The sequence below is a fragment of the Erinaceus europaeus genome, unplaced genomic scaffold (assembly GCF_950295315.1).
Source record: "Erinaceus europaeus unplaced genomic scaffold, mEriEur2.1 scaffold_664, whole genome shotgun sequence".
Classification (NCBI taxonomy): Eukaryota; Metazoa; Chordata; class Mammalia; order Eulipotyphla; family Erinaceidae; genus Erinaceus; species Erinaceus europaeus.
The window spans coordinates 5,318-71,107 of NW_026647376.1; the positions used below are offsets into that span (position 1 = coordinate 5,318).

At 54.6% G+C, this 65,790-nt stretch overlaps 1 protein-coding gene and 1 non-coding gene across 2 annotated transcripts; one reads left to right on the plus strand and one right to left on the minus strand.

Annotated features, from left to right (window-relative positions):
- Positions 1-31,990: 31,990 nt before the first annotated feature.
- On the plus strand, positions 31,991-32,063 carry TRNAK-CUU (transfer RNA lysine (anticodon CUU)). The gene has a single exon. It is a non-coding gene; the product is annotated as a tRNA-Lys (tRNA).
- An 8,072-nt stretch (positions 32,064-40,135) lies between these two features.
- Positions 40,136-59,703, minus strand: FGF18 (fibroblast growth factor 18). Its single transcript, XM_007520866.2, has 3 exons — positions 59,388-59,703; positions 51,947-52,053; positions 40,136-41,122 (listed from the first exon to the last, which is right to left on the minus strand). The coding sequence occupies exons 1-3, from the start codon at positions 59,701-59,703 to the stop codon at positions 40,856-40,858; spliced, it is 690 nt and encodes a 229-aa protein (XP_007520928.2). The 3' UTR covers positions 40,136-40,855.
- Between the last annotated feature and the right edge of the window lie 6,087 nt (positions 59,704-65,790).

Sequence of the window (65,790 nt, forward strand, 5' to 3'; positions counted from 1 at the left end):
CCCCGGGGTGGCAGGATGGGGGGCAGGGCCAGGGCCAGAGAGCTCAGCATCTCAGTGGGGCCCCTCCCAGTGCCCTCTGGGGGAGGGGCCTCCAGGGCTTTAGATGCTACAGTGTCAAGGGAACTTGGGAGACCCTCACTTTCCTGTGGTCTTTCATTTTCATTTCTTTTTTCTTTTAGATGCACGTCTGTCTGTATTTATTTGTTTGAGAGGATGAGTAGAGAGGAAAGCTAGAAAGAGGCAGAGACAGAGTATCACTCTTGTACCTGAGACATCAGGAATCAAACTTGGGACCTCAGGCTTGAGAGCCCCATGGCTGCCACCTCCTGGATGGCTCTGTGGTCTTTTCTGAAGAGAGGGGACACTCCTGAGAGCCCAGGATGGTGACCCCTGGCAGCTCATCGACTGACAATGACAAACTGCAGTCTCATGACTGACTCAGGCCACCCCCCCAACCCGTGATGTGGGGTGAATGGTGACATACACACACACACACACACACACACACGCACACAAACACACGCACACACATGCACACACACATGCACACATGCCCTGTTGACACATCTGTTTGACAGAAACTCCCAGTCTCTGCAGAGCCATGAAGCTCCAATCTCTCCCTCTCTCTCTCTCTCTCTCTCTCTCTCTGTGTGTGTGTGTGTGTGTGTGTGTGTGTGTGTGTGTGTTTTAGGTCACTCAGCAGAACATGCTTTGAGAAGGACATGCCTGAGGCCTTGGGTTCAAACCCTGGCAGCACATGGGAGCACCATGGGCAGCACCGAGGAGATGGTGGAGCTATGCTCTGGTGTCTCTCTGTGTTGCACTTCCATTCAATATCTCTCCCTCCCTCCCTCTCTCCCTCTCTCCCTCTCTCCCTCTCTCCCTCTCTCCCTCTCTCCCTCTCTCCCTCTCTCCCTCTCTCCCTCTCTCCCTCTCTCCCTCCCTCCCTCTCTCCCTCTCTCCCTCTCTCCCTCTCTCCCTCTCTCCCTCTCTCCCTCTCTTTCTCTCATGCAGTAAGATAAAGAATGAACCCTGGGGGGCAGTGCAGTGCTGCACCTGCTTAAGCAAACATAGCACTATGTGCAAAGACTTAGATCCGAGCCCCCCGGCTCCCCACCTACGAGGGGGACACTTCACAGGCTGTAAAGCTGGTCTGCAGGTGTCTGTCTTTCTGTCTCCCCTCCCCTCTCAATTTCTCTCTGTTCTACCAGAAAAGGGGAAAAAAATAGTAAAGAAAGAATGAAAGCTGGACCCGGGGAGACCCGTCAGCTGTGGTGACATGCAGTATGCACACTTGAGACTCCAGAGTCCTTTAAAAAAGTAAACTTTAAGGGCTGAGGAAATAGCTCACTGGGGTAGTGCGCTGCTTTGCCATGTGCTCAACCCGGGTTCCAGCCTGGCCCCATACCACACTGAAGGAAATGTCGGTGCTGTGATCTCTCTCTCTCTCCCTCTCTCTCTCTCTTTCTCTCTTTCTAAAAATATTTCTTGAGGGAATCGGGCGGTAGCGCAGCGGGTTAAGTGCAGGCGGCGCAAAGCACAAGGACTGGCATAAGGATCCCAGTTCGAGCCCCCGACTCCCCACCTGCAGGGGAGTCGCTTCACAGGCAGTGAAGCAGGTCTGCAGGTGTCTGTCTTTCTCTCCCACTCTCTGTCTTCCCCTCCTCTCTCCATTTCTCTCCGTCCTATCTAATGATGATGACATCAGCAACAACAATAATAATAACTACAACAATGAAAAACAACGAGAGCAACAAAAGGGAAAATAAATATAAAAACATTTCTTGAATAGTTGAGGGCAATACATTTAATTTCATTAAATTAATTTTTAAAAAAACCAGTAGCCTTTAACTTAAAGATGGGAGCTTGTGATGCCTTAACTGCTAGGACTGTGGAAAGAAGTTCAGCCCCCAAACTCTGGGCAACCCAAGGGTGCTAATGGTCACTCAGGCCCCCCCAGGTGGTGTATGCACCATCCTCAGAGGGGAGCTGGGCCAGCTGGAGGTGGGGGCCTGGGACCCCACTGCTCCTGGGCTAAGAGTGTGAACCTGACCAGCTTGCTTTCCCATGGTGGGGGCCTTCTCCCCAGCTGTGCTCTGCAGGCTGGCTGCCTGTTAGGGTCACCACCTGATGGGGTTCACCGCCTGTCAGTACGACTGCTGAGTGGTGGCCCAAGACACAGACCGTGGCCATTTTCTCCTCTATCTATGCTCACCTGTCTCCACTCACTGTCTCTGTGGTCCTTTGGGGGCCAGACCTGGCACACCCACCCTCAAATCCCTCCCCTCCAGCCCTTGGCCCCTAGCACCCGTGGGTTCCACTGGGAGACCCCCCTACATCTCTCCTACATCTCATTCAGGGCACCCACAGGTGCACCCCCAGCCAAACTGTCACCCACTTCTTTGTGGGTGCTTGTCACCACTGCCCACCAGTCCTTCCCGTTGCTCCACATCCCCCTGGAAGCCCACCACACATGAGTCAGAAGCCTCAGTTTCCCATCTCTAAAGTGGCATCAGTAGGACACAGAATGAGGCTAGACGCCGGGCATGTCTCCCTGCAGGCATTCACCCCTCCACAAGGCACAGCCCCCAGCACATCTCTCCATCTCTCAGCTTCCCTGCACACCGTCTCCTCACTGGGAATAAAGCCACATCCCAGGTGACACAGGAGAGGTGGGGCTCGACCATTTCCAGTGTGACAGTCCAGCGCTTCTGGTGACTCTGAGTGGAACTGGGGCAGGAGCCATGCTCCAGTCATCTGACGTCTCTGGGGCCTGGTGCTTAGGAAAGATAGTATGGATGAATGTGTGAGCAGAAGGATGGATGGATGGGGGATGGACGGTTGGTTGGTAGATGGGTGGATGGGTGGATGATTGGTGGATAGGTTGCTGGATGGGTGGATAGACGGAAAGTTGGTAGGTGGGTAAGTGGATGGATGAAGGGATGGGTAGATGGAAGGACTGGCATACAGGTAGATACATGGATGGATAGATAAATGGATGGATGGATGGGTGGGGAGAGATAAATGGATGGCTAGAAAGATTGATGAGTGGATGGACAAACAGAAGGACAGATGGTTGGAAGGGTAGTTATGTAAGTAGATGTCTTGATGGATGATGGATGGTGACTCGATGAAGGGATGCATGGATGTGTGGGTGGGCGGGTGGATGGATGGATGGACAGATGGGTGGATGGATAGACATACGGAAGACTGATAGGCAAGTGAAGAAGTAGACTCATGAATGTACAAACGAGAGGTGGAGAAAGCTGAGGAGAGAAAGCGCTTGCTGCCAGGGCTGTTTACTGGCCTCTGATGTGGGGTGAGGGCACTGAGGGGGGACTGGGGTGGTGGGGGGCCGGGCAGCGGTGCCTTCCTATGTGCCAGGTGCTTGAGGGAAGCCACAGGGTGCCAGGCTGGTGCACAGGAAGGGGTGCACCACAGCCAGCACCAGCCTCACGCCGGGTCACTATAGCTCACCAGAGTGTGACACCAGGTCTGGTTTCCTCAGAGGTGCTGGGAACAGCGTGGGTCCCCCTCTGTCCTGGTCACCGTGGGGACCGGATGAGGCCCTCTGTCCATGCCTACTTTAAAAGGCCTGGCAGCCTATCGACTTGCAGTCAGTGTGCCACCACTGCGGGCATGGAGGCCTGAGCCAGCAAGGCCCCGGCCAGGCCTGGCAGGGCGGTCACTCTGGCTCGAGGCTGTCTGTGGAGCTTTGATGAGGCTGCCAGGCACAGAGGCCAAGCGCTCTGCCGGCATCTGCCCATCTCCAGGCCTGGCTCTCGGGCCAGCTGGCCGGGTCCTACGCGAGCCAGGCCTGGCCGCCCCCGCCGTCCCTGACCGCACCAGAGGGCCCGTCACCGGGCGGCCACCTGCCCTGCCTCGCTGTGACTTACAGGGAGATACTGGCCTCGGGGTCCAAAGCCCCGACTTCTCAGGAAGCTCTGAAAAACTTTCCATCCACAACCCAGGAATTTTTTTTTTTAAACAAAAAAGGAAAAAAAAAAATCATCCTTTGGCCTCTAGGAGAATATTCCTTTTATGTGAAACTGGCAGGGAAGGAGAAGTAAGATTCCTTCTCCTAAGCCTAATTGATATCAACATGAAATATTCTAGTGTTGTTTGAATAAGACTCCACTTTTCCAGCGAGAGTCGAGAGGGAAAGGGGGGTGGGAGGGGAAGGAGAAAAAAGAAAGCAAATCTTCTCTGGGACCAGAATATTTTTAGCAAAAATATTTTGCTAGCATCCTCCCAGTGCTCCCACCTTCCCCGTCCCTGCCCTGGCTTCAAAGGTGTGCTGGGGCCGCTCTGGGGTGCCCACACCCGCCAGCCCCCCCCCCCCGCCCCTCACGTGGCAGGATGCCCACCAGCGATCTGTTTTCCACAAGTGGCATCTGGCAGCTCGGCAGGCGCACAGACAGCTGTGCTGGCAGCCGGCACTGGCCCAGGCAGCCGAGCGTTCAGGTCTCTTTCTCCCACAGACGCGATGTTCTCTCCCCCGGCCTGGCCCCTGAGGCGTCCCCACTCCACCGGGCAGAGGGGCTCTCGGAGAACCAGGGGCTGTGTCCCTTGCCTCCACCTGGGCCCCCTCCTTGACCAGTTTGACTCTGAGCAGACGGCTTAACCTTTAGGAGACCTGAATCATCCAGAAAGGAATCTGCTTCTTGATTTCCATACTAGGCTCCCACCCTCCCAGTCACGTGGGAGCCTCTCTCTCCCCACACCCCTTGCTGTCTCTGAGCTTTTGCAACCCCAGGCCCTTTGCACCTGCTGTGCTTCACTGTGGAGCAGCTGACAGGCCACCTCCATCAGGTGGACAGGAGGCAGAGGCCCCACTCAGCACCACCACCCACAGAAGGCATCGGCCATGCTTCTGGCATCCGCTCCTCCAGCCCCTGCAGGGTAGGAATCACTGTCACTGATGCCAGGTGGCTGTTCTGAGAAGCAGAGGAACCAGCTCGCTGCCACGTGACCAGGTGTGTTCACAAAACCCAGCCACACGGAGGAGGAAACAGAGATTCATGCGGGGAGATGGCTTCCCCAGGCACATGGAGTGAATCAGATGGACCCGCAGGTGCTTGGATGAATGGGTGGATAGATGATATGCAGATAGGTGGATGGATGGATGATGGGTGGGTGGGTGGGTGGGGAGGTGGATGGGTGGGTGGGTGGATGGGTGGGTGGATGATGGGTGGGTGGATAGGTGGGTGGATGGGTGGGTGGATGGATACATATGCACAGATGAGTATATGGGTGAGTGGATGAAGGGATGGGTAGATGGAAGGGCTGGTAGACAGGTGGATGGGTGAATGGGCAAGTATATAGGTAGATGCATGGATGGATGGAAAAGTGGATGGATTGATGGTAGATGGATAGATGGATGGGTAGAAAGGTAGGCGGGTGAGTGGGCAGACAAACTGATGGACAAATGGAAGGGTAATTATATAGGTAGATGTGTGGATGGATGGATGGATGGATGGATGGATGGATGGATGATGGATGATGGAGACTAAATAGATGAGTGAATATGTGGGTAATTACATGGGTGAGTGGTTAGATGAATGAATGAATCGGGGTAGATTAATAGATAGATAGTAGATAGAAAGAAAAAATAGATGGTAGGTAGAAAGAAAGAGAGATAAATAGATAGATGGTAGGTAGGTAGAAAGAAAGATAGATGATAGATAGGTAGATAGATGATAGATAGATAGATAGATAGATAGATAGATAGATGATAGATAGATAGATAGATAGATGATAGATAGGTAGATAGATGATAGGTAGATAGGTAGGTAGATAGATAGATAGATAGATAGATAGATAGATAGATAGATAGATGGTAAGTAGAAAGAAAAATAGATCTTTGGGGAAACTGAGGCACAGAGAGAGAGAGAGAAATATGAACCCAGGGTATACAGCTTGGGGCTGGAGGAGGGTGGGCCAGACCTGGATGGAAAATGCTGAGGCCCAGGCCCTTCCTGCATCAAGCAGGTGAGGCCAGCAGCTTCCTGGGCCCTGTGCCAGGGGGACATTGTCACAGCCCCTCCCCAAAGGGCAGTGTGGTGACCCGAGTGCCACCGGTGAGCATGTAGTCAGCCTGGGCATGTGCTCGGTCAGCTCTCCAGATGTGCAAGCACAGCTGGACGATGCTTCTAGCCCAGGGAGGGGTCAGTCCCAGCTCAGGCTGGGTGGCCTCTGGCTAGCAGATGCCCTGCGGGAGGGACCCTGCTGTGCCAGCGGTGACAGTGCCCTCAAAGGGTCTCCATGCCTGCCCTTCCTCATTCCCCCTCTCCTCTCTCTCCCTCTCCCCTCCCCTCTCCCCTCCTCTCCTCTCTCCTCCTCTTTTCCTCTTTCTCCCTCTCTCTCTCTTCCTCTCTCTCCCCCCTCTCTCCCTCCTGCACCCTGGCTATTCCCCTGACCCCACCGCTGAGCGCCCCCACTGGCCCCCAACTGTGGTGGCGAAAGGGGCTGCCTCCACCCCAGCTGTGAGTTAACTCTGTGCTACGTCCTTGGCCACATGCTCCCTGTGCCTTTCAAGGTGTCCCTGTTCCTCCACTGCTCTCTCTCCCTTTCTTCCCACCTCTCTCCCTCTCTCTCCCCTCCCCCCCCTCTCCCCCTCTATCTCTCTCCCTACCTCCTCTCTCCCTCTCTGTCCCTCCCTCTCCCTCCCTCTCTCTCTTTCCCCTTTTGTCCCCCCTCCTTCTTTCTCTCCCTCATCCTCTCCCTCTCTCTCCTTTACTCTCTCTCTCTCTCTGCCTGTCCCCTTTTGTCTTCCCTCTCTCCTCTTTCTCCCCTTCCTCTGTCCCCCTCTCTCCCCCCTCCCCCTCTCTCTCTCTTCCTCTATGTCTTTCTCCCCCTCTCCTCTCTCTCCCTCTTCCCCTCTCTCTCCCTCTCTCCTCCCTCTTCCTCACTCTTCCTCTCTCTCTCTCTTCCTCTCTCTCCCTCTCCCTCTCTCCCTCTCCCTCTCTCCCCTCTCTCTCTTTCTCCTCCCTTCCCTCACAGGGTCAGCCTGATGGCATTCTTTCCAGATGTTTCTGCTCCTCTGGGTGCCCCTGACCCTGATAAAGGCTGACTGCCGAGCTCCACAGAAGTCCCAGCAGCTGGCACCCACCCTCACTTCCCTGCTTGGCCCCCGACTTCTGCCCACTCACTGCTGTCTCTCGGACACCTAGCAAGCAGCATGTGAGTAAGCAACCCCAAAATGCCTGCACCCACAGCTCCCCATGCCCAGCCCTGATGGGAAAATACAAATACCAGCCCAGGAGGGAAACAGAGCCAGAAGACCTGGGTTCAATCCCCAGCACCACCACCACCACCCCCTGCCAAGAGCCAGCACTAAGTAGGGTCAAACCAAGAATCCTACCATAGGCCAGGTGGCCAGGTGGCCTCAGGGGGACTGAGAGGTGGGGGCAAGGAGCTGTCTGGCTCCGGATGTCCACCTGCTGCTCCCACTGTGCAGGTGGCGCTGGGGGAGGGGGCCTGGCAGTGTGCACCCCCTTGCCCCCACCCACTGGCAGTCACAGCCAACTATGTGGTAGACATTACTGGACCGGTCATTGAGATTCAGGAACGGGACTCCAGCTGCCTGCCACCCAGAGCTGCAGCCATGGCGCTGGGCTGGGCTCTCCCGTCCACAGTCAGAGAGAGCAGGGAAACACGGGCTGCATCTCGGCAGAGGTGTGGGGGTGTCTCCCACCAACCCCTGGCCACTCAGGAGTCTGGGGGTCAAGCCAGTCTCCCAGAATCCTACATGGTCCTCCTTGTCCATCAGTCCTAGGCTACCCAGTGTCCCTGGGCACCCTGCTCCCCCAGATGTGGGGTCCCTGCCTGTGTCAGTCCCCTCTGCTACCCAGAGATCCCCCAGGTGGGTAAGAGAGGGCCCCAGGCCCCTTTCCACACTTGCTCAGCCAGCAGGAGGCTGACTGTCTGCCCCTCCCACCTTCACAGCCCCTCTCTGTTTCCCGGGTGCCACCCCCCACCCCCACCTCACACCTCAGGGTTTGTGCAGGTGGGCTGGCTTCTTCCAGGGGTGTGAAAGAGGCCAGCGTGGGTGGGAGAGGCTTCCCAAATGCAGCTGGCTTGGCCCAGCCTGCCAACCCAGACGCTGCTGACTGACGGGGGTGGGGGGCAGGTGGGGAGGGCTGGCATCCACACCCCAACGCCCCACGCAGGCACTCAGCTGCCCCTCCATGGCCTCCCTGCCAGCCACAATTCTCACTCAGCCCAATCCTGCTTGGCCCGTCCCTCCAGTCACCCACACTCTCTGCCCCACTCCCCTCTACCCTCCTTCCAGAACCTTCTCCTGTCACCCGCCAGAATCCAGCCGGTAGACAGCATGCTCCCTCCCTCCCCCACACACAGCTGTCTCCGTTGGTGCGGTATCCCTCCTTTGGTCACACCCTCTTCCCTTTCCTCGCTCCCACAGTCCTGTCTGCTCTTGCTGCCCTCCCTTGGCACCAAACACCCCTGGACTTTGAGGGTCCTGGCAGTCTGGCTGCACCCCAGGCCCCCTTGACTACAGTCCCTGAACCCACTTTTTCCCACTGATAGTAAGTTTGCCAGGGTTCAAAGCCCGGTCCCCACATGAGAGCACCAAGTCAGCACCTGGGGGAAGCTCTGTGGAGGGAGTGATGCTGTGGTGTCTCTCCCCTCTCTCTTCCTCTCCAACACTCTCTCTCTTTTTAATTTTACTTATGTATTATTGGATAGAGACAGAGAGAAATTGAGAGGGGAGTGGGGAGTTAGAGAGGGAGGGGGGTCCTGCCCTGAACCCGGGGTGACTCCCCTTCTGGTTTACTGGTGTCCAGATGGTGCAGCCTTGGCTCCCATGAGAGACTTGGTCCACAGCGTGCACAGAGTGGCCACAAGGGGTATTGACTGAGCACCTGTGGTCTACCAGGCCTGGGCTGAGTGCAGACACAGGGCTGAGAGGCACGGCAGGCCGGAAGCCCACCCCCACTGGGCTATGAAAGCTGGCCTGGGGACCCTGGTGTGACTGCCAGGCCTCCCCTGCACAGTTCCCACCATCCTAGCTGGGCCCTGGCAGGGTGGGCCGAGCTCTCCGTGGCCACTGATTCACTCTGGGCTGTACTGCTCTCTTCTCTGGGAGCTCCAAGCATGGTGCACATATCTGCTTAACTCACTCATTCATCACTGGCTTTGGAAGTTCAGGACAGCTACACACAGCTGATAGATGGATGGATAGATAGATAGATAGATAGATATATAGATGATAGATAGATAGATAGATAGATGATAGATAGATAGATAGGCAGATAGATAGATGATAGATAACAGAAAGATAATATATGGCTGGATGATACATTATAGATAAATGGCATATACACAGAGAGATGATAGATAGAGGGGACAGATGGTGGTGCACCTGGTCGAGTCCACATTACAGTGTGCAGGGACCCACGTTCAAGCCCCTGGTCCCCACCTGCAGGGGTGAAGCTTCACGAGTGGTGGAGCAGGTCTTCACATGTCTCTATGTCTCTCTCTCTCTATCTATCTCCCCCTACCCTCTTGACTTCTGGCCTTCTCTATCCAATAAATAAAGGTAATAAACATTTTAAAAAGTAGGCAGATAGAAAGATGGATGGATATATAAACAAAAAGATGACAGATTGGCAGAGAGGTGGGTGAAAAGTAGACAAATGATAATCACACAGAGACAACGGATGGCTGATAGATGGGTGACAAACGGTAAATGATAGCTTCACAGAGATGATAGATGGATAGAGAGATTATAAATAGACAAATGATGGATACACAAAGAGGTGATTGATAGATAGACAAGCAGATAGGTGAACGACCGACAAATTCTAATTGCACAGAGAGATGATAGCTAGATACAGACAGACTGATAGAGTCACAGAGAGATTATAGATGGATGGATAGATGGATAGAAGATAGATACAGATAAAGCTAGACAGACTGAGAGATATTGCTAGGTCATAGATACACACGGATTAGATAGGTAGACGGTAGAGACTGACTGTAGTTATGGAGATGATTGCTCCATGCATAGAGAGAGAGAGAGAGGTGGAATGATAGACTGGACCGGTATGTAGACAGACAGGCGGAGCACAGAGACAGCAGCGGCTGGTATCATGCACATGTGGGGGCCAGACGTCACCCCTCCTGTGAGCACCGAGCTCACAGCTAGATGCTCACTCTTGACTCCCCACTGCTGACTCAAACACAACTGAGGAGGAATCTGTTGCTGTGTGGACAGCCCCTAAAATACCCCCCAAAACAGGAGCTGTGTCCACCCCCAGACAAACATACTGAGAGGTAGAGAGGTCCAGCAGTTGACCTAGAAGCCGAGCACAGATTCCCAGACATCCCTGCCGGCGCCACACCCGCTGTCACATGGCCCCAGGAGCAAAATCTGGGAAGCCCTTCCAGGCCTCCACACCCTGCCCAGTCCCCACAGCCCAGACCCTGGCTGAACACAGGAGGACCAGGGAGGTGACCTCAAGCAGGTGCTGGCTCCCCCATCCCCAGAGCCAGTCTCATTCGCCAGCAGGGGCAGCCTTCCAGCTTGGCCCACATCCCTTCTCCAGCCTCCCAGGCCCTCACAGCCAGGCCAGGCCATGCTTCTCCAAATTCAGGCACTGGGAACACGTGTCACTGGCCGTCTGGAGGGGGGATGCCGGCCCTCTCAGATGCCTGCCCTCGGCCCAGCACCCTGGTCCCGTGGGATCTCTCTCTGGTTGACTCAGGCCTCTGCTCCTTGCATGTCTGCCCCTTCCCTGGGCAGCCAGTTCTTCCTGAAAAATGAAGAGAGAGAGAGAGAGAGTCAAGGCCTGGACTCTATGTAGAACAAGAATGGGGTCAGGAGCACCGTGTCCGGAAAGGAAAGTCTTCAGTGGCAGTGACTCAAGCCCATTAGCACAAACTTAGGCCAAGATCATAACAAAAATGAATTCCGCAATGTCCCCCCTGACAGTAGCCCTGCCTCGCCGCTCCCCTTAGGGCTGTGTCCACACCCGGCGTGTCCTCTCCCATCCTCCTGACCCCACTGTCCCCACCCCACCCCCTGAAGGCCACAGACACATAATAGCCCAAGGTTGGGCCCCGGCTGGGGGAAAGCTTCACTGCTGTGTTACCTTTCTCTATTTCTGTCTGAAACAATTTCTTAAAATCCCAGATCAATAAACCCAAGTAACAACAACAAAAAAGGGGGGGAGAGAAAGACAAAAAGAGAGAGGGAAAGAGAGAGGGAAAGAAAGGAAAAAAAGAGAATGATACGCAGTGAAAACACCACATGTGAGTGGCATTTATTCTAGGCATGCAAGCATCTTAGTCAACAGACACATACCAGCTCACTGGATACAACCCATCAGCAAATAAAAGTCTCACACTTCCATCTTTAGCCCCAGATCCTTTCACAAACGTCTCTCTCTACACATTGATTTTTTTATGCTCTGGCTTATGGTAGTGCCTTGGATTGAACCTGTGACCTCAGAGCCTCGGGCACGAGAGTCTTTGCAGAATCATCATGAGGTCTACTCCCACCTTTTATATACTTTTAATATAGAGCAACCTAAGAAGACTGGATAAATTCCTGGAATCATACGACCTTCCAGGACTGAATAAAGGATAAGAAGATACATGTCATGCACACACACACACACACACACACACACACACACACACACACGCACACACACACACACCTACCTTTTATGTAAATAGACACATGAATCTACTAAGGCATTCAACCAGATCGGTAGCTGGCATGGAGAAGACATGCAATAAACATTCATGGAATGCATGAGCGACTTAACGAGCAGAGTAGTAAACAAACAAGCCAGTGTTTGAACGTTGAAGGGACGGACAACTCATGCTATCACCACCCGAAGCCACCAGTCCCTCCGCCAGGCTCCAGGCACACAGCTGGAACCCATCTGCCCACTCCAGCATCTCTCCCCGCCAGAGTTTTTTCCAGGGACACTTTGTCATTGCTTCACAGCTCAGGGCACTGGCAGAAAAGGCACAGCGGCATCTCCAAAGTCATTGAGCCCAGAAGTGGCAGTGGTGGGATTTAAACCCGGGGTTCTTGAATGCCTGCGCTCTACCGCAGACTTCCTCCGGCCAGAGGCCCAGCGGGAAGGCAGTGTGTGTGTGTGCTCACGCCTGTCACTGCCCTGTCTTTCCTCGCCAAGGACACCAGCTGTGCTTCTTTCTCATGGCCTCTGAGCTCCCTGGGAAGAGTGGAGCAGCGGCAAAGTCAGGCCCAGATGTGCTCTCTCTCAGGTCCAGTGAGGACAAAGATGTCATCAAACTCAGTGGAGCAAGGGGCCTCCTTTGGGTAAGAGAGACGGTGAAGTCTCCACGTCAGTGTGGGACTAGGCTGAGGCTGAGGCAGGGGAGCCGGAGGAGACCCCACGTGACTCCCTCATAACTCAGCCTGCCGCCCGGTGCCGGGAACCTGGTTCTTCTGAGACTGTCACCTGCACACCCACCTCACTTGAGCCTCCCAGTGCCCTGCCTGTGGGACAGTAGTTTATTTCCCTTGTTTTCAGATGAGGCTCAGAGACATGCTCTCGTACGGGTCATGTCCGTGGTGCCAAAGGTTGATCTCCTCCCGCCAGTTTGCCCTTCCTCACCAAAGCCCCTGCTGCCTTGAGCACTTTGCCAGTTCTGCGTCTCTCCAGAGGAGCCCACGGCCCCTGTGTTCACTCGCATGCCCCTCCGCAAATCCACTCAGCCTCCCACGCGTTCACACCTGCTCTAGTCACTACACGTGTTCATTCAGCTCTCAATTCCTGTATCTGCTCATCTGGGGGTTCTCACAGCCATCGGTCCACACAACATGCAGCTGTCAGCACTTCATCCAGAGCCAGACCCCACCTGACCAGCCTCCAGCCACCTGCCCGTCCCTCTTCACATACAAATATGGTCCTGGCCCAGCACCCATTTGTTTGTGTATCCACCTGTCCTGTTTGTTCAGCATGTCATTTTGTCATTTGTCCAACCATGCATCCACCTATCCATTCATCCATACCTATCTATCCATCTATCCATCCATCTATCCTTCCATCAGTCCACCCATTCACCCATTCACTCATCTATCCATCCAACAATCCACCCATTCACCCATTCACTCATCTATCCATCTATCTATCTATCCATCCATCCATCCAACCACCCACCCACCCATTCATCCATCCACCTATCCATCCATCTATGCATCCACCTATCCGTCCATCTATGCATCCATCTATCTATCCATAAGTCCACCCATTCACCCATTCACTCATCTATCCATCCATCAATCCACCCATTCACCCATTCACTCATCTATCCATCTGTCAATCCACCCATTCACTCATCTATCCATCCACCTGTATATCCATTCATCCACCCACCCACCCATTCATCCATTCACCTATCCATCCATATATGCATCCATCTATCCATCCATCAGTCCACCCATTCAACCATTCACTCATCTATCCATCCATCTATCCATCCATCCATCCATCCATCTATCCATCCATCCGTCCATTCATCCACCCATCTATCCATCTACCCATCCATCCATGCATGCTTCCATCTGTCCATTCATTCATCCACCCATCTGTCCATCTACCCATCCATCCAACCATCCATCCATCATTTATCCACTCATCCAATCATTCATCTTCCCTCCCAAAGACAACCAACCCTGTCCATGTGTCCTAGCACATCCACTCAGCCTCCCAGCCGTCCACATTCTGCACCTACAGAAACACGAACACACTGTGATGGCTGATTTCACATGTCAGCTGGGCTTGGCTGTGCTACCCAGGTATTTTGTCCAAGGCCAGTGTAGATTTTGTGGGGAAAAAAAAACTTTGTAGGTGGGATTCCCATTTGAATCTGTAGACTATGAGTCAAACAGATTGTCCTCCGTGATGGGTGTTAAAGGTCTTTTAAAAATTATATATAGGCTTCTCAAGGAAAAGGGCAAGCTGAGGTCATTTTCACATTTTCATAGACACAGAGCTGGTGCAACGGCTGCAAGCATTTTAGACTTGCAAACATTCTGGAATTGCAAGAATTTTTCAGATGCAGTGAAAGCTGACGTAGGACTTGGGGACTGAAAGCAGCGGGTGGTGTCTGGAGGAACCCTGTGTTCTAGCTGCGAGCTGAGGTTAGTGAAGGAGCAAGCCACTGTTGGACCACCTTGGGCTGTCAGCTGTGGATGCATCTGGGGAGGGGGTGCTGTAGATGGGGCCACGGGCTTAAGGAGAGAGGCTGAGGTGGAGGCTCCGTGGGGAGAGCTGAGTGGGGGGGCCATCCCGCAGGAACAGAGGGGCCTCGAGGCCAGGATGGGACCAAGGGAGTGAGGCTGGGGGTCCTAGAGCTCTTGCTGCTCCCTGCTCGGGGTCCTGACCTTCCCCTGCCCCGATTCCTGGGAAGAGTGAGGCCCCTGCTAGGGGGCCTGCGGGCCGAGGGCTCTCCCTCTGAGGTTCATGGAGGGTTCACTGGACTGGAGGCCCCCATGGCCCCGGGCACAGATGGGAAGGGACCGGCTGGGGTGGGCCCCACTGCTCCAGCTGGAAACCCCATTTGGGGGCCGCAGGGGTGTGGAAGCCCCTCCCTGGGTGGCTCAGGCTGGGGACATGCTGGGGACAAACTGTTGTCTCTGCCATAAATCCCCTTGGCCATAAAGTCCCTTCCCCCCTGACCCCACAGTTGCTGTGAGAAGCTGAGGGCAGGGTAGGGTGATGACCTCCTGGCTCCAGCCCCCGCCCCCCACGGTCTAAGGCTTCCAGGGCCCACCCAAGACCCCAACGTGAGGGCCGATGGCCGGCTTGGGAGCCTGGGCACCCCGTCCAGGCCCTGTCACCCTGACATTGCCAGTCTGAGAATAGTTCACTCAGAAGTGGCTTATCCTTGAGAATCCTTGTCTTGACTCTGGAGGGGACACTGAAGGCAGAGAGAGGAGACACCTGGTGGCACACCCCACCATATTTAAGATTTGTGGCATCAGTGATCTACCTCACAGAGCAGGGAGCACGCCTTGTCAGGCACATGGCCTAGGCTTGAGCCCGGGGACCACATGGGTGAACGACACTTTGACACCAGAGAAAGCTCTCGTGCTGTGTAGTCTCTCTCTCTTTCTCTCTCTTTCTCTCTCTTTCTCTCTCTCTCTCTGTCTCTCTCCTTCCTCCCACCCCCTTTCTATCTCTCCATTTGAATTAAAAATAAATAAAAGCAACTTGTAAGCAGTGAAATCAGGCACCAGTGAAGGCCCAGCTCGGCAATTTTTTTCTCATTTTCATTATCATTTTCATTTTCATTTTTATGAGAGGGAGAGACCAAAATACCACACAGCCCTGGCACATGACGGTACCTGGGATTGAACTTGGAATGTTAGACACGCAAGTCCTGCACTCGAAGCTGTTCCCCAGCCCCACCCACCAGCATTTAAACTCCATCTAATTTTACTCTATTGCTTGTGTGTGTGTGTGTGTGAGAGAGAGAGACAGAGAGGGAAAAAGAGGAGAGAGAGAGAGAGAGAGAGAAAAGAGACTCCAATACCCTGCTCCATCATCCATGGAGGGCCCAGCCACCTGTTTCATTCATGCTGGGGCTTGAACCCAGAACCTCCTGGGTGGAAAGTACACCTTAAGTATACCTTCTCCTGAGGAACACCCCCCCCCCGCCGCCGCCAGTCTCCTAAACTCCATTCTGCACCCCCATTGTCCAGAGAACATTCTAGGGTGCATTCCTTACTTCCAACCCAGCTAATACCTGCCGCTTTCTGCCTGGCACCACCTCCCAACTCTCCCGTGCACACAGGTGCCTCCTGATCTCTGAACCCCAGCTGCTCTGAGCTTCTTCCAGCTTCCAGAAGATCCCCAGCACCTACTGTTCCTTAGGCCTGAACCCCTCATCCTCATCCTCATCTTCTCCCAGCCAACTCCTACCCACCTTTCAGTGCCCAGCATAGAGCTCACCTCCCCCCCCCCCGAAACGTCTCCATGGCTACCAGAAAAAGGAAGGAAGTGACCCTGCCCTCTCCCCACATCCTTCTATTCCGAGTGAATTCTGCCATGCATCAGCTTTGCACTCCAGCCCCAGCATTCAGTCCAGACCTGCTGTTCACCTCCTGCCTGAGTCTCAGTCCCAAAAGCCAGCAGGGGAACCGCCCTGGCTCATCCCCACTTTAGACGACTCTAAACCACGTGCATTCGACCCAGAGTCACATGAGTTTCCCGCCACGCCCCACCCCGGTCACTGGCACAGAACCCCCTATCTCACACTCAGAAGACGCACCCCCCCAGGCTCCCTGCTGGCACGAGGATGCTCGGGTCCACACGATGGACTGTGGCCAGCCTCGTAGGACCTGCATCTGAGCTGTCTCTTCAGGGATCTTCAGGGGTCATGTACTGTCCCCTGCAGGGTCATCAGGGAGACTATGAGTGCTCTGACCATTTGATGTGTGGCAATAACACCTGAGGAAAAAAAGCTCACATGGGTGATTGGGGGAACAAATTGTCAGCAGCAGGCAATAATTCCTCAGGGGCCTGCCTCTCCTTCCCCACCCCCCATCTTCTCTCTGTTGTGGGAGCCAAGATTCTGACTTGCTTTTTAGCACAGCCAAGCATGAACAGAGTCTCCCGGAGGCAGTTTCCTCCACAAAGTCGTGCACTTGATTGAGCACAAACATTACAATGTGCAAGGACCCAGGTTCAAGCCCCCAGATCCCACTTGCAGGGGGAAAGCTTCACAAGTGATGAAGCAGGTCTGCAGGTATCTCTCTTTCTCTCTCCCTCTCTACCTCTCCCTTCCCTCTCATTTCTGGCTGTCTCTATCCAATAAATAAACAAAGTCAATGAAAATAAGTAAATAATTGAAATTTAAAAAAAAAATAATAAGTAAATAAATAGGCCATGTCTTCTTCTGGGTCGAGGCAGATTGTCTGCCTGCTTGAGGACCCCAGTTCCCCTCACTGGCCTGTCCGGGTTCTCGGCTGTGACCAGCCTGGTCGGGCTGCAGCATCACCTGGCCCCCCATCCCCACCTCCCACCCACGGGTGGGATGAAAGGATGGATGAATTGATGGATGGATGGATGGATGAGTGTTTGGATAAGTGGATGAATGGATGGATGGATGAGTAAATGGGTAAGTGGGTGGATGGATGGGTGGATGGATGGATGGATGGATGGATGAGTGGATAGATGGATGAATAAGTGAATGGATAGATAGATGGATGAAAGAATGGATGAGTGGATGAGTGGATGGGTGGATGGATGGATGGATGGATGGATGGGGAGATGGATAAGTGGATGGATGGATGCATGCATGCATGCATGAGTGGATGGATAAGTGGATGAATGGGTGGATGGATGGATGGATGAGTGGGTGGATGGATGCAAGAGTGGTGAATGGATGGATAATTGGATGAGTAGGTGAATAGAGTTAGATGGATGGATGGATGAGCAGATGAATGGATGATGGATGGATGGATGATGGATGGATAGATGGATGGATGGATGAGTGAATGGAATGGATAAGTGGGTGGATGGATGGATGGATGGATGGATGGATGGATGGATGGATGGATGGATGGATGAGTGGGTGGATAGATGCAAGAGTGGTGAATGGATGGATAAGTGGGTAGGTGGGCAACTGGGTAGGTGGATGGATGGGGAAAAGGATGGATAGATAAATGGATGGATAAGTGGATGGGTGGGTTGTTGCTGAGGAGTTATTCTGATGCAGTCTCCGCCCCCAGGTTTTACTACACCACGCGAAACCCTAGCATTGCCCCCTTCAACCAATCCTGGCCCTACACGTCACCCCTGGTTGTCACCCAATAAAAAGCCCCCTCACCCCCCCCCTCTCTGGGCTCTCAGCTCTCCCTCTCTGAGGTCTCGCTCCCTGCTCTCCCCCCGTGGTCGGCCATTGCCGGCTGGCTCCACGTGGTCTGAACCAAACCCCCCCATCCTATAATAAAGATTTGTGTACCCCTTTGCTCTGGACGTCCGCTCTCTTCTCCGCGGTGCAGCCCGACACCAGACCGCCACAACAACAGTGGATGAACTGGTGTACAGACAGGTGAGGGGAAAGGCCTCCTTCTGGGTATCCAGGCTGGAGAGGTGAGTCCTTTCCCAGTCATGGGCAGTGAGGCAGGCATGAAGATGCAGGATGGGTGGGTTCCTAGATTTTTTGCTACTTCTAGTCTGAATGCCAGCCCTCTCCACAGAGGGCTGTGATTAAACTTGGGGCACGAGATCCCCATCAGTTCAGAACTCCAGTTGACAGACAGGATTGTCAAGAAGGGAGGGAAAGGCTGCCCAGGACACAGACCTCGCCCCCCTCACAAGCAGGAGACTTTAATCTCTGGATTATGCACACAGCTATTTCTAGCCAGGTGAGGTCTGCCTGAAGCAGACAGGACTCAAATGCTGCAGAAACCTGCTTTGAATTTACAAAGCAGACAGACCTCCATGGGTGAGAAGGTGGTGGAGATGGGGGGGGGGGGGTGTCATCCCTTTCCAAGGAGAGAAGGTGGAGGAAACTCAAGGGAGGAATGGGGGGGGGTTAACCTACCTCCCACCCCAGAGACCCTCATGTGTCAGGTAGAGAGGTTTAGAAAGGGCATCCCACATGACATCACCTCCCCAGACAATAACTTGGATCCACCTGCATATCAGATTTCAGGCTCAGAGAAAAAAAAAAAAAAAAACTAGTATATAGCTACAGGCCCTTTAGAATATAACTAAAATATGCCTACTAGCTATCTACAAAATGGAGGACCCCTCCAACACTTCATCTGCACTATTCCAGCCTTCAGGTCCATGATTGGTCAACAATTTGTTTGGCTTTGTATGTTACCTCTCTTGTCAGCCACCAGGTTCCAGATGCCAGCATGATGCCAACCAGACTTCCCTGGACAGAGAACCCCACCAATGTGTCCTGGAGCTCAGCTTCCCCAGAGACCCACCCACCCCACTAGGGAAAGAGAGAGACAGGCTGGGAGTATGGACCGACCAGTCAACGCCCATGTTCAGCGGGGAAGCAATGACAGAAGCCAGACCTCCCACCTTCTGCATCCCACAATGACCCTGGGTCCATGCTCCCAGAGGGATAGAGAATGGGAAAGCTATCAGGGGAGGGGGTGGGATACGGAGTTCTGGTGGTGGGAACTGTGTGGAGTTGTACCCTCTCATCCTGTGGTTTTGTCAATGTCTCCTTTTTAAAATAAATAAAGAAAAGGAAAAAAGAAAGGGGCGTCCCAGCCTGGCCCCTGCTCCGGCTGCCTGTCCCCACCTTTGTCTTAGTTCTCATGGATGGGGACAATGACAGCTGCGGACTGCCGTTTCCTGCCTGTGCCACCAGGGCAGCATGGCAGCAAAGCTCTCAGCTGCTTCAGAGGCTGTTGCAAGGATTCAGATGCTCAAGAAGGTTGTAGACGCCAGAACACAATGGCCACCCCAGGACTGTCTGAACAAGGCCCTTCACCGAGTTCACAGCTCTGTCCTATCAGCATTCAGTTTTCTCTGTAAGGGAGAAGCAGCAGTAAGAGCCCTGGCCCCTGTGATTGTCACACACCTGGCTCCACACTGCTGCTCTCTCTGGGAGGGGAGGCCTGGCCTTAGTCCCCATCTGTGGTGGTGGGGGGGGGGGGGCTTCATGAGCAGGGAAGCAGAGCTGCAGGTGTCTCTCAGTCTCTCTCTTTCTCTATCTCAGCCTTTTCCTCTCAGTTTCTCTATCTGTGCAATACATACACACACACACACACAAATGGTACATTCAAAAGAGGTGCAGGGTGGAGGCATGCCTAGTTGAGCACACACATTATAGCAGGCAAGGATCAGGGTTCAAGCCCCCAGTCCCCACCTGCAAGGGGAAAGCTTCATGAGTGGTGAAGCAGGGCTGCAAGTGTCTCTCTGTCTCTCTCCCTTTCTATCTCCCCCTCCTCCCAGTATTTTTCTCTGCCCTATCAAGTAAAAAAGAGGGGGGAAAAAAAACTATCCGCCAGGTGGGTAGATTTATCATGCGGGTGCCAAACCGCAGCAATAACCCTGGCAGCAATAAAAGAGGGAGAGGGAGAGAGAGAGAGAAAAAGAGAGAGATAAAGAGAAAAAAGAGGAAGCGAAGTGCAAAGAGGGCCCAAAGGTGGGCCGCCCTCTGCCCCAGAACTGGCACTCCTTTCTCCTCTCCAACTCTGGGAATGGAGTCTGACTCGGAGCAAGGACTCTTCCCCGGGGACAGTTTGCCAGGGGCCCCCAGCACGCATAGCCATATACTGAGGGGCAGACTGAACTTTCCCTCCAGATGTGTGGTCCTGGGCCGGCAGCTTCAGCCTGGGGGGGGGGATTCAATGTGACCCCCAGGATGGGCAGAGAATACACATCTCCCCGGGCTGCCTGAGGCCTTGGCGCAGGACAGGGGCTGTGAGAGGGCCAGGATGGGTGGCAGTCCCTCCTTCTTCCCTGTCCCCAGGTCCCCTGCACCCTCTCCATCTCTCTCCCCCTCCTGGCTCTTTGCAGGGCAGGAGCTGGAAGAAACAAGAAGCCCATCTTGGAGGTGAGCCTCGGGCCAGCGCAAGGCCTCTGGAGCCAAACACAACATCAAATGATTAAAAATGTGAACTGTAAACAGCAGCCTGGAGGCCAGAACACAGTGGACACCAGACCACAGCCCAGCTGCCCTGAGGCCACGCCACCAAGGCTGGGGGGTGGGGGGGATGGCTCCTGGGACTGGGCTCCGACTGGTGTGCTTTCCCTGACTGGATCAAAGCCCTGTCCTCCTCCTGCCCTGGAGCCTGGGCAGCCGCCATGTCTGAGCCAGAAGGCAGGAGGCCCACCTGTGTCCTGCCCATGACCCTGAGGACAAGGCAGTTTCTGGACTTCAGGAAACCACATGGAGCTATGCATGCTGGGAACAACAGGAACCCCCAGTACCAGCTGGGGGTGTCTGAGCCACTCACTCCACCTCTCTGAACCCCAGAATCCACAGCTTAAAAAAAAAAGACTTGGGAGCTGGATGATGGTGTGCCCAGTAGAGTGCACATGTTACAGTGCACAAGGGCCTGGGTTCAAGCCGCTGGTCCCACCTGCAGGGGAAAAGCTTCATGAGCAGTGAAGCAGGGCTGCAGGTGTCTCTCTGTCTCTCTCTTCTCTCTCCCTCTTCCCTCTCTGTCTCTCTCTCTCTAATAAATACATAAATAAATAAGTAAATGAAATAGGGGGGGAAAGGAGTACATTTTTTTAAAAAAAAAAAGTAGGGAGTCGGGCGGTAGCGCAGCGGGTTAAGCGCATGTGGCGCAAAGCACCAGAACCAGAGTAAGGATCCCGGTTCGAGCCCCCAGCTCTCCACCTGCAGGGGAGTCGCTTAACAGGTGAAGCAGGTCTGCAGGTGTCTGTCTTTCTCTCGCCCTCTCTGTCTTCCCCTCCTCTCTCCATTTCTCTCTGTCCTGTCCAACAACAGCAATAGCAGTAACAACAACAATAATAACTACAACAATAAGACAACAAGGGCAACAAAAGGGAATAAATAAATATTTTTAAAAAGTAAATATAAAAAAAAGAAAAGGACTTGGGGGCTAGGTAGAGGCACACTTTGTTGAGCTCACATGTTAACAATATACAAGGACCCAGGTTCAAGCCCCCTGGTACCCACTTGCAGAAAAAAGTCCCACAAGCAGAGGAGCAGGACTGCAGGTGTCTCTCTGTCTCTCTTCCTCTTTATCTTTCCCTCCCCCTCAATTTCTCTCTGTATCTACTCAATAAATTAAAAATATTAAATAAACAAATCAAGCTACTTTTAAAAGATTAAAAAGAAAGGAGAAGGACTTGAACACCCCCCCCCCCAGATGACAGGACACTTTCTCAGAGTTGAAGGGGGAAGGACAGAGCCTCGGCAGACACCTGGGTCAGCCCCCATGCTGGACAAGACTGGGGGGTGGACACCCAGGCCCATGGCAACCAAGCCATATGAATCAGCACCCAAAGGTACAGGGGGAAAGGAGGGGGCTTTGGAGCCAAGCAGCTGAACTTGAACCCCAAGTCTGGCATGTCGTAATTGCCACTGCCCTGCTGGGTACCAGGGTCCACAGCCCACACAGAGGGGCCACCAAGCTGGCTGTCCACTGCGACTCCCTCAAGGCATCCTCGAGATGACCGCTGAGGACCCATACTGTGGCTCTGGGCCCTGGGACTGTTGTGTAGAGTCAATGAGGTGTCAAAGGACAGTGACCCCGTTCCCCCCATTTCTAGAATCTTCCAGAAAGTTCTGGAAGAATCTCCTACTTCCCTTCTCCCTCTTTCCTCTCTTTCTCTCTGGGTTCCTTCCATTTCTTGCTTCTTTCCTTTCTCCCTTCCTCCTCCCTCCCGCCTCCCTCCCATGGAGACGTGACTCAGCTGCTGGTCCTGTGGGGATAATTACAGGAGGATAGGAGGCAAGGGTCCAGCCCCCTTCCCCAGCAGGTGCCAAGCCCTTCTTGGCAGGTGCACACCTGGGGGGGAGGCCGCGTGGGTGGTCACCCGGGGAGTGAGGGAGAACTGAGACAAACACTCCAGTTACCTCCTCAAGGCCAGCCGGCAGCTCTGGCTTGGAGGCCTCCCCTGTGCTCTGAGGGTTTCTGGACCTTGGATCTGAGAGAACTCACTCTCAGCACCCTGCTCCAGTTCCCAGGACCCAGAGAAGGTGCTGTCACACCACTGGGTCCCCAAAGTCACGCCAAGATGGCAACCCACAGAGACAGGACTGAAAGCCAAGCGGAGGAGACAGAGCCTGCTAGCCTCCCCCCACCTCCCCTCAGCTCTGTGCTGGTGCAGTTGTGCTGGGCATGTGACATAGTTGTTCTCACTGCCATCAGGAAGATGGGGCTGCTTTTCGTGTTTCTGGAAGGTGGCTGAGCCTCTGCCAGCTCCCACTCACTCCCCCAGCAGACGGGGTTCCAGCCCTTCTCCCTGGAACCCAGGCGTCCTGGGTCGTGGCTGGGCCTCCCTCCTGGGCCTTGTGCTCCAGCCCCAGCTCAGCACAGTGGCCTTGGCTCCCAAGTAGCTGTGTGTCACCCCTTGGCAGCGAGGAGCAGAGGGAGCAAGGGTAGTGTGAGCCCTCCGGGGAGCCTGGGAGCTGCCAACTCAGGCTGTGGCCACATGGCCTCTGCCTGTCACCCTGGATGAGGTCCACATTGAAGCAGCATCTCTGGGGAAGGAGGGGGTTTAAAAACTGAACAAGTGGGGGGGCTAGGTGGTAGCACAGTAGGTTAAGTGCACGTGGCGCAAAGTGCAAAGACCAGTGTAAGATCCTGGTTCGAGCCCCAGGCTCCCCACCTGCAGGGGAGTCCCTTCACAGGCGGTGAAGCAGGTCTGCGGGTGTCTGTCTTGCTCTCCCCCTCTCTGTCTTCCCCTCCTCTCTCCATTTCTCTCTGTCCTATCCAACAACGACGACAACAATAATAACTACAACAATAAAAAAAAATAAAAACAAGGACGACAACAACAAAAACTGAACAAGTTTGTATCTGGAAGGTCTCCTAGCGTTAAACAAGGCCACAAAACGGGGATCTGGTTGTCCCACTTTGAATCAGAAAAATTATGTTCCATGTTCCATGCTTTGGAAAGTGTTTTGTTCAGGGGCTAGGTGGTGGTGCACCTGGTTGAGCACACGTTATCATGCTCAAGTCCCCGCTCCCCACCTGCATGGGGGAAGCTTCACAGATGGTGAAGCAGAGCTGCAGCTGTCTCTCTGTCTCTGTCTCCCCACTTCTCTCAACTTCTGGCTGTCCCTATCAAATAAATAAAGATAATAACATAAATAAACATTTTAAATAATCCTTTTAAAAAATAAATAATAGTGGTCTGGGAGGTGTCACAGCGGATAAAGCATTGGATTCTCAAGCAGGAGATCCCAAGTTCAGTCCCCGGCAGCACATGTGCCAGAGTGATGCCTGGTTCTTTCTCTCTCTCTCCTCCTATCCCTCTCATTAATAAATAAATAAATAATAAGTAAGTAAGTAAGAAAGTGTGTGTGTGTGAGAGAGAGAGAGAGAGAGAGAGAGATCAGAGCACTGCTCAGCCCTGGCTGGTGGTGGTATTGTAAAACAAGGGTGATGGCGGGACACCGGGGGCTGTGAGTGACTACAGCCTCTTACATGGGCAACGCAGGGCAGCAGGGAAATGACCGCTGAGGAGAACACACGTGGTGGCCTGTGCACGGTGGCCCTGGCCACCTCCCCCCAGTCTCACACTTAACTCCACAGCTGGGGTCCCCTCGGGCCAGGACCGAGCCACTGGGAATGTAGCTCTGTTCCCTGCGGCCTGGGAGAGTCCTTCCATGTCCCACTGCCACATGGAAGGGGACAGTGACTCTGGGCTCCCTTGGGTGCTAAGGGCACCAGAGATGGGGCAGGCATGGGGGGGGGGTGCTGTGTCATTATGGTTGGGGGGCAGTGGGAGCCCTCTAGTGGTGGGGCCCCAGGTATTGGGGTACCTCTGGCCTAGGCCTGGGTCTGAGTGAGTAATTGGGGACAGTGGGGCCTTCTTGGGACTGGGGGCCAGAGGTTCACAGCTGAGCCCATTAGGGAATCTGCAGGCATATTTGACCTCCCCATCCTGAGTGGGGGGTTGAGGGGGCTGCTTTCACTGCTGGGTACATCCACACCCCACCCCCCTCCAGGCAGTGGCACACCAGGTTAAGTGCACATAGTACAAAATGCAAGGATCCCAGTTCAAGCCCCCGGCTCCCCGCCTGCAGGGAGGTCACTTCACAAGCAATGAAGCAGGGCTGCAGGTGTCAGTCTTTCTCTCCTCCTCTCTTTTCTTATTTATTTATTTATTTTTTCTTTTTTGTCTCCAGGGTTATAGGTGGGGCTCAATGCTTACACCACAAATCCACTGCTTCTGGTGGCCATCTTTATTCCATTGTTGTTATTGCTGTCGTCGTTGTTGGATAAGACAGAGAAATGGAGAGAGGAGGGGAAGACAGAGAGGGAGAGAAAGACAGACACCTGCAGACCTGCTTCACCACCTGTGAAGCGATTCCCCTGCAGGTGGGGAGCCGAGGGCTCGAACCGGGATCCTTGTGCTTCACACTATGTGCACCTAAGCCCCTGTGCTACCACCTGACCCCTTTCCCTCTCTCTGTCTTCCCCTCCCCTCTCAATTTCTCTCTGTCCTGTCAAAAAAAAAAAAGAACTGAGAGGTGAAGTGAGACAGAAAGGGAGAGAGACAGAGACATCATGAAGCAGCCTCCCTGTAAGTGGGGAGTGGGGGGCTCGAACCTGGGTCCTTGTGCATGGTGACATGTACGCTCAACTGGGTGTGCCACCACCGTGCCCCTGAAACAAGTCTCTTAAAAAAAGAGCTAGGGAGTCGGGCGGTAGCGCAGTGGGTTAAGCGCAGGTGGCACAAAGCGCAACAACTGGTGCAAGGATCCTGGTTCGAGCCCCCGGTTCCTCACCTGCAGGGAGTCACTTCACAGGCGGTGAAGCAGGTCTGCAGGTGTCTGTCTTTCTCTACTCCCCTCTGTCTTCCCCTCCTCTCTCCATTTCTCTCTGTCCTATCCAACAACGACAACATCAACAACAACAACAACTACAACAATAAGAAAACAAGGGCAACAAAAGGAAATAAATAAATAAATATTTTTTAAATCTTAAAAAAATAAATAAATTCTTTCTCTCAGATGCCAGGATGGTGGGAAACAGCTGAGCATAATGCTGGAAGCAGGAAGGGGGCCTGGGAGGTGGGTATCCCTCTCTTTTAAAAAAATTTTATTAGCAATTGAATAATGAGTTACAAGATTATAAGAAAATAAGGATATAACTCCATACCATCAATGTTATGTGCTCTGCCCCCACTGGTAACTGTCATAGTTCTTCCAAGGTCAGAGCCAGGTGGTGGTGCACCTGGTTAAGTGCACACATCACAGTGCACAAAGACCGGGTTCAAGCTCCCAGTCCCCACCTGCAGGAGGGAAGCTTCACAAGTGGTGAAGCAGAGCTGCAGGTGTCTCTCTGTCTCTCTTCCTCTCTATCTCCCCCTCCCCTCTCAATTTCTGGCTGTCTCTATCCCATAAATAAAGATAATAAAAAACAGTTCTCCCAAGGTCATAGTTATGGGCTGACTATATATATACTTTTTTCAAGTTCATGTGTTTCAGTTCTCTCTTTTTTAAAATGTCATATTTTCTTTTTTTTTTCTTTCTTTCTTTCAAATTTTTTCATTATCTTTATTTATTCATTGGATAGAGACAGCCAGAAATTGAGAGGGCAGGAGGAGATAGAAAGGGACAGAGAGACACCTGCAGCCCTGATCACCACTCCCCAAAATTTCCCAGATTGGGACTGAGGGCACGAACCCTGGTCTTTGCACATTGTGACGTGCGCTCAACTAGGTGCACCACCACCCGACCCCGTTTCAATTCTCTATGTTCCAATTAAGACTGAAATCAAACCACACTTGTCCTTCCCTTTTCCTCTTCCCTCTCAGAGAAGCCAAACAGTACCTGACTTTCTCAGGTGTTCCCAAAAATCTCTTCCCTCCCAGTGACGGGTCAAAAACAAAGGTTCCTAGTCACAAAAGTTCCAGGTCCTGGTAGAATTACAGTTCAGAGCCCTTTGGTCATCTTCCCCTAACATTTCCCCTTCTGGGAGTATGGACCAAAATTTCGGGTTGTAGAAGGAAGTAGTTGCGGCTTCTGTAATTGCTTCTCTGCTGGACATGGACATTGGCTAGTTGATCCAGATTCCCCCCCCCCCCGCCTGCCTATATCTCTCCCTAGAAAGGTATAGGGGTTCCCTTTTCTTCATGGGCTCCCCAAGGACCAGGCCTGGCTCTGATAACAGGGCTCTAGGGGAAAGGGGGGTGGTTGTGACCCTGTCTCCACCCCACAGGACTTTTAACCAAGGTGGGGGCAGGGTTCTCTGCAGAGAATTGTGGGTCTTTTGTCTCAATTTAGCATCCGGAGATATTGAAGGCCCAGGGTTACTAGCTCACACCCAGAGCCCCAGGGGGAAGCCAGCTTGCTTGGCCAAGAAGTTGCAGGACAAAGGTGATATACAAGGCCATGTCCCATCCTCCCCACCCCCCACCCCCAGGGACCTGGGCTCAGTGGCAACGTAGATCAGTCTTGGTGTGAATTGGCAACATAGCTCAGTCTTGGTGTGAATTATATGATGTTGTGTGGCTGCTTCCGGCTATGTACCCCAAGAACAGAGAGACATTGAATTGAAGAGGTGTGTGTGTGTGTGTGTGTGTTATGTGTGTGTATATGTGTGTGTTGTGTGTGTTATGTGTGTATATGTGTGTATTGTGTGTGTTATGTGTGTGTTATGTGTGTATATGTGTGTTGTGTGTGTTATGTGTGTATATGTGTGTTGTGTGTGTTATGTGTGTATATGTGTGTGTTGTGTGTGTATGTGTGTGTTATGTGTGTATATGTGTGTGTTGTGTGTGTATGTGTGTGTTATGTGTGTATATGTGTGTGTTGTGTGTGTTATGTGTGTATATGTGTGTTTTATGTGTGTGTATATGTGTGTGGTGTGTGGTGTGTGTGTGTGTGTGTGTGTGTGTGTGTGTGTTTGCATCCAGTGTCCATCAAAGCACTGGTCCCAGTAGCCAAGACTTAGAAATCATCCTGGGGCACACACATCGATAACTAGAGAAAAAAAGTGGCTGGCATATTGTAAAATGCTACTTGACCATGGAGATAGGACTGTGGGCCTGGAGGGGTTGCACTCCACACAGTTGTAAGGCAGAGAAAGACAAACACCCAGGGGTTTTGTTCACGGGTGAAGGAAGGAGCAGAAGGGATGGACAGCAGATTGAGGAGCTGGGAGACAGCTCACTCAGGGCTGTGACTTTGCCGTGCTCTGGGCCTGGACTCAAACCCCAGCACAACGTGGGAGCACCAAGCACACCGACAGGAAGCTCCAGGAGCAGTGTCTCTCCTTCTCCCTCTGGTGTACATTCTGTCTATCCATCTGTCTGTCTGTCTGTCTATCTATCTATCTATCTGAAATTAAGTCAGAGGAGAGCAGTGGAATTGTGCAGACATAAGGCCATGGAGGCAATGAAAAGGTGCATAATAGTGGGTCCAGGGTGGAGGGGACGGCATAAATCAGGCCGTACGGCTGTGCGCAACAGATGGAAAACAAACTTTCGACAGCAGCCACAATAGAAATGGAACTGGGGGCGGGGGGTGCGCCTGGTGGAACACACGTGTTACCATGCACAAGGGCTCAAGCCTCCAGTCCCCACCTGCAGAGAGGAAGCTCAAAGAGAGCTAAAGCAGGTCTCCAGGGGTCTCTCTTCCTCTCTCCCTCTCTGTCTCCCTCTCCCCTCTAGGTTTCTCTGTCCTCGCTAATAAAAAAAAAAAAATTTTTTTAAAGGAAAAATGGCTGCAGGGAGCAGTGGATGTTCTGTGTAGGCACCAAGCCCCAGTGATAACCCTGGTGATAATTAAAAAAAAAGGGGGGGAGTCGAGCGGTAGCACAGCGCACAGCGGGTTAAGCACAGGTGGTGCAAAGCACAAGGACCTGCGTAAGGATCCTGGTTCGAGCCCCCCCCCCCCTCCGCAGGGAGTCGCTTCACAGGCGGTGAAGCAGGTCTGCAGGTGTCTGTCTTTCTCTCCCCCTCTCTGTCTTCCCCTCCTCTCTCCGTTTCTCTCTTTCCTATCCAACAACAACGACATCAGTAACAACAACAATAATAACTACAACAATAAAACAAGGGCAACAAAATGGAATAAATAAATATTTTTAAAAATTTAAAAAAGAGGGAGTCGGGATGTAGCGCAGCGGGTTAAGCGCAGGTGGCGCAAAGCACAAGGACCGGCATAAGGAACCCGGTTCGAACCCCGGCTCCCCACCTGCAGGGGAGTCGCTTCACAGGCAGTGAAGCAGGTCTGCAGGTGTCTGTCTTTCTCTCCCCCTCTCTGTCTTCCCCTCCTCGCTCCATATCTCTCTGTCCTATCCAACAACGACGACATCAACAACAACAATAATAACTACAACAATAAAACAAGGGCAACAAAATGGAATAAATAAATATTTTTAAAAATTTAACAAAGAGGGAGAGAGAGAAAGGAAGAGGAGAGAGGGAGGAAAAAGAACCAGGGAAAGTGCAGACACAGAGGGGAGCCCCCACCCCTCCAAGGCCACTGGGGCTCAAGATCCCAGCAAGGATGGATGACCAGGCTTTGGGGAGACAGGAGGGTCTGTAGGGAGGCTGGAAAGAGGGACAGAAGAGGAGGCTGGAGAGGAGGTTGTGAGCTGGCTAAGAGGGGGTACACAGCTGCAGGGCGGGGGCCTGAGGACCAGCAGGGCAGGGAGACAGATGGGGGAGGCAGGAGAGAATCACCACCAGTCCCCGTGGGTGGTGGAGGGTGGGCGCTCAGGCTGGGCGACCTGGCCGGAGTGGGAGAGAGCAGCCGGGGCTGGTATCTGGCGTCTGGCGTCCGTGTAGCTCCAGACCCTGGTGGGTCTGGACCCAGCCCCAGCCTCCCAGTCAAGTTCCCAGCCCCTCCCCACCCGGCCTCCCCCACCCCCACGCCCGCCACGCCATGCAACTGGGGGGTAATCTTGAGGTGTGGACACCATGGTCTCATCCAGGGCCCTGTGTCAGGGATGTGCCGGCCGCAGCCCATCAGAACGTGGAAATTCTGACCCGGAAGATTCAGGCACAGCAATGTGGAGGCCATTCCCTCACCCTGTGTTCCCCAGACCCTCCCCCGGGGGCCCTCTGGCCGGCACCCACCCAGTTCCCCAACGAGGTTAATTAATATGATGAACCCTGGCAGATGGAGGGATGCCTCTGATTTGCTGACAGTTGATATGAATGGGGGGGATCCCGGCGTGTGAGCCACACACACATGCACACATGCCCCCTCAGGCATGCACATACATGAGCACACGCATGCACACGCCAGAAATAGCTTGCAACTGGGTTTGCCACTGAGTGGCTGGGCCTCTGGGGACACGGTGCGATACGGGTGCTGGTCCCTGAGCTTTGGTGCTCCCAGAAGCCCGCTTCTCACACCGCCTCTCCCCACAACACCCACCTATCACTCGGCACCCACCTGCCCTGCTCCCCACGAAGGAAGGGGAAGGGGAAGGGAGTGAGTTCCTGCCCACTGAGGCCCTACCCACTCCTGAGAGCTCTAGCTCCCAGTCAGAGCTCTGGGGAGTGAGAGGCCAGACCCCAGTTGAGGGATTAAAGCAGAAGGGAGGAGGGGGCCGGGCGGTGGCGCACCTGGTTACGCGCACATAGTTTGAAGCGCAAGGACCAGCACAAGGATCCCGGTTGGAGCCCCCCAGCTCCCCACCTGCAGGGGGTTTGCTTCACAAGCGGTGAAGCAGGTCTGCGGTGTCTATCTCCCTTTCTATCTCCCACTCCTTTCTCAATTTCTCTCTGTCTTATCCAGTAAAATGAGGAAAATGGCTGCCAGGAGCAGTGGATTCGTAGCGCTGGCACCAAGCACAAGCAATAAGCCTAGAGGCAAACAAAGTAAAATAAAATTAAAATTAAATAAAATAGGGAGTCGGGCGGTAGTACAGCGGGTTAAGTGCAGGTGGCGCAAAGCACAAAGACCAACATAAGGATCCTGGTTCGAGCCCCCGGCTCCCCACCTGCAGGGGAGTCACTTCACAGGTGGTGAAGCAGGTCTGCAGGTGTCTGTCTTTCTCTCCCCTTCTCTGTCTTCCCCTCCTCTCTCCATTTCTCTCTGTCCTATCCAACAACAATGATGACATCAATAATAACTACAACAATGAAACAAGGACAACAAAAGGGAATAGATAAATATAAAAATAAAATAAATTAAGTAAATAAAATAAAACAAAATGAGGAGGTTCAGGAAGAGGTAAAGGGCAGGAGGCCAAATGACAGTTCAGCCCTCAGAGCACATGCCCTCCATGCAAGACGATCCAGCAGTGGGGCAGTGCTGTGTGCTCACCCCCTCTCTCTCTTCCCCCCCCATCTGGAAGCAAGAAAAAGAGAGAGAATGAGGAAGAAGAAAAAGAGAGGGGGAGAAATGGAAGGAAAGGGAAGGCTGAATCCCCCAGAAGCAGGAGAATCACAAAAGCTCAAGAAGGAACAAAAGTGGGAGTATGGACCGACCTGTCAACATGTTCATTGGGGAAGCAATGACAGAAGCCAGACCTTCCACCTTCTGCAACCCTCAATGCCCCTGGGTCCATGCTCCCAGAGGGATAGAGAATAGGAAAGCTGTCAGGGGAGGGGATGGGATATGGAGTTCTGGTGGTGGGAACTGTGTGGAGTTGTACCCCTCTTAGCCTATGGTTTTGTCAGTGTTTCCTTTTTATAAATGAAATTTTCTAAAAAAAAATCCACATAGGGTAAAAAAAAAAAAAAAAAAGGAAGGGAATCGAGCGGTAGTGCAGCAGGTTAAGCACATATGGCACAAAGCACGTGGACCAGCGAAAGGATCCCGGTTCGAGCCCCCGGCTCCCCACCTGCAGGGGGGTCACCTCACAGGCGGTGAAGCAGGTCTGCAGGTGTCTGTCTTTCTCTCCCCCTCTCTGTCTTCCCCTTCTCTCTCCATTTCTTTCTGTCCTATCCAACACAGCGACATCAATAACAACAGCAATAATAACTACAGCAATAAAGCAAGAGAAACAGAAAGGAATAAATAAATAAATTTTTTTTTCAAAAGTAAGAAAGAAATGTGGCATAGGATCAAAAATGGCCAACAGAGCACAAGAGACTCTCTCCTGCCGTCTCTGTTAGTACTTGTGGGTGTCGGGAAGACAGAAGCAGGGCCTCGTCCCAGCCTGCACGGTGCTGCCCTCCCCTCTGCTGCTGGGCACCTTCCGCTCTGCTCAGTTTGCCCTACAAGCACCACCCTGGGGCCCCCTAGCTTAATCTGCCTCTCGCCCCCTATCACCAACACAGGGTCTCTCCTTCCAGATCCATCTTACAAGGCTGCTATCTGTCTCTGTGCTGGGCTGTGAGATCTCTTCGGGACACCCCAGAGCTGTTGTTAAAATTCCGGATGGCTCCAGCTGGCCCGGCTAGCTCAGTCGGTAGAGCATGAGACTCTTAATCTCAGGGTCATGGGTTCGAGCCCCACGTTGGGCGCCAGATGTTGTTGAGGTGGTCTGGTGTCGGGCTGCACGGCGGAGAAGAGAGCGGACGTCCAGAGCAAAGGGGTACACAAATCTTTATTATAGGATGGGGGGGGGTTGGTACATATAGACCACGTGGAGCCAGCCAGCAATGGCCGACCACGGGGGGAGAGCAGGGATCGAGACCTCAGAGAGGGAGAGCTGAGAGCCCAGAGAGAGAGGGGGGGGTGAGGGGGCCTTTTATTGGGCGACAACCAGGGGTGACGTGTAGGGCCAGGATTGGTTGAAGGGGGCAATGCTAGGGTTTCGCGCGGCGTAGTAAAACCTGGGGGCGGAGACTGCATCAGAATAACTCCTCAGCAACACAGAGCTGTGTACCTGGGGCCACGAGGAGGAAGGGGAGGGGTAGGCAGAGGTGGACAGTGAGGGCACGGAAGAAAGCTGGCCTTCCTGCCCGCTGCCCAGAGGGCTTATCTCTGAGACGGACGGGTCTATTGTTCCCTTAAAGCAACCCTGTACCTCAGTTGTGGGGAGCAGAATAGGAAGGTGGGGAACTGCTTGAGTTCAGACCTGCCCCCACACCCCCACCCCAAGCCACGCTAATGCTAATGGCCCCCTGGCTGAGGGCAGAGGTCACTCCCAGCTGAGAAATGGGTGGCAAAAGGAGGCCTTGACTCCTGAATTAGCTAGTTGCTCCCTTTCCTGAGGCTGAGCCTTGACTAATAGAGAAAGGTATCTCAGGCCTCCCAGAGACTCTCCGGTTCCACTCTGGAAGTTGGGGGGCACTGGGAGTGTCAGCCTAGCCACTTGGGGTGTTGCCCTGCCCTCAGGAGAAGCAGGGCCTTAGCGCCCCACTGGACTCAGCAGCAGAGCACAGGCCATGCTCACCTGCTCCCAGGTTCCCCTCCTGGCACCAGAGCCAAATGGTGCCCTGGTCTCGTCTCCCTCTCCCTCTCTCCTTCTCCCCCTCTCTCCTCTCCCTCTCTCCTTCTCTCTCTCTCTCTCTCTCTCTCTCTCTCTCTCACACACACACACACACACACACACGTAAATCTTTAGCAGAGATAAAAGATGACTACCAGATGGATTCACTTGTATGTGGTACCTACAGAACTGACATGAAGAAAGGAAGGAAGGAAGGAAGGAAGGAAGAGAGAGAGAGAGAGAGAGAGAGAAAGAAAGAAAGAAAGAAAGAAAGAAAGAAAGAAAGAAAGAAAGAGTGAGTGAGTGGAAGAGTGAGGGTCGGACAGTAGCGCAGAGGGTTAAGCACACATGGCGCGAAGTGCAAAGACGGGCGTGAGGATCCCGGTTCGAGCCCCCGGCTCCCCACCTGCAGAGGAGTCGCCTCACAAGCGGTGAAGCAGGTCTGCAGGTGTCTGTCTTTCTCTCCCCCTCTGTCTTCCCCTCCTCTCTCCATGTCTCTCTGTCCTATCCAACAAGGACGACATCAATAACCACAACAATAATAACCACAACGATAAAACAACAATGCAACAAAAGGGGAGAAAAATAAAAAAACAGGAACAGTGGATTCGTGGTGGGCACTGAGCTGAGCCCCAGCAATAACCCTGGAGGCAAAAAAAAAAAAAAAAAAAAAGGAAGGAAGAAGAAAACTGTTTCTCAGAAGCAAATAATTAACATGCTTCAGAGATCTGTGAGCACTCTGGTGCTTCTCTTAGGGAGGTGGGAGGGTAGGAGCACAGAACTCTGGTGGTGGGTGTAGTATGCAGCTGGACATCTTACAACCTTGTAAACCCACTTTTCATCACAAAAAATAAATAAATAAATATTGGTAGCCAGGCAGTGGTGCACCCAGTTAAGCCCAAGGACTTAACTGGGTTCAAGTCCCCACTCCCCACCTGCAGGGGGGACGCTTCATAAGGTGGTGAAGCAGGTCTGCAGGCATCTCTCTCTCTTTCTCCCTCTCTCTCCCCTCCCTCCTCTCTCAATTTCTCTCTGTTCTATGCAACAAAATGGGGGGGGGATGGCCACCAGGAGCAGTGGATGCGCAGTGCAGGTACTGAGCCCCCATGATAACCCTGAAGGCATAAGTAAATAAGTAAATAAATAGATAGATAGGGGCTGGCAAGGAAGCACCTAGCTGAGAGCACACGCTGTAATTCGCAAGGATTCGGACTCAAGACCCCAGTCCCCACCTGCAAGGGGGCGAGGGAAGCTTCACGTATCATGAAGCTGCACGTATCAGGGCTGCAGGGGTCTCTCTCTCTCTACCTATCTCTCTATCTCCCCTTCCCCTGTCAATTCTTCTGTCTCCAACAGACAAGGAAAAATATTTTTTTAATTATTTTTTTAAATAAGCAAACTATTTCTGAGACTGAGAATTCTGATGGTTCTCTTCGGGAGGTGGGAGGGGGTGGTGTGGAGCTAGACCCTGTCATCTTATGATCTTTTTTTAATTTATTTTAAAAAGGAGACATTAACAAAACCATAGGACAAGAGGGGTACAACTCCACACAGTTCCCACCACCAGATCTGTGTCCCATCCCCTCCCCTGATAGCTTTCCTATTCTTTAACCCTCTGGGAGCATGGACCCAGGGTCATTGTGGGATGCAGAAGGTGGAAGGTCTGGCTTCTGTCATTGCTTCCCCACTGAACATGGGCGTTGACAGGTCGATCCATACTCCCAGCCTGTCTCTCTCTTTCCCTAGTGGGGCGGGGCTCTGGGGAAGCTGAGCTCCAGGACACATTGGTGGGGTCGATCTTACAATCTTGTAACCCCCTGTTAATCACAAATAAAAACAAGTCTTTTATTCTTATGATTTAATTAAAGCAGCCTGGGAGGTGGCACAGTGGATAAAGCACTGAATTCTCAAGCATGAGGTCCTGAGTTCGGTCCCCAGAATTGCAGGTGCCAGAGGGATGCTCTGGTTCTCCTGTCTCTTCCTCCTCTCTCTTATAATTAATAAATAATTAAATTCGGGGGGGCAGGTGATGGTGCACGTGCCCTTGTTACAATGCACTTAAGTGCACTTGTTACAATGCACAAGGACCCGGGTTCAAGCCCCTGGTCCCCACCTGCCGTGGGGAGGGGAAAAGCTGCACAAGTGGTGAAGCAGGGCTGCAGGTGTCTCTCTGTCTCTCTCCCTCTCTATCTCCTTCTTCCTCTCAATTCTTGGCTGTCTCTAGCTAACAAATAAATACATATAATTAAATAAATACATTTTCTTTTTAATTTTTTTAGATATCTTATTTATTATTGGGTAGAGACAGAGAGAAATTGAGAGGGGTAGGGGAGATAGAGAGAGACAGAGAGACACCTGCAGCCCTGCTTCACCACTTGCAAAGCTTTCCCCCGGCAGATGGGGACCAGGGTCTGGAACCCGGGTCCTTGTGCACTGTAATGTGAGCACTTAACCAGGTGCACCACTGCCTGGCCCCATAAATACATTTTTTAAATTAACTTGGGGGGAAAGTAGCCTTGATATTTTCTATCAAGTAGGTCCTGGAGTTGGGGCTAAGAAACATGGAAGATGCCCCCAGGACCACCTAGTCCAGGGGAGGTGGCTCAGCAGTAGAGCACAGGACTTGCACGAGCCTCGAGCTCAAAGGACCAGAGGTCCTCGGGCAGAGTGACAAAAGGACAGAGCTGCCCGCAGGAGCCCTGGCCGCCCAAAGGTGGACTTTCAAAGGGAAGATGATGGCCCTGGATTGAAGACCATTAAATAGGTGTTTTGCTTCATTTCGGTTTTTGCCAGAGCCCTGCTCAACTGTGGCTGATGGAGGTGAGGGGGAATGAACCTGGGACCTAGGAGCCTCAGGCCTGAGAGTGTGTTTATAGAACCAGTATGCTGTCTCCTCAGCTCCATTAAATGGGTTCCCTTACATCCTCATGGTGACAGTAAAGATGAAAACAAGAACGGTGTTGTCCTTTCTGGAGGATGCTAGCTAAGTAATTACCCTGAGAACGGAGACCCAGGCTCGCGATCTCTCTCTCTCAACCCGTGTAAATAGCATGTTTTTGCTTCCAGAAGATCCCCTTCCCCAAACAGGGAGGATATGACCTGGGCTCCCCATGGGGCTGCCCTCCTGGAAGAAGGGGCCCCTGTGTGGTCATTCGGCCTCAGTGCAGAGGCCACTGGGGGGGTCTGTCTTATGCCAGGTCTGGCGTCTGGCAGCACAGCGCCCCAACAGTAGGGACCCCACGTGTGCCCGGGGTGTGCCAGATGACAGCTGTGATCCTTAGCCGCAGTTTACAGCTTGAGAAGGGGGGGTCCCCTGTCCCCAGATGTGTGGGGCAGGCCTGGCACCCACCACCCCTCCTTGTCCTTCGGGCCAGACCCCTGGACACTCCTGAAAGGAAGCCCAGGCCTGCTGCCTGGTGTCACCCTGCCCCCCCAACCAAGCAACCAAGCAAGCCGCATGCTCTTCTATTTTTAATTCCTCCTCCTCTCTTCTCTTCCTCCTCCTCCAATTCTTCATCCTTTGCTTTTCTTTCTCCTCTTCTTCTGCCTCCTCCTCTTCCACCTTCTCCTCTTCCAACTCCTCCACCTCCTCTTCCACTTCCTCCTCCTCCTCTTCCTCCTCACTCAGAGGGTTCGATCAATAAGTAGGCGGACAGACAGACAGAGCACGCCACTGAGCCATGAGTTTGTCTGTGCAACCCAGACTGCTTCCCAGCATTCCCCCCTCCCCCCAAGCTGGGCTGTGAAGGAGCCTCCTCCAGCAAACTGGGGTGGGGGTGCGGGGTCAGGAACCCCGGTGAGTGCTAATTAGGCTTCTAGGTCCCAGGAGCTCCACCCTTTGCCCCCCACCACGAGGGCTCCCTGCCCCTCCTCTCCTCACCAGAATGGGAAGCACAGCCAGGAGTCAGGGATCCAGGACAGGAGGAGATGGGCCAAGGTAGGTGAGCCATCTGGTCCCTGCCCCTGGCCTGATGCTTGCACCAGACCCCCTGTCTCACTAATGGGGTCCTAGCCGCCTTCCCCTTCCCTTGGCATCTCATTCTTGGTGGCTTTTCTGCAGCTGGTTGGCATGGCACAGCTGACAGGGGCCAAGCCAGAAACCAAGTTGGATGCCAGATGTCAGCACTGTCAGTGATGCTGACATCCTGGAGTGGAAGGAGGACTTGGGGGTTAAGATGCAAACCCTGAACAGATGTGAAGATTCCCAGCAGCCAGGCTCCAGGTTCAAATCCCAACTCCTCTATCTTCTAGCTGTGTGACCTCAGAAAAGTGACTTGCCCTTTTCTGAGCCTGCCGCTAAAACCAGGCTAAAAGTGGCTGGAGAAATAGCTCCACTGGTAGAGCACTGGCTTTGTATGTCTGAGGTTCCCTGGTTCGATCCTCAGCACCACATGTATTGGTATATGCTCTGACTTTCTTTCCTTTCTGTCCCACATAAATCTCTCTCTCTCTCTCTCTCTCTCTCTCTCTCATAATGTAATCAATAAAATAAACCTTAAAAATAAGTCAAGCAGGGGCCAGGCAGTAGTGCAGCAGGTTAAGCACACATGGTGCCAAGTGCAAGGTCCAGGACAAGGATCCTGGTTCGGGCCTCCGGCTCCCCACCCGCAGGGGGGTTGCTTCACAAGCTGTGAAGCAGGTCTGCAGGTGTCTGTCTTTCTCTCCCCCTCTCTGTCTTCCCTCTTCTCTTAGTCTCCCTTTGTCCTATCCAACAATGACAACAACAATGATAAACAACAAGGACAACAAAAGGGGAAAAAATAGCCTCCAGGAGCAAACGCTGAGCCCCAGTAATAACCCTGGAGGCAAAAAAAAAAAAAAAAAAAGTCAGGCTAAAATATGCTCCTGGGATAGATAACATAGTCTCTTAGCATGGTTATGCAAAGAGACTCACATGCCTGAGGCTTCAAAGTCCCAAATTCTAACCCCTGCACCATCATAAACCAGAGCTGAGCAGTGCTCTAGAGAAAAAACAAAAACCAAAAACTCCTGCAGATGGGCTGGGTGGGCCCAATAAGGGGGTACTTAGTGACAGCACCCGGTGGAGACAGCTGCTTCACTGGGTTGCAGTCTCAATGACATGCTGCTTCCTGAAGCAGCACTGTGAGGAAATACAACCCCTCCACCTCGTGAGGGAAACAGCCCACTCACCGCCTATCTCAACTGATGTCTCTCGGAGTGGGGAATGGCCAGAAAATCCTCTCCTGAGCGACTAGAAGTGCCCCACCCCCGACACCTTCCAAACTCGGACAGTCTCTAGAACAGGGCTACAGGAATGGCCCCAGAGCCACTGTCCTGGGGGACGCGGGACAGGAACCTGTCCCAGGGAAGGGAGGAAGAAGAAATGGGTTGCTCCCCCCTCAGGGAGGCAGGTCCCCAGGGAGCACCCAGCTCCAAACCCTGGGGAGGGGCATTCCGAGCGCAGGTGACAGCAGCAAGGTCCCTGGAGGGGGCTTCTGCCTCAGTCAGCCTCCTGTCCAGTCTCCCCCACTCCCCCGCCCCCACATCCTGGGCTGGTCTCGAGACCTAGAACACTGAAACCTGGAAGTGGGGGGACAGACAGACGCCTCTCCACCCACGGACAGGTCTTGTGAAAGACATAGCTGTCAGGTGTCTGCTGGAAGGGGAGCAGGGCTCTGCCCAGGACACAGCTCAGGTGCTCAGTCCTCACGGAGCACCATCACAGTGTAAGGTGTCACTGGCTGTGTGGGTGGGTGGATGGAATGGATGGGTGCAAGGGTGAGTGGATGGATGGTTGAATGGATGAGTGTGAGGGTGGGTGGATGGGTGGATGGATGGACAGAAGATGGCTGGAATTCCATCTCTGCCAAAATACCTAGAGACCTGACCTGGGACCCCATTCCTCTCACTTCAGACAGAGGTATTGGAGCATTCACTGCCTCGTTCAGCAAGCCCACCCAGCAAGTCCCAGACATGGGTAGGCCCTGCAAATGACCCCCCCACACACACACACACACACAATACTCCTGAGGCAGCAAACTCCACCAGTCATGACTGCTGGTCTGTCTAGACCCCACTGAGCCCCAGTGCCCACGATGGTGGCTGGCACCGGGTGACAGCTTCTACCTTACTTACCGGGTGCATGGCTGGGCAGGGACTCCCAGAAAGGAGCGGAGGTGACACTCCCTGGGGGGGGGGGGAACTGGTTTCCTGTGTTCTTGGAATGAGAACACACCCATGCAGGGGAACCCCTGGGCCAAGGAAATATAGGAGCAGGTGTGAGGGGCTGGGCATCCTCCCACCAGAGAGACTCATCAGAAGCCACAAATCCTTGACCACTAGCCGTGGACCACACAGGGTCCACAAGGTTGGAAGCAGGAGTTTAACTCTCCGAGACTCTGCATTCACGAATTCAGCCCACCCTGGCCAGGTGGGCGAACCAGCAAATGCCAAAGCTCACAGAAAGAATGCCAACTCGGGATGGAGGGGGGGAAGCAGGCTGTGACGCACCTGGTTGAACACACACACTACAGTGCACAAGGACCCGGGTTCAAGCCCCTGGCCCCCACCTGCAGGGGAAAAGCTTCACAAGTAGTGGAGATGTAGGTCTCTATCTCTATCTCTCTCTGTCTCTCCTCCCTCTCAATTTCTCTCCAACTCTATCCGATAACAATAAATGAAATTACAATAAAATTAAAATGACTAAAAAAAAGAATATTGGGAGTTGGGCGGTAGCGCAGCGGGTTAAGCGCACATGGCACGAAGCACAAGGACCTGCTCTAAGGATCCTGGTTCGAGCCCCCAGCTCCCCACCTGCAGGGGAGTCTATCTCTCCCCCTCTCTGTCTTCCCCTCCTCTCTCCATTTCTCTCTGTCCTATCCAACAACGATGACATCAATAACAACAACAATAATAACTACAACAACTCCAAACCCGGTGCAGCAAGGATCCCCACCTGCTTCGAGACTCCATCCTCAGTGCCTAGAATGTTCCAAGAGCACAGAAAGTGGGGAATGAACGAGCAAACGAATTACGAATACGCCCAACCCACTACCACTACCCTCACCACCCCCACCCCCGCCTCGAGGACCTTTGGTTGTTTTTGTTTTTTAATACGTCATCGATTGTTTTTCATGGTTGAGGCAGTAATACTGGGTTCACGGCACTGCAATATACAGAGAGGTGAAATAAATAGCTCACATATATAACATATATAATATAGCTGGCTTTACAATAGCCCCTTCTCAGTGGCGCACGGGGTCAGAGAGGCGGGCAGGCTGTAGCAGCATCCTCCAGACTCCAGGCTCCGAGCGTTGCAAACGGGCGGGCTGATGGGACTGGTGCCGGGGACCCGCTTGGAGCTCGGACAATAAATAAAATGACTGCAAACCAGAGAGCGATTTTTGTTGGAGTTCGGGCACAGTGGGGGGAAGGGGGTGGCAGGAAAAGAGGTGGTGGGGGAGTCTTTTGGGGGGAAGTATCTTTGCTTTCCCTCTGTTTCTCTTTCCTTTTTTTTTTTTTCTTTTCTTCTTTTTCTTTCTTTGCTTTCAGAACCTTGGGGGGGGGGATAAAAAAATGACTTTGGTTTCTCTGAGTGTCGCGTTCCTCCGTCAAGTCCTCCCCCTGGGGGGACCTGAGTCCAGCGTTGTCCGATCCTCTGGGGCGGGGTGGGGGGGGACAGTCACCCCTGCTGAGTCTTTTGCCAAAAGGGGGTCAAGTCAGCTGGAGGACCCTCCTCACACGCCCCCCACCTCCACCCCCCAAGAGTCAAGAAAGTTCAGTTGTGTGTCCTCTTTGAAACACAATGTACAAAAATAGAGCCTCTCCCTTATTATTATTATTATTTTTCTCTATGTAAAAATATTCCTCTGACGCAGTTCTGTGTGAGTGTGGCCGGCGCTGGCGGACGGGCGGGGGGGCCTAGCCGGGGTGGGTAGGCCGGATGCGGCGGGACCTCTTGGTCACTGTGGTGTACTTGAAGGGCTTCTGCAGCTCGGTCTGGCCCTTGGGGTAGCGCTTCATGAGGTGCACGTCCTGCTGGTTCTCGCGGGTCTTGGGGCCTTTCCGCGGCCGCCCCTTCTTGGTGAAGCCCACGTACCAGCCCGAGTATTTGGCTGACATCAGGGCCGTGTAGTTGTTCTCCAGAACCTTCTCAATGAACACGCACTCCTTGCTGGTGCCGTCAGGCTGCAGGGGAGAGAGGAGGAGGAGGAGGTCACATGGAGGAAGGGGAGGAGGAGCTACAAGAGCAGAATCATGGAGGCAGGTCAAGGGTAGCAGGCCTTGCAGAGAAGTAGGATCCAAGCTTTGTTGCTTTGTTTTTATTTAAAGACAGAGAGAAATTGAGCCAGAAAGGGTGGCCTACCGGATTAAGCACACACAGTACGAAGCGCAAGGTGTGTGAGGATCCAGGTTCCAGCCCCCAGCTCTCCCCCTGCCGAGGGGAAGCTTCACAGGCTGCAAAGCCGGGCTTGCAAGTGTGTCTGTCTTTCTCTCCCCCTCTCTATCTCCCCCTCCTCTCTCAATTTCTCTCTGTCCTATCCAATAAAAAGGGAAAAAATGACCACCAAAAGCAGCGAACTTGTAGTGTCAGCACCGAGCCCCAACAGTAACCCTGGAGGCAAAAGGGGAGGGGGTGGTCATGCACCTGTTACAATGTGCAGGGGACTGGGTTCAAGTCCCTGGTCCCTGGTCCTCTCCTATGGGGGGAAAGCTTCACGAGTGGTAGAGCAGGTCTGCAGGTGTCTGTCTCTCCCTCTCTCCCTCTTCCCTTGTGATTGCTGGCTGTCTCTATCCAATAAATAAATAAAGACAATAAAAATAAATAATTAAAATCTATATTTTAAAAATTCAATTGGGTTTTTAAAAAATTTGTTAATATCTTTATTTATTTATTAGATAGACAGCCAGAAATTGAGAGGGAAGGGGGTGATAGAGAGGGAGAGAGATAGAGAGACACCTGCGACATTGCTTCACCACTTGTGAAGCTTCTCCCCTGCAGGTGGGGACTGGGGGCTTGAACCCAGGTCCCTGCACACTATAACACATGTGCTTAACCAGGTGCACCTCCACCCAACCCCCTGGTTGTTTGTTTTTTTTTAAGGTCTCTTGTATTTAATATAAGATAGAGTTTCGTGTGTGTGTGTGTGTGTGTGTGTGTGTGTGTGTGTGTGTGAGAGAGAGAGAGAGAGAGACAGAGAGACAGAGACAGAGAGAGATTGAAGCCAGACTACCTGTTCTGGTTCCTGACTGAACCGGAAGTTCAAGTGTTGTGCTCTGCCAGTGAAGCCGATTCCCCAGCCACCTGATCCCACCCGCAGCCTCAGCAACTGTACTTCCCAGAGGGGTGGGGAGACTTGTGCTGCAGACTCCTGCATGCCCCAGCCCCCAGTCAGGCCACAGACCCCCTCTGCCATTCTCTAAGAGAACCCACCCCTTCTTCTCCACTCCCCATGCTTTGCAGAAGCCAGGGATTTCAAGCTCAACTCTACTCAAACAAGAGGCCCAGAACGAGTCGAGCAAACAGGCTTTCCTGTCACTGGTGCAGGATGAGGCTGATGTCCCATCCAGGCAAAGTGTCCCTGGAAACCCTTACAACACTAGGCCAAATATGTCGGCCCATGTAAAGTCGGGGTGGGGGTGGGGGCAGGCTGAAGGAAAGGCTGCCAGAACCAGCACAGAGGAGGCTGAACAAGAGGAAGAGGGAACAAGAGGAAGAGAGAGCCAAAGCCCAGGCGCAGCCTTTCGGCTGTGGCCCACACTGCATTGAAACCCAGAAGCTTACTGTCCTCTGAGCCATTATCTCCTGACGTCTTCAAATCATCGAGCTTCAAACGGACCAGACACGCCATGTCATTCGGCTGATCCCTAAATCTAGTCAACAGGGGCCAGGTGGTGCCGCTTAGGTTAAGTGAACCTATGACCCTGCGCAGGGATCAGGGTTCGAGCCCCCACTTCCCAACCAGAGGGTAAACACTTGATGAGCACTGAAGAAAGACTGCAAGTATCTCTCTTTCTCTCCCCTTCTCTATCTCCCCGTCACCTCTCAATTTCTCTCTGTCCTGTCAGATAAAAATGGATAGAAAAAAAATAGAAAGTGATCACTGGGAACAGTGGATTGATGGTGCAGGCACTGAGCCCCAGTGATAACCCTGCTGACAAAGAAAAAAAAAAAAGTCTATTGGGAGTTGGACAGTGGCGCAGCAGGTTAAGCACAAGTGGCGCAAAGCGCAAGGACCGGCATAAGGATCCCAGTTCGAGCCGCCGGCTCCCCACCTGCAGGGGAGTCACTTCACAGGTGGTGAAGCAGGTCTGCAGGTGTCTGTCTTTCTGTCCCCCTCTCTGTCTGTCTTCCCCTCCTCTCTCCATTTCTCTCTGTCCTATCCAACAACAATAATAACAGCAACAACAATAAAAAAACAAGGACAACAAAAGGGAAAATAAATAAGTATAAAAAAATTTTGGGAGTCAGGCGGTAGCACAGCGGGTTAAGCGCAGGTGGTGCTAAGCACAGGGACCAGTGTAAGGATCCCAGTTTGAGCCCCTGGCTCCCCACCTGCAGGGGAGTCGCTTCACAAGCAGTGAAACAGGTCTGCAGGTGTCTGTCTTTCTCTCCCCTTCTTTGTCTTCCCCTCCTCTCTCCATTTCTCTCTGTCCTATCCAACAACAATGAGATCAACAACAACTACAACAATAAAAAACAACAAGGGCAACAAAAGGGAATAAATAATTTTTTTTTAATTTAAAAAAAGAAAAGAAAATATTTTTAAAAGAGAGGCACACAGCTCACAGACACATGAAAAAATGCTCCACTTCACTTATGACCAGAGAAACACAAATGAAAACTTCGCTGAGATCCCATCTCACACCTGAGAGAATGGTTAACATCAGCAAACAGGAAGTGACAGGTGTTGGCGAGGCTGCGGAGAAAAGGGACTCTGCTCCACTGCTGGTGGGAATGCAGACTGGGGCAGCCCCCTGGGGAGACTTTGTCGACAGTCCTTCAACAAATAAACATGGAAGTTCCTTATGACCCAGCAATCCCACTCTCAGGCATTTATCCAGTGGACATTCACACACTAATTAGAAGGGACACAGGCAGCCCTGTGTTCACAGCTACGTTATTCACAACAGCTAAAGAGTGGGCGCAGCCTACATACCCATCCGCAGATGCCTGGCTAATGAGGCTATGAAACAGATACTCCACAGAACACTAATATATATATATATATATATATATATATATATATATATATATATATGTAATGTTCTTTGGGATGGAACTGGAGGTGATGATGCTTAGTGAATAAGGAAGGAGGTGAAAGACAACAACTGGACGGCTTTGCTCACACACGCAGAACTGAAACACATGAACTTCCAGGGACGAGAACAGTCGTCTAGGAGTCTTTGGAAAACCTGTGGTGGTTATCACGGTGGGGGCGGAATGGTGTGGAATGAGACCCCTGCGGTCTCATAATCTTGCAAAAAACAATATTGAGTCACTAATTTAAAAAAATGATCCTGGGGGGCCAGGTGGTAGCACAGCGGGTTAAGTGCACATAGTGCAAAGCATATGGACCAGCGTAAGAATCCCGGTTCAAACCCTGGGCTCCCCACCTGCACGGGGTGGGGGGGGGGTTATTTCACTAGTGGTGAAACAGGTCTGCAGGTGTCTTTCTCCCTCTCTGTCTTCCTCTCTCAATTTCTGTCCTATCCAACAACAACAGCCATAAGAATAATAACAAGTGGAACAGAATGGGGAAAAAGTGACCTCCAGGAGCAGTGGATTCGTAGTGCAGGCATCGAGCCCCAGTGATAACCCTGGAGGCAAAAAAAATTAAAAAAGATCCTGGAGCACAGTGGAAATCTGCAGAACAGGTGCTGGCAAAGGCTGGCCTCCTCCCTGGGGTTCCATCTGAGCCCCAAGAGAGGTGAGAACAGGGCTCTGAGCGCCACCACCACCCCGACAGCTCCCTCCTCACCCTCCCATCCACGGCCGATTTTCCCAAGTGGGGAGAGTGGGAAACTCCAGCAGATTGAACACCCCAAGCAAGGGAGCTCGCTGAGTTTTTCTACATTGTCACCAGATTCAAAACTGACCACCTCCCGCCAAGCTGGACGGCCGAGCCAGTGCAGGCCAAGGTGTGGATTCCAGCCTTTGTTTGAAGTGGAAACCCAGCCTGAGCTTCCAGGAACGGTCACCTTCACACAGAGGGCCAGCTAGGCCTGCTGCCAAGTGCTGAACTATGCAGAAAGGGACAGGCAGGGAAAGAAAACACTCTGGGGAAAGAGAGAGAGAGAGAGAGACCCGTGGAGGGGGTGGTAGAACAGGCAGGCCGGTCTGGGAGCCAGAGCCGGTGTGGCTGAGCTGAGCAGTGAGTGAGGGTGGACGGGCCTCATGAATAACTCTGGAAGCTGCCTACCCAATCCGAGCCTGAGTCCCTTGGCTGATCTCCTCAGGGACAGTCCAAACAAGCTGAACAAAGTCTGTTACCACACCACTTCCCTACCCAGCCGGGAATGTCTGCCCCTGCCTGGAGAAATGTGATGGGCATGCAAGGCCCAATGCAGAAGCCACCTCCCCAGGAAGCCTGCCCTGACTGCCCTCAACCTCCCTGGGCATTTCCTCCGCTTCTTTTTAAGCCTCCCATCAAGCCTGGAGCTTGTCTGGACTTGCACAGTCTACCTTCTGAATCCTCAGTGTGACCCCAACACAGAGATCCTCTGCTTGTCTGTCTTTCCACCAGTCCCCAAGCTTCCAGAGATGAGGACTGCTTCTCAGAGGATGGGGGTGCAGACTCAGGTGAGAGACCTCCCCCAGGAGAGACAGACAGCGGAGGGCTGGAGCTGTCTGCCCACTTATCTCCCTACTCATTCATTCATTCATTCATTCACTCACTCACTCACTGGCTTCCAGTGGTAGGTCAGACTCTGCCACACCTGCTGTCACATTTAACCCTCAAGAGCCCTTGAAGCATAAGCCACCTGGTAGCAGGCGACAGAAGACACAAGGCTGGCCCCAAGGGAACAGGGACAGAAGGAGGCATAGCCAGGATTTGAACTTGGACAGGCCAGGGCAGCTCCAGCAGACACAGAAACACCCCAGGCTGACCTTCCCTTCTGCACCCTGCAGCCTGGACACCCCCCCACACACCTGCATGACCCATGGGGGGGGCGCGCTGACACAACAGACAACCCCTCCCAGGTCTGAGGTCCCGCCCCACCCACCCCAGAACTTCCCACTCAGCTGTGCAGCTGGGCTCCCCGCTTCCATCCCACTCAGAACTGCACCCCATGACATCATGGGGCCCCTGCCTGAAACTCGAGCTCCCCCACCCCCACTCCCAATCCTTTTCGTCACATCAGCCAAAACACAACTCTGCCTGGCAGAACGCCTGGAGTTGGGTTTCAGTCAGTTGTAACTGAGGTCGTCTTCCTATAGATGGGGAGGGGGGAGCAGTGAGAGGGCCTGAGGCCCAGTGCTGACCCCAGTGTCCTGAGAGCAAAGAAGGCCCCGCCTCCCGGCCAGGTAGAAGAGCGGGGCTTGGTGGGTGATTGGCAGCAGCCGGCAGAGGGAGGGGCTGAGCGGGGGCTGGGGGGGGGAGGGGGCGGTGCCTGGCCCCAGCTGAGGCCAATGATCGCAAGCTGGTGCCCTCCACGCCTCCCCCGCCCCCGCCCCCGCCCCCGCCCCGGGAGCTGTCCTGCTGAGCCGCACCCAGAAGCCTGAGCAGAGCGCACCCAAGGGTGACAGTGCCACATCCTAAAGGAGGGCGAACAATATGCAGGTGCCAGCTGAGTCCAGGACAGGGCTGGCTTCAGGGGCTCGCCAGGTCAGGGCACACTGTCCTTTTAGAGGCAATTCCACTGAGGCCAGGGGGCGGCACACCTGGTAGAGAGCACATATTAAAATGCAAGGACGCAGGCTCCTGCCCTGTCCTCAGCTCTGTGGGGAGCCTTCAGGAGCAGTGAGGCAGGTCTGCGGGTCTCTCTCTGTCTCCCCCTTCCTCCTCGATTCCTCTACCTCTACCCAAAACATATAAATAAATATATCTGTTTAAGTTTAATTAGACCAGGGAGGTAGCTCATCCTGTGAAAGCACCCACTGGCTTACCTGAGGCCCCAGGTTCAGTCCCTTAGAACTGCCTTATGCCAGAGCCATGATTGCTCACAATGAACAAGAGAGTCAGTCTTCAAAATAAAATACATCATAAAGAAAGAAAGATCCTCACCAAACTCAGCAACAAGAAAGCAAATGATTCTATCAAAAAATGGGGAGAGGACATGAACAGAATAATCACAACAAAAGAGATCCAAAATGCCAACAAACATATGAGGAAAAGCTCCAAGACATTGATTGTCAGAGGAATGCAAATAAAGACAACAGTGAGATACCGCTTCACTCCTGTGAGAATGTCACACATCAGAAAAGGTAGCAGCAGCAAATGCTGGAGAGGTTGTGGGGACAAAGGAACCCTCCTGCACTGCTGGTGGGAATGTCAATGGGTCCAACTCCTGTGGAGAACAGTCTGGAGAACTCTCAGAAGGCTAGAAATGGGCCTACCCTATGATCCTGCAATTCCTCTCCTGGGAATATATCCTAAGGAACCCAACACACCCATCCAAAAAGATCTGTGTACACCTATGTTCTTAGTAGGACAATTTGTAATAGCCAAAACCTGGAAGCAACCCAGGTGTCCAACAACAGATGAGTGGCTGAGCAAGTTGTGGTCTATATACACAATGAAATACTACTCAGCTATGAAAAATAGTTATGTCACCTTCTTCACCTCATCTTGGATGGAGCTTGAAGAAATCATGTTAAGTGAGATAAGTCAGAAACAGAAGGATGAATATGGGATGATCTCACCCACAGGCAGAAGTTGAAAAACAAGATCAGAAGGGAAAACACTAAACAGAACTTGGACTGGAGCTGGTGTATTGCACCAAAGTAAAGGGGTGGGGTGGTGGGGAGGGTCAGGTCCTGGAACATGATGGCAGAGGAGGACCTAGTAGGGGTTAAATTGTTATGTGGAAAACCGAGAAATGTTATGCATATACCAACTATTGTATTTTGCTGTCTACTGTGAGCCATTAATCTCCACAATAAAGAAATTTAGGGAGTCAGGCGGTAGCACAGCGGGTTAAGTGCATGTGGCACAAAGCTCAAGGACCAGCCTAAGGATCCCGGTTTGAGCTCCCGGCCCCCCACCTGCAGGGAAGTTGCTTCACAGGTGGTGAAGCAGGTCTGCAGGTGTCTGTCTTCCTCTCTCCCTCTCTGTCTTCCCCTCCTCTCTCCATTTCTCTCTGTCCTATCCAACAATGAGAACATCAATAACCACAACAATAAAACAGCAAGGGCAGCAAAAGGGAATATAAACAAATTAATATATATACATATAAAGAAATTTAAGAGAAAGAAAGAAAGAAAGAAAGAAAGAGAGAAGCCTTTCTATCTTTGCGTATTATGAGAGGGAAACCAAGAAACACCCCTCAGCTCTGGCAAACGTGATGCCAGGGATGGAACCTGAGACGCCCCGCCCCCAAGCTATTCCTGCACTCGACCTCTGAGCCTCTCCCAGCCCTTCCAGCCTTGGAGAACTCTCTCCATCTGTCCCTCCCTCCCTCTGTCTGTCTGTCAGTCCTCTGTGAGCAGGACGCTCTTGCTACTCGTCACTGCCCTGTAGCCTCTGAGCCGGAGTCGGCCCCAGAATTTCGTGGATTTGACCCGGGTGGGGGTGGAGACCCTTCTCTTGGTGCTTGTTGTGGGGGGGAGGGGGGCTGAGGCTGCCGGTGGTGGAAACTGAGGCCAGGGCTGCTCCCCAGAGCTAAGGCCGGAAGTCTAGTGAAGGTTTGAGGTCCAGAACAGAGGTGGTGGTGGGAGGAAGGAGGGAGGCGGACCCTCAGAATCTGGGGTCAGACCCAGAGGGACCCAGACGGGAGCCAGAGAGAGAGCAGGGATCCTGCAAAATATGGGGCAGGGGTGGGGGCAGAAGGCGGGGGCTGGAAGGCGGGGAGGGCTTCTGGAGCCAGCTGAACCGTCCCCAACCCCAGTGACGGAGCGGAGCGGCCGTGGGGCAGGAAACCAGAGCCAGCTCCGTGGAAGCGGTGACTCAGCGGGCGGCGGGCAGGCGTGGCCCAAGGGGCTGGGGCTGCTCCTGTGACCCCAGGCCAGGCCCTCCTGGGTCGGGATGCCGGGAAGCGGGCAGACTGGAGGGAGGGAGGGAGGGGCGCAGGCACGGTCCCCAGCTCCCAGCTCCCAGCTTCCAGCAGGAGCAGGGTCAGGCCGGCCGCTCCTCCGCTGCAGTTCCCTTGTGCAGGTGGGGCCCAGCGGCGGGCGGGAGAACAAAGCAAGGGCTGGCAGGCCTCGGGGCCAGGCCTGGGGACCCTGGGAGCCTCTCAGCCCACTGAGCGTGAATCGCTGATTCAAACCGCCCCTCCCAGTGGCTCTGGACAGCCAGCCTCTAGCATGGGAGCAGCTGCGCCGGTGTGGGCAATGTGGCTGCCCTTTCCCCATCCTCAGGGGCTCAGGGTCGCTGCCCCCAGATGGGGTGCGGGGGCAGAGGGGCAGCTCCAGGCCTTGCCCTCTGTGCAGGAGTGGACAGGAGTAGGGCCCAGTGAATGGGGTAAGCATTAGGAGCCTGCTAGCTTAGTGCTCAGGGCACCAGGCCCCCAGCCCAGCCTATCCTGGTGCGGGGATGGGAAGAGGGGGTTGTCAGGAAATCAAAGGAGAAGCTGGGATTCCTGGTCTGAGGGATGGCAGTGTCTAAAGCACTGGACTCTCTCAAGCATGAGGTCTCAAGTTCAATTCCTGGCAGCACATATACCAAAATGATACTTGGTTCTTTCTCCTTTTCCTCCTATCTTTCAAATAAATAAATAAATAAATAATTTAAAAAAAAGAAAGAAACGGGGGATGCTGCTTCCCCCCCCTCCAACAAGGAGGAGCCACAAATGCCTTGGAATCTGGAACAGCTCTCTATCCAACTGTCAGTAGCCACCCCCCCCCCAATTATAAAGTTGATTCTGGAAATTAGCTAGGGGGGGCTCAGAGCACGACTGGGGCTCAGAGCATGACTGGGGGCTCAGAGCATGACTGGGGGCTCAGAACATGACTGGGGGCTCAGAGCATGACTGGGGGCTCAGAACATGACTGTGGCTCAGAACATGACTGGGGGCTCAGAGCATGACTGGGGGGCTCAGAACATGACTGGGGGCTCAGAGCATGACTGGGGGCTCAGAGCATGACTGGGGGGCTCAGAACATGACTGGGGGCTCAGAGCATGACTGGGGGCTCAGAGCATGACTGGGGGCTCAGAACATGACTGGGGGCTCAGAGCATGACTGGGGGCTCAGAACATGACTGGGGGCTCAGAGCATGACTTGGGGGTTCAGAGCATGACTGGGGGCTCAGAGCATGACTGGGGGCTCAGAGCATGACTGGGGGCTCAGAACATGACTGGGGGCTCAGAACATGACTGGGGGCTCAGAACATGACTGGGGGCTCAGAACATGACTGGGGGCTCAGAACATGACTGGGGGCTCAGAACATGACTGGGGGCTCAGAACATGACTGGGGGCTCAGAACATGACTGGGGGCTCAGAACATGACTGGGGGCTCAGAACATGACTGGGGGCTCAGAACATGACTGGGGGCTCAGAACATGACTGGGGGCTCAGAACATGACTGGGGGCTCAGAGCATGACTGGGGGCTCAGAACATGACTGGGGGCTCAGAACATGACTGGGGGCTCAGAACATGACTGGGGGCTCAGAGCATGACTGGGGGCTCAGAGCATGACTGGGGGCTCAGAACATGACTGGGGGCTCAGAGCATGACTGGGGGCTCAGAGCATGACTGGGGGGCTCAGAACATGACTGGGGGCTCAGAACATGACTGGGGGCTCAGAGCATGACTGGGGGCTCAGAGCATGACTGCGGGCTCAGAACATGACTGGGGGCTCAGAACATAATGGGGGGTTCAGAGTATAACTGGGGGGCTCAGAGCATGACTGGGGGGGTCAGAGGATGACTGTGGGGTGCTCAGAACATGACTGCGGGGTCAGAGCATGACTGGGGGGGTCAGAGGATGACTGTGGGGTGCTCAGAACATGACTGTGGGGTCAGAGCATGACTGGGGGGGTCAGAGCATGACTGGGGGCTCAGAGCATGACTGGGGGCTCAGAACATGACTGGGGGCTCAGAGCATGACTGGGGGCTCAGAACATAACTGGGGGCTCAGAACATAACTGGGGTTCAGAGCATGACTGGGGGCTCAGAACATGACTGGGGGGCTCAGAACATGACTGGGGGCTCAGAGCATGACTGGGGGCTCAGAACATGACTGGGGGCTCAGAACATAATGGGGGGTTCAGAGTATAACTGGGGGGCTCAGAGCATGACTGGGGAGGTCAGAGGATGACTGTGGGGTGCTCAGAACATGACTTGGGGTCAGAGCATGACTGGGGGGGTCAGAGCATGACTGGGGGTTCAGAGGATGACTGGGGGCTCAGAGCATGACTGGGGGCTCAGAGCACACAGCCACTTCCCCCTCCATCACCCTTCTCTGGAGCAAGGTCAGTCTCACAGACATGCACCACCAGCCCCTCTGAACCCCCCCAGTGTGCACACTCAGAGGCCCCAGTGTGGAGGTGCACCTGCCCCAGCCCCCATCCTCACTCTGGCCTGCCACAGGGCTCTGGCCCAGAGTAACAAGCTCCCCGAAATGCTAGAACCATGAGGCTCACTGCTGAGGGCTGAGCTGCAACCCCAGTGGCTGTGAGCAGTCCTGGAGGTCAGGCCCACACAGTCCAGGGAGCCCCAACCCCTGGAGGCTCTCCCCCCACACACCAGCCAGTCTCACATTCCCCAGAGCTCCAAACCCACAGTCCAGGCTCAGAGGTGCAGAGGGAAGATGGGGGGCTGGGGGGTTTGCAGCATACACTGTCCCCAGCCTGCTCTCTTGTGAGGGGCACCTCAGAGATCCTGGGCTCCCCCCACCCTGAAATCACTCACCTTACCGACAAGCTTGCCCTTTCGGTTCATACACAGGTAGAACTCTGTCTCCTTGCCCTTGATCCGGACCTGACTGCCAAAGGTGTCCGTCTCCACCAGGAGCTGGGCTTGGAAAGACAGAGGGAGAAGGACAGATACCCCGTTTATCCAAGGCCCTGAGGCTCAGTGATACAGTCGTGCTCTGGGCCCCACGGCTCCCCAGCACCAGGCACAGAGGAGGCCGGGTACAGGGGGCATTGCTTCCGGCCAGAGGGGCTCTGCCCCTGTGCCCACCCATCCCCACCACTGACTGCTCCACTCCCCAAGCCCTCCAACCCAAACCCCCAAATAGGACAGACAGACCCACAAGCACCTGCCCTGGGGGTGTGAGATGCTCCCTCCAACCCCTGAGTGGGTTCCTTCCCCCTTCTGCCCGAAGAGGACGCCCTCCTGGGGAAGGGAGGGTCATCCCCAGGACCACCCACTTCCTCAGTCTCGGACCCCGGCAGGACCCAACACCAACTTCCCCCAGGCCAGATTGGGAGACCCTACACTAAGCCTCGGTGCTCCATGGATCCCCCCCCTCCCCACCCGGCAAATAGGGTGTCAGGCACTGAGCCCCAAAGCCCGGACTGAGTAAGGAACACCAAGGGGCCACAGGAGACTGTCAGGGTGACCACAGCACATTCCTCCTGGGTGACCTGGACGGGACGTCACCCTCTCTGCTCCCCCCACAATCCTTCTGCCCACCCCCACCCACAGCTGCTTCTCTGTCCCTCATGTTAGTCACAAAGGACTGTCACTGCTCACTCCAGTGGAGTCCTTGCAGCTCCTGAGAGCAAGCACCTCAGTGCCGCTGGGCTGCGCCAAGTATGAGATTAATAATAATAATAATAATAAATAAGTGGGGACTGGGTGGTGGTGCACCAAGTTAAGTGCACACTTTATTTATTTATTTATTGCCTCCAGGGTTATCGCCGGGGCTCAGTGTCTGCACTATGAATCCATTACTCCTGGAGGCTTTTTTTTTTCCTTTTGTTGCCCTTGTTGTTTATCATTGTTGTTGCTGTTATTATTATTGTTGTTATTGTTGTTGTTGGATAGGACAGAGAGAAATCGAGATGGGGAAGACAGAGAGGGGGAGAGACCCGACCCTGCAGGTGGAGAGCTGGGGGCTCAAACTGGGATCCTTACACAGGTCCTTGCATTTCAGGCCATGTGCGCTCAACCTGCTGCACTGTCGCCCGGCCCCCTAAGCTCACACATTTTTACGTGCAAGGACCCAGGTTTGAGCACCTCGCTCCCATTCCCCACCTGCAGCCTCAGGAGGGGTGAAGCAGGGCTGCAAGTGTCTGTCTGTCTCTCTCTATATCCCCTCCCCTCCCAATGTCTCTCTGTCCTGTCCAGTGAAATGGAAGCTGGCCACCAGGAGCAGTGGACTGCAGTGCCGGCCCTGAGCTGCAGCCATAACCCTGGAGGCAGATGACTAAACAAACACATAAGCAGCCCACGTCCCCTGGTGCCTGGCTGAAGAATGAGGGCCAGCTGGAAGCCAGGCCGCCATCACCACCAACTAGGTCCCACCTTGCCAGCCGGGGAATTTACATAAAGTTTAAAGATCTTAGAAGAATTCGGTCATTCTGGAAACACGAAAAGGGGGGCAAGGGGACATTCCTCACCCCACCTCCCCCATCCCTGGCAAACAGAGAAAAGTCACCAACTCTCTGGGGGGGAGCAGCCCCCACTTCTGCTGTGATGATTCCCTCAAACCCAGGGCACCTCTCCAGGACCAAGACCTTCACAGACTGGGGGAGAGTGGTGGCCTGGTGGTGAGGGCCAAGAGAGCCCCCCCCAACTGCCCTGAGCTCTGGAAGAAGGCAGCAGTGTGGGCAAAGGAGGCAGGGGCTTGGGGGGTTCGGGGCGCCTAGACCCAGGCAGGAAGCCCCAGCCCTACTTTAGGCCTCTGTGCAAATCTGGAGGACCCCTTCCTCCCTACCCTGAAGCTGGTGCTTGGAAAGAGCCCCCCAGGCTGGGGGACGGGAGGGCTGGCAGCTGTGGTTTGTGTCATGAAAACTGAAAAGCAGACTGGCCCCCCAACACACACACACACACACACGTGCACACACATGCACACAGGCGCACACGCATAAACACGCACGTACGTGCACACACATGCACGCTCATAGATGCACACGTATGCACACACACACCCCGCACCCCCAAAAGCAGATTGTGTGAAGAGCAGAGAGAGCTGGCGTGTCGTGGCAGAGGCCTGTCCCCTCCCCGACCTCCCTCCTCACAGCTCCTAGGTCACAGACGCCCTCCCCAGGAATGGGGCTGTCTTGAGGCTGGGGTTTCAGCAGGGAGTCACCCCCACTTTGCCCCCCCCCCATTGGTTGTGCCAGGTGAAGGAGGACTTGAGTCTTGCTTCTCTCTGGGATGGGGGCTGGGTGAGGAAGTGAGCCTCCAGGCTATGGCTGGGGGGGCTGGCGTCTGCCTCCCTCTGCAAGGGGGTGGGGGCTGGGGTTCCCCAAGTTTGGGGGGAACTGGCTGAAGGTGCCACCCAGACACACATCAGTCTCAGCTCTACTCAGGGGCCTCTGCCCAAGCCCCCCTCCCCACAAAGGCCAGGGGCCTCAACTCACTCCCCCTCCCAGTCTGGCTGCCCCCACCCGGCTGTGGGGAGGGTGTGCACCCCCACTCCAGCCTCTCCAGGGGAGCCAGCAGTCTGCCGGCCCCCACCCCCACCTCCATGACATCATCTGTGGGGAGTAGGGCCAGAATTATGTCAAGTCTTGGGGGAGTCGTAGCAGCAGCCTTGCTGCAGAGAGCCAGGGAGACCCCACCCTCCAGCAGGTCTGCACCCCACCCCCCTCCTGCTGACATGCACAGCCCCCCAACCCACCCCCAGCACCAGCCCCAGCTTCCCAGGCTCCGAGCTTCCTCTGGGCTGGGCTGCTCTCCTCATTGGTGCCAGGCAGGAAGGAGGAGGCCTCAGCCTTATCGCCCTCACACCCCACACCCCACGGGCTCTGGATGAAGACCTCTCTCCCTCACTCCTGCCAGGTGAGGGTCTCCACAAACAGAAGCAACAAGCCTGTCCCTGCTAGGGCCTACCACCCATTCAAGGACGAAGGTTCAAGCGCCTGTTCTCCACCTGCAGGGGGAAGCTTCAGAAGTGAGGAACCAGGGTTTCAGGTGTCTCTCTGTCTCTCTCTCCCTCTCCCCTCCCAATTTCTCTCTGTGGAAGGGGAGGGGAGGGGGCAAAGGGAGGGGAGGGGAGAGAAGGAGAGGAGAGGGAAGGGGAAGAGAGGAGAGGGAAGGGGAGGAGAGGGAAGGCGAGGGGAGGGGAGATGAGAGAAGGGGAAGGGAAGGGGAGGGGAGGGGAGAGAAGGGGAAGAGAGGAGAGGGAAGGGGAGGAGAGGTAAGAGGAGAGGAGAGAGGGGGAGAGGAGAGAAGGGGAGGGGGAGGGAAGGGGAGGGGAGGGAAAATGAGCATAGGAGGTGTGTGGATTCTATCTGCCCTGCAGGCACGGAACCCCAGAGATAACTTAGGCTGGTGGTAAAGGGAAGAGGGAGAGACAGACAGGGAGACGCACTGTACACTGGCCTTTCTCCCCAGGGCCCCCAAGGCTGACAGGCCCTGCCCACCTACCCCCTAAAGAAAGGGGATGGGGATCTGGAGTGGAACCCAGTGGCAGCCAGAGTGGGGACAAGTCCTCACTGCACCCTACAAGGCTGGCTGGGAGGGAGGAGGGAGAGATGGAGGGAGCAGGGAGGAAGAGATGGAGAGAGGGGGAGGGAGAGATGGAGAGAGGGGGAGGGAGAGATGGAGAGAGGGGGAGGAAGAGATGGAGAGAGGGGGAGGGAGAGATGGAGAGAGGGGGAGGGAGAGATGGAGAGAGGGGGAGGGAGAGATGGAGAGAGGGGGAGGGAGAGATGGAGAGAGGGGGAGGGAGAGATGGAGAGAGGGGGAGGGAGAGATGGAGAGAGGGGGAGGGAGAGATGGAGAGAGGGGGAGGGAGAGATGGAGAGAGGGGGAGGGAGAGAGGGAGGGAGGGGGAGAGATGGGGGAGATGAAAGGAGGGGGATGGACAGATGAAGAGATGGAGAGATGGAGGGAGAGGGAGAGATGGGGGAGAGGTGAAGGGAGGGGGATGGACAGATAAGAGATGGAGAGAGAGGTGGAGGGAGGAAGGGAGGAGGGAGAGGTGAGAGAGAAAGACGAAGAGACAGAGGAAGGACAGATGGAGAGAGAGGGGTGAGCTAGAGGGAGGAAGGAGAGCTGGAGGGAGGAGGGAGAGAGATGGAGGAACAGAGGGAGGAGGGAGGAACAGAGGGAGGAGGGAGAGCTGGAAGGAGGTAAGAGGGAGACGGAGGGAGGAAGGACAGACAGAGAAGAGAGACATGGAGGGAGCGGAGGGAGGGTTCGCTGAGGGACACCTGGTCCTCAGGTGGGGACAGCAGTGTCCTCTGCAGGTCTGAGCACTGTGGGGCCCATGGTCAGAGCCCCACCCTCGCCACCACCCAGAGGGGCCTCCTTGCTCCAATGGCCCCCCAGGTGCCAGCCTGAGACCCCCAGCCGCTGCCCCCTTGCTGTGCCTTGCCCCAGCCTCCTTCCAGCCACCTCCCCCAGACAGACACTGGGGGGCACACCTGCCTTCAGGGAGCCTGCACCCAGATGTAGGACACCCACAGCACCTGGCTCAGGCCGGGCAAGGGGGGGGCTGGGGGGGCTGACTCCCCGAAACCCCAAGCAGTCAGCCCTATGCTCGCTGGAGGAAGCCTGCACTCCACTAACAAGGAGGACAGAGAAGGACCGAGGCGACACCCAAAACCAGGCATGAGGGTGCCCAGGGAGCCAGGGGAGGGGTTCTGGAATGCCAGAGCAAGCCAAGAAATCATCTTAAGAGGCCGCTCCCACCTTCAGGTGATGTGCTGGGGTCTCACAGAGGGAGAGGGGAAGAGAAGCTTCCAGAAACCCTGGGAGCCAGTTCCCCGGAGGATCCCTCAGGGTCCTCTGAGGTCTTGGTGGCCAAGCTCAGCAGGAACTGGGGGCAAGGGGGCCTGGGGGTGAGGGGGCTGGGGGGTGAGGGGATGTGGGGGTGAGGGGACCTGGGGGCATGGGGGTGAGGGGGCGTGGGGGTGAGGGGGCGTGGGGATGAGGGGGCCTGGGGGTGAGGCGGCGTGGGGATGAGGGGGTGTGGGGGTGAGGGGGCCTGGGGGCATGGGGGTAAGGGGGCTTGGGGATGAGGGGGCCTGGGGGTGAGGCGGCATGGGGATGAGGGGGTGAGGGGATGTGGGGTGAGGGGCCGTGGGGGTAAGGGGGTGAGGGGGCGTGGGAATGAGGGGGCATGGGGGTGAGGGGGCGTGGGGATGAGGGGGTGTGGGGGTGAGGGGGCGTGGGGGCGTGGGGTCCTGGGGGCGAGGCTCACTAAAGCCAGCACCTGGCTTCTTCCTTCTTGCTATTTTAGATAGGACATGGAGAAACTGAGAGGCGAGGGAGAGCCAGGGAGAGAGAAAAACACCCGCAGACCTGCTTCACCACTTTCGAAGCTTTTCCCCCTGCAGGTGGGGATCAGGGGCCTGAGCCCAGTGGGCTCTTAGTGCAGTAGTGCAGGGCAACACGTACACCTGGCCGGGTTATGACTTATTATTCATTATTTCACTGCCACCAGGGCTGTCACTGGGGCTCCCCAGTCTTTTCCTTTTTTTCTATTTTACTTGACAGGACAGAGTGAAGTTGGGGGGGAGAGAGAGAGAGAAAGGGATTTGCAGACAAAGATATATAGATAAATATATAGATAATGCTCGAACCCAGGTCCTTGCACGTGGTGACACAGACACTCACCCGGGTGCACCACCGCCTGGCCCCCTCATTAGACTTCTGCCTCAAGTCAACAAGATGAAGGCAGGAGAGGGTGTCTAACCCCAAGGCTCACAGACGCAGAGCTGCCCCCCCCCCATTTCACAAGGGTCCCTGCAAACCTGGGTTCTCCTCTCCCCTCCCAGGAGGCAGAAGGGGCCGGCACCTTCGACTCTGCCGCCTACACAGACCCCGCTGGGGCCCAAGGGGGGATGGGGGCAAAAAGAGGGGCTGTAACCACCTCAGCCCTCTGGGAGTGTTTGGGGTGTGGGGGGCACACAGGGACCCCCTGCCTCAAATCACCATGTGGGCCCCCACTGACACCCAGCAGCAAATCAGATCAGGCCAGGGGTGGGGGTGCCCAAACCTCCTCAGGATTTGAGCTGAGCTGCCCCATGTTTGCCAGACTCAAGTCCAAGATTCCGAGTGGTCCTGGGGACCCGGGCTCCAGGCATCCACAGAGACCCCCGTTTATCATGGGGGAACCCCCCAGGCGGCAGCCCGACTTGGTGAACAGCTTTGGACTGGCCTCCCCACCCCCACGCCCACCTGACCCCCGGACCTGGGCTGCCCTCCCCCATGGCAGGACTGTCCTGTCCCCTCGGCTGCCTGCCCACATCCATCCATCACCTTCGATAATATTTGTATTGACTGGCTCGATCGGCAGCTTCCATGGGCTCCATTGTCCCACATCCACCCCCCGGGGCTCACAGATGGGGTCCTGGGGTGTCAGCTGTGCTCCTGGAGCCACTTAGGCCCAGGGAGGGGGGCACAGAAGCAGGGGACAAGCCACCAGTCCCACCTGATAGGGGAAACTGAGGCCCACAGGAGACCTGGGAAGGGAGGACCTCCAGCCCCCAGCTTCAGGCCCCGATGCTGCCTCCCATCGCGGACCCGGACAGATGGTTGACTCCAGAGTCTGACCCGTGTGCTGGCCCAGCCCGGGGCCAGACCCGGGGGGCTCTGGTGAGGGCACCCCCCTCCGCCAGCTGCCCCTTCCCTGGCAGGACTGGACGACAGATCCCGGGAAAACAGCCACCTGGGTCTGCCTGCACAGCCGGGCATCCTGGAGGAGGGGGGCTGAGGATGGACGGGAGGATAGGGGCCAAAGGCAGGGGGTCCGTGGGCAGGGAGGGGGGGCAGCGGCCCAGTCCCCCCCCCACAAGCCGCACAGCTGCCACTGAGAGCCCAGCACGAGGTCAGCCCTGCCCCGGGGCGCACAAGGATAATGGCGCCCCAGATAAAAGGTCCAGTGGATAATTTGTCTTGCTGTCACCGCCTGGCGGCCTGGGCAGGGGACAGCAGCTTGTGGGGGGGGGCTCCCCGGGAACCTGGATTCTCAGGGAGAACCCCCTCCCCAGATCCCCTCTGAGACCTGAGAATCGACCGTCCAGCCTGTGACGCCCACGGCACAGGGACACAGAGAGAAGGGAGCTTTCTGGGGGGGGGGGTCCAGGAAGACACCCCCCAACACTGGGCACATGCCAGGCTGCACCTTGCCACCCCCAGCCAGTGACAAGTCCTCATCACAGGGGTCTTTGGGGAGAGGGCCCGGCTGGCGGAGGGTGAAGCGGGCCGGGAAGCCGAGGGCACCTACCATACTTGTCTCCGTCCTCGCCGCGGGCACTGATGCGCCGGCCCAGCACCTGGATGTGCTTCCCGCTGGTCCTGCTGTACAGCTGGTAGAGCCTCAGCTGCTTGCGGCTCACGTCGTCCCGCGCCCGCGTCTGGTTCTCTACGTGGATGCGGAAGTCCACGTTCTCCTCGGCCGCCAGCACCTGCGGGACATGGCGGGTAGGGGTCAGCCCCGAGGGGCCCCCCTCCACCAGCGCCCCCCCCAGGATCCCAGCAAGAAGCACCGGGTGTGGGGGTCCTGGGTTTACCCTGGTTTCCAGACACGCACGCACGCACATGCACACACACGCCACAGGGGAGCAGCCCCAGGAAGCTCGGTGCGAGGTAGAGTGGAGTTATGGTGTCTCTCCTCTCTCTGTGTCGTGTGTGTCAGAGAGGGGGTGACTCGCCCCCAACCACCCCCCCCCCCAAGCTCTGGATCTGAAGAGCTGCACTGAGTGAGGCTTCTTGTATATTTCGGTGAAAGGACAGACCAGAGTCCCAGCTCCAACCATCCCCCCACTTCTGCATCCTAGAAACAAACGGCCCTCACACTTTGGGGGAGGGGTCCTCCTCACCCCCCACAACCTAGGCCGTCAGGCTCATTCACCCCCATCTGCCTCCCTCCATCACCCATGACATTCCCTGAAGCCTGGAGTGACATGTCTCTCTTCCCTCCTCCCCTGCTTGCTTCCAGCTTCCCTTCCCAGCCGTGCTGACCAAGAAAGTCCCCTTCCCGGGGCCTTAGCTAAGTGACCCTGGCAGGTCACCAGACTGCTCTGTGCCTCAGCTTCCCCACTAGAGAAACTGCAGATAATGGTTGCCTTCCCCACCCCCCCTCCCCAAGGGCTGCCGGGAAGACCAAGCAGGTGGAGGCTTACTGTGAGTGGAACTTACAGGTGGACTCTTCTGCTACTGAGCGTGAGAACTGTCTATAGCTGTCCCCACGGCAAGGGATGTGACATGAGAGCACGTCACCGCATCTAACGAGTGGGTGTCGAGTCAAAACTGAGGCTCGGCCAGCCCTGGAGGACCCAGCTGTGCACCCTCCACACCACAAGGGTCCCAGCCCACATCTGAAATGTGGGAGCCCTTCCTTCCATGGCCCGGTGGTGGGGAAGGGAGATGCTCAGGCTCCACCTCCACGGTGTGCCTTCCCTGCCCCCTCCCCCAAGGGCAGCACAGCCTCGCTCTTGCCCCCCCCAGCCCCCCTCACAAACACACACTCACAAGAGGCAATATCGACCTCAGGTCAAACCAATCTCCTCGCCCTGGTCCCCCAGGGGCACTGCCCTGCCCCGGAAGTCAGCCTCCCATTAACAATTGCTCCCTGGCTCACTAGATGGACAGAGGGGTGACCCCAGGTCAGAGGGGCTGGCCGCACCCCTGCCCCAGCATGCCGGGGGAGAGATCCATCTTGTCCTCCCACCTGGGGCGGGCAGGGGACCCCAGGTGCCCGGGCAGGACCTGTGACTGCCGTCCTCTGCCTCCGGCGCCTCCCCTCCCCCAAGTCCTGCCCCTCCATCCCCGGCAGGGTCAGGGCCCAGGGACATTGCTCTGCTGGTTGGCTGTCTGTCCCCGGGAGCTCGGCCTGTCTGGTTCACCCCAGGGGGAACCCACAGAATGGAGGGTCCAGGACGCAAAGCCAGGCTAGCATGTGTTCCCTTGCCCCCAGCTGACCAGCACACAGCGAGGGACAGGAATGACAGTAGCAGACAGCTGTCACTTGCGAATGGGAGGTAGTGCACGGGACTTGCAGGCCCAGGTCCCCAGGTTCAGTCCCTGCGGCCTTGGGCCCAGGTGTGGTGCTGGGTCCTCCCTCATCCTCTCTCCCAGGGAATCAGTGCCAACTGTCAGCTGCTGAGCTGGCACCATTGCAGGTGCCTGCTAAGACACCCACTAGACCTGACCCCACCCCAGCACCTCACCACACCACATGGGCACTGGCAGGGACAGTACAGAAGGGCGAGGTCAGCACAGCTCCCAATAAACACACACACACACACACTCACACACACACTCACACACCCACACACACACCCACATCCACACTAGGGGCCCATCCAGGCTCCCCGCTGCCCTCCAGATGACTGGGTGGGGCTACAAAGAAATCAGGGGGGTGAGGTGGAGGAAGGCAGGTGGTGGCGCAAGACTGGTGGAGCGCACACCAGCAGTGCACAAAGGACCCGGGTTCAAGCCCCTGGTCCCCACCTGCAGGGAGAAAGCTTCACAAGTGGTGAAGCAGGGCTGTCTCTCTGTCTCTCTCCCTCCCTATCTTCCTCTTCTTCCTCAGTTTCTGTCTCTATCCAAAGTAAATGAATAAAAACAATTAAATTAAATTTTTTAAAAAGCCACAAAGAATGGGAGTCGGGCGGTAGCGCAGCGGGTTAAGGCACGTGGAGCAAAACGCAGGGACCGGCGTAAGGATCCCGGTTCGAGCCCCCGGCTCCCCACCTGCAGGGGAGTCGCTTCACAGGCGGTGAAGCAGGTCTGCAGGTGTCTGTCTTTCTCTCCCTCTCTCTGTCTTCCCCTCCCCTCTCCATTTCTCTCTGACCTATCTAATAATGATGATATCAATAACAACAACAATAATAACTACAACAATAAAACAAAGGCAACAAAGAGAATAAATAAATAAACCACAAAGAAATCATGGGGAATGGGGCCAGGAGTGGCGCAGCTGGTTAAGTGCATATATCCCCATACCTGAGGACCTGGGTTCAAGGCCCCGGCTCCCCACCTGTAGGGGGGGAAGCTTCACAGGTGATGAAGCAGGTCTGCAGGTGTCTGTCTTTCTCTCTCTTCCTCTTTTTTTTTTTTTCTTTCGGTCTCCAAGGTTATCGCTGGGGCTCGGTGCCTGCACTACGAATCCACTGCTCCTGGAGGCTACTTTTCCCAGTTTGTTGCCCTTGTTGTTGTGCTTGTTGTAGTTGTTATTGTTGTCATAGCTGTTGTCGTTGGATAGGACAGAGAGGAATGGAGAGAGGAGGAGAAAAAGATAAGACACCTGCAGACCTGCGTTACCGTTTGCGAAGTGACCTCCAGCAGGTGGGGAGCCAGGGGCTCGAACCGTCTTTTTTAAAAAATATTTATTTATTTATTTCCTTTTGTTGCCCTTGTTGTTTTATTGTTGTAGTTATTATTGTTGTTGTTACTGATGTTGTCGTTGCTGTATAGGACAGAGAGAAATGGAGAGAGGAGGGGAAGACCGAGAAGGGGAGAGAAAGACAGACACCTGCAGACCTGCTTCACCGCCTGTGAAGCGAACTCCCTGCAAGAGGGGAGCCGGGGGCTCGAACCGGGATCCTTATGCTGGTCCTTGCGCTTTGTGCCACGTGCGCTTAACTTTTTTTCTCAATGTGTGATGATAACAAGTCTCACATATCATGGTCATATAAAGTCTTTGATTTATTTATTTGTTATCAGGGCACTAACCACCTCTGGCAGGGGACTGAACGTGGGACTTTGAAGCTTCAGGCTTTAGAATCTTTTTGCATAACCATTAAGCTACCCCCCCCCACTCATGTCTTTTTTTTTAATGTTTTATTTTGTTTTAAGGAGATACAGAGAGGAAGACACAGAGAAAAAGACCAGAGCCCTACTCATCTTTGGCTGACAGTGGTGCTGGAAACTGAACCTAGAACTTCAGAGCCTCAGGCATGAGAGTCAGAACCATGATGCTGTTTCCCCTACCTGAATCTCTCTTTCTCTCTCTCCCCCACCCCTCTCAGGTTCTCTATGTCCTGTCAAATAAAATAGAAAGAAAAAAGAAAGAAGGGAAAAAATGGCTTCTAGGAGCAATGGATTCATAGTACTGTCACTGAGCCTCAGTGATAACCTCATCCTGGAGGCAATAAATAAATAAATAAATGAGAGAGATGCAAGAAAATATAAAAAAAACAAAGTTTGGATGAGCTTCTCTCCTCATGTCAGCTTCCAGAAATCAACTGGGGTCCCCTCCACTGGGATAACCACGACAGCAGGTCATCCGCAGGTCAGGAGGGATGTCCCCCGTCTCTTCCCGGGTCACCTGTCACATACAGACACCCCCAGACCTGCCTCACCCCTGGAATCACTAACCTACTGACCTCGCTCGCTGCCAGTGGCCACCCCAGAATCAGCTACAGCCCACAGCCTAACCCTTTGGCATTTTAATCAGCCAGGGCCCCCATCTTTGTGGCCCAGGATGGTCTGTACCCCCATTTCTTCTTGTTTTTTTTTTAAATTATTTATTTATAAAACAGAAACAGACAAGACCACAGGATAAGAGAGGTACAATTCCCACCACCAGAGCTCCATATCCCATCACCTCCCCTGATAGCTTCCCTATTCTTTTTTTTTTAAATATTTATTTATTTCCTTTTTTATTGCTGTTGTAGTTACTATTGTTGTTGTTGTTGATGTCGTCACTGTTGCAAAGGACAGAAAGAAATGGAGAGAGGAGGGGAAGACAGAGAGGAGGAGAGAAAGACAGACACCTGCAGATCTGCTTCACCGCCTGTGAAGCGACTCCCCTGTGGGGAGTGGGGGGCTCGAACCGGGATCCTCACGCCGGTCTTTGTGCTTTGTGCCGCATGTGCTTAACCCGCTGTGCTACTGCACGACTCCCGAGCTTCCTTGTTCTTTATCCCTCTGGGAGTATGGGCCCAGGGTCATTATGGGGTGCAGAAGGTGGAAGGTCTGGCTTCTGGAATTGCTTCGCTGGATGGCCCACTCAGAGAGGTGTCTCAGACTCCCGGCACATTCCACCTGCCCGGCTTCCTCCTCCCCACAGGGGCCAGGGTGCCCAGGGCTTCACAGCACATCCCAGCCTGAGACCCCTACTCCAGCTCTCAGCCCAAGGCAGCCCCCACGCCGGGCAAGTCAGCTTCCCTTTCTCCGCCCTAAAATGTGTCTCCTGAAACTTCCTCGAGAGCCAGGTTGGACGTGAGCCCGGTGTGGAGGGCAGGTCAGAGCCCCGGCCAGCTGGGGACACACCTAGGGGCCAGGGGCAGAGAAACAGAGACAGTTCCCGAGCCCATTTGCCTGTGGCAGGGGTGGGGGGCAGGCTGGCCTCTAGTGGATATCCCTGAAGAGGAAGAGAAGGAAGATACAGCCCCACCCCCAACACATCATCTGCTGGCACAGGGACAGGAACAGGGCAGAGGGCACGGCCAGCTCAGTCAACACACACACACACACACACACACACACACACATATGCACACACACATGCACTCACGGAGTTCCCTCTGGCACAGGGTCCTGCTCCAGGATGCCAGCACCTGTCACTCATGTATGAGACCCTCCCCAAGTCCCTGACCTCCCTGTGCAAAGCTCTCAAATCCCCAGAACCCAGGACGGGCCCCCAAGGCCCTGTGAGCTGGCACCTGGTGCCAAGGTGGCCACTGCCCCCACCAGTGCTCCAGGCACTGAGCCCCCCACCAGCTCTGTGCCAGTCCCCCCCCCCAGGGTCCACAAGAGGAGCCCAGTCACCCCAGGCTAGTGGGCGCTCTGGCCCTGGATGCGCCTCCTAGTATGACATTCTACTGAGAGGACAGGCACCAGGCAGGCTGGGACTGGAGCCCGAGCTCCTATGCGTCCCTGAAAACCCCAGCAGAAAAGGCCTTGGGTCAGAGCACGATGACAGGGACCTCTGGGGCCCCAGGGAAGGAAGGAGTCAAGCTGCCCAAAGTGGGAGCCCTCTGCTCAGAGAGCACCTCGAGGGAAAACGGAAGCCTGAGCTGCCCTCTCCTTGGCCCCCAAGGCCCCGCGAGCTGGCGACCCACAGAGACAGAGGCACAGAGAGGTAAGGAGCCTGCCCTGAGCCCCACACTCCGCCCCACCATTCTGACACAAAGCACAAGGCTGCTTCTCCTCTCAGTCTTCATCTCCCCTGGGCCTGACAGGAACGCTGAAGAGGTAGGCACCTGTCACCTCCCCTCCCACCCAGGAAGGGAAAACTGAGGCACAGAGACTTGAACATTCAGCAGTCAGCTGACAGGAAACCAAGCTCTCTCCTCACCAAGCATCTGGCTCACAATGCTGAGACCAGGTGGGTAAACAGAGGCAGAGGGGGGAGCCGGGTGACAGCCAGAATGGGACGTAGGTGTCCTGAGGGCTCCACTCCAGGTGCCCAAGACCAGGGGAATCTGGGAGTTTTTATAAACTGTGTTCAGAGCCTGAGCTCTGCCTGCCCCCTGCTCCACACCTTTGGCAATGGAACTGTTTAATCAAAGCAGAAGCTGAGACTCAGAGAGGTTAAACGGCCTGCCCCAAGGCACACAGCAGAGGCATAGCAGAGCAGCCAAGGGGAGCCTGCCGTCCACAGGTGAGAGCCCCCGTTCTGTTCTGGCTGCATGATTGAAGGGGCCGTGGCTGACCAGAGGCTCCTGCCTCTGAGCTCC

Bases quoted from the DNA above. Each gene is read 5' to 3' on its own strand.
- FGF18 (XM_007520866.2), bottom strand. From the start codon at position 59,703: ATGTGCGTGCGTGCGTGTCTGGAAACCAGGGTAAACCCAGGACCCCCA. The intron at 52,054-59,387 runs GTAGGTGCCCTC...TGTCTTTCCAAG, and splicing joins CGAGGACGGAGACAAGTATG to CCCAGCTCCTGGTGGAGACG. The intron at 41,123-51,946 runs GTGAGTGATTTC...TCTCCCCTGCAG, and splicing joins AGGGCAAGCTTGTCGGTAAG to CCTGACGGCACCAGCAAGGA.